The sequence below is a fragment of the Vicugna pacos genome, chromosome X (assembly GCF_048564905.1).
Source record: "Vicugna pacos chromosome X, VicPac4, whole genome shotgun sequence".
In the NCBI taxonomy this organism is placed as follows: Eukaryota; Metazoa; Chordata; class Mammalia; order Artiodactyla; family Camelidae; genus Vicugna; species Vicugna pacos.
In genome coordinates this window covers 77,695,557-77,763,645 of record NC_133023.1, presented here as the reverse complement: position 1 = coordinate 77,763,645, position 68,089 = coordinate 77,695,557, and the positions used below count along the sequence as shown (strand labels likewise).

The 68,089-nt window shown below is 42.5% G+C and overlaps 1 long non-coding RNA gene and 2 pseudogenes across 1 annotated transcript; 1 reads left to right on the top strand and 2 right to left on the bottom strand.

Annotated features, from left to right (window-relative positions):
• Positions 1–14,588: 14,588 nt before the first annotated feature.
• Positions 14,589–34,071, bottom strand: LOC140692040 (nuclear RNA export factor 3-like; annotated as a pseudogene).
• Positions 34,072–41,026: 6,955 nt separating this feature from the next.
• On the top strand, positions 41,027–47,930 carry LOC140692043 (uncharacterized). Its single transcript, XR_012067621.1, has 4 exons — positions 41,027–41,084; positions 41,707–41,870; positions 46,466–46,604; positions 47,720–47,930. It is a non-coding gene; the product is annotated as an uncharacterized lncRNA (long non-coding RNA).
• Positions 45,285–62,043, bottom strand: LOC140692041 (nuclear RNA export factor 3-like; annotated as a pseudogene).
• Between the last annotated feature and the right edge of the window lie 6,046 nt (positions 62,044–68,089).

Below are 68,089 nucleotides of genomic sequence, written 5' to 3'. Positions count from 1 at the left end.
TGATTGCCTAGAGGCAGCCTCAGGTGGCTGGAGTGTGGTACAGGCTGAAGCTGGGAGAGTGAAGATCAGGCTAGGTCTCTCCATAGAGAGCACCACTGTTGGTGCATGTGGGAGGAGAGGTGCAATGCAGTCTGGCCATAGCAGCTGTCTCCACTAGCCCAGAGGGCATTGCTTGGCACTATTGTTGGCACACATTCTCGCTAGAAGAGAGGTGGGATTCAGATGCAGCCATCTTCTTGGCTTGCTCTGGAGGGGCACAATCGCTGGTGCACAGCTCCTGGGCAGAGGTAGGGCTGAAACCTGAATCCATATTGATGGGTTCTGCAGCTTGGCAAGTGGGACTGAGACTTGATCCTAGCCCCAGGCAGAAGTGACAGGTTTGTTCCACTGGTGCCTTTGTGGACCTCTGCATCTGAGACAAATAAGTAGTGTTCTGGCATGTGAAGGGGCAGGTTTAGTGTTAACAGCAAGCCTGCATACTGTACATGGACACAGGGCTGGGAACTTGGCTGACTTTGTGGTGCATGATAAATCCAGGTGTGTGACTGCATCCTCACTGCAACAGGTCCTAGTGTTTGACATCAGCAGATCTGCTCTGATGGCTCTGCAGGCACAGAATCTGGGGGACACCAGAGCAGGTCACCAATATTCTCACAGTTGAGGCATGGATAAGGGCAGCATCAACAAAGTGCACTTTGTAAGCCTGCATAACAAGTGACAAACAACACCACAGAGGGCACTCACTGGTGGATATCTCCTGTGGAGGAACACTCAGTGGCACCTCTTCCAGTGGAAGCACTCCAATCCCACCTACTGCACACTGCAGTTCAGAAATGGGTCTGGAAGCCTCTATTCCAATAACGGGGAAACAGATCCAGAACCTGTCAGGGCTGTGACAACCACAGAGCAAAGAGGAAGCCCTACTCTACAACCAGGGCAAGCTCTGGTCACAACACCAACCACACATCCAATCAAGGGGATAATAGCCAACACACATGGAAGAAAAACGTGCCAACCATCTATACTAAAAACAGCCTTCATGACAAAATTATTAGATGAACACAGACTATGCAGGAAAGCTCCCATTTTAAAATTTTTCTTGAAAAACAGCCCTTCAAGGCCACAGTAGATAACTGTTACTCCTAAATTTATAGAATCAGAGAAATATAAATAAAATGAGGAAGCAGAGGAACCACTCTCAATTAAAAGAACAAGAGAAGTCCCCTGAAAGAATGAACAATAAAATAGACCCTGACAGTCTACTAGATCCTGACTTCAAAAAGGAGGTGATAACAACACTAAAGGAAATAAGAGAGACTATCAATAGAAATGCAGAATACTATAAAAGGAAATAGAAACTATAAAGAGGAGCCAATTAAAATCAGAAGACTCAATGGCTGATATCCAAGTACAGGAAGCATAGAAGATCCCAAACAAGATGAACCCAAATAGATCTATACCAAGACATATTGGCCAAAGTTAAAGATGAAGAAAAGATTCTAAAGGCAGCAAGAGAAAAACAAAGAGTTAGTTACAAGGGAATCTCCATAAGGCTTTCAGCTGATTTCTCTACACAAACACTGCTGGCCAGAGGGGAGTGGCAAGATATATTCAAAGCCCTGAATGAGAGAAATCTGCAACCTAGGATACTCTACCCAGCAAGATTATATTTTAGAATAGAAGGAGAAATAAAGAATCACAGTCAACAAAAGCTAGAAGAATTCAGCAGTACTAAACCTGTTGTAAAAGAAATATTCAAAGGTCTTCTCTAAATAGAAAAGAAGGAGGAATCCATAGAAAATAGAAAACCACAATTGGAACTGTGATAACTATAATGAACAGCAAGAGAATAAACATGAAGATATAAAAGAGGAAATCAGAATCATAAAATGTGGGAGTGGGGAGGAAGAAAATGTAGATTTTTTTTCTTTTTGTTTTTCTTAGGGTGTGTTTGAGTCTATATGACTACCAGTCTAAAGCAAACAGATAGAGTAATGAGTTAACATACTTGAAAAACAAGGTAACCACAAATCAAAAGCATACAATAGAGTCACATACACACAAAAAAAGAAACCAAGCTAATACAAAAAGAAAAAATCAAATCACAAAAAGAAAACTAAAGGAACAAAGAAGAAATACCAAATCAACTGGAAAACAAAGTTTGACATGGCAATAAACACACATCTATCAATAATTACCATAAATGTCAATGGACTAAATGCTCCAATCAAAAGACAGAGTGACAGATTGGGTAATAAAACAAGAGCCTACAATATGCTGCCTATTAGAGACCCACTTTAGGACACACATAGATTGTAAGTAAGAGGATGGAAAAAATATTTCATGCAAATGGAAATGACAAGAAAGCAGGAGTAGCAATATTCATATCAGACAAAATAGACTTTAAAACAAAGGCTATAAAAAATAAAGAAGGACACTACATAATGATCAAAGGAGTAATACAAGAAGACAATATTACACTCATTAGCATATATGCACCCAATATAGGAGCACATAAATATATAAAAAAAATACTAACAGACATAAAGGGAGAAATCGATGGGAACACAATAATAGTAAGAGACTTTAACACCCAACTAACATCACTGGACAGATCTTCCAGACAGAACATCAATAAGGCAACAGAGATACTAAATGATGCAATAGAACAATAGGACTTTGTTGATATTTGTAGGACATTAGATCCCCCAAAACAAAATGTATATTCTTTTCAAATGTGCATGGAACATTCTCTAAGATAGACTTTTGTGTCCAGATTCTCAGACACAAAAGAAGCCTCAACAAATGAAAGAGTATAGAAATTATTTCAAGCATCTTTTCTGACCACAATGGAATGAAACTAGAAAACAACTATATGAAAAATAAAACTCGAGAAAAAAAGTAACTGCTGGAGACTAAACAACATGCTACTAAAAAACCAATGGGTCAATGATGAAGTCAAAGAAGAAATTAAAAAATACCTTAAGACAAACAACAATGAAAACACAACCACACAAAATCTACTGGATGCAGCAAAAGCAGTCTTAAAAGGGAAGTTCACAGCAATACAGGCCTTCCTCAAAAAAACAAGAACAACCTCAAAAAAAAAAAAAAAAACAATCCAGCCTAACACCTAAAAGAATTAGAAAAAGAAGAACAAACAAAACCTAAAGTCTTCAGAAGGAAAGAAATAATAAAGATCAGGGAGGAGATAAATAAAATAGATATTTAAAAAACAGTAGGAAAAAACAATCAAACCAACAGCTGGTTTTTTGAAAGAGTAAACAAAATTGACAAACCTCTGGCCAGGCTCACCAAGAAGAAAAGAGAGAGAACACAAATAAAACAAAATAAGAAAAGAAAAAGGAGAAATTGCAACCAAACACCACAGATATTCAAAAAAACATAAGAGATTACTATGAACAACTATATGCAACACATTGGACAACTTAGAAGAAATAGACAAGTTTCTATAAACATACAGTCCACCAAAACTGAAGCAAGAAGAAATAGATCACTTGAACAGACTGATCACTAGAAGTGAAATAGAATCAGCAATAAAAGACCTCTCTGCAAATGAAAGTCCAGGACCAGATGGCTTCACTGGGGAATTCAATCAAACGCATAAGGAAGAGCTCATACCAATCCTTCTCAAACTCTTCCAAAAGACTGAAGAGGAGGTATTATTCCCAAACTCATTCTATGAAGCCACCATCACCCTGATACCAAAGCCAAAGAGACTACCAAAAAGGAAAATTACAGGCCAATATCATTGATGAACATAGATGCAAAAATCCTCAACTAAATATTAGCAAACAGACTCTAACAACACCTGAAAAAGATTGTACACTATGATCAAGTTGGATCCATCCCAGGGACACAAAGATGGCTCAACATATGCAAATCAATCAATGTGATACACCACATCAATGAAAGAAAGGCCAAACATCATAGGATCATCTCAATAGATGCAGAGAAAGCATTTGACAAAATTCAACACCCATTGATGGTTAAGAACTATTACCAAAGTGAGTATAGAGGGAACATATCTCAACAAAATAAAAGCTATTTATGACAAACCCACAGCCAGCATCATACTCAATGGTGAAAAGTTAAAAGCCTTCCCACTATAATCTGGAACAAGACAAGGGTGCCTACTGTCACCACTTTGATTCAGCATATTATTGGAAGCCTAGCCATCACAATCAGGGAAGTAAAAGAAACAAAAGGGATCCAAATTAGAAGAGAAGAGGTAAAATTGTCACTGTATGCGAATGACATGATACTGTATATAGAAAACCCTAAAAGCTTCACACAAAAAGTACTAGAGCTGATAAAAGAATTTGGCAAGGTAGCAGGATATAAGGTTAACATACAGAAATCAGTTGCATTTCTTTACATTAACAATGAACTATCAGAAGAAGACAGTAAAGAAACAATCCCTTTTAAAATCACATCCAAAAAATTAAATACTTAGGAAAAATCTGACCAAGTAGGTGAAAGATTTATACGTGAAGAACTACAAAACACTGATTAAGGAAATTAAAGATGACTTAAAGAAATGGAAAGATAACCCAGACTCTTGGATTGGAAGAATTAATATTGTTAAAATGGCCATAGTACCCAAAACAATTGAAAGATTTAATGCGATCCCTATCAAACTACCCAGGACATTTTAATAGAACTAGAACAAATACTACTCAGCCATAAAAAAGAAAGAAAGAATGCCACCCGCAGCAACGTGGATGCACCTGGAGATCTTCATTCTAAGTGAAGTAAGCCAGAAAGAGAAAGAAAATTGCCATAAGATCTGTCTTATATGTAGACTCTTTAAAAAAAATGACACAAATGAACTTATTTACAAAGCAGAGAGAGGCTCACAGACATAGAAAACAAATTTATGGTTACTAGGTTACTAAGTGGGGAAAGGGGTAGAGGGATAAATTGGGAGCTCAAGATCTCCAGATACTCACTATTGTATATAAAATAGAGAAACAACAAATTTCTCCTGTATAGCACAGGGAATTCAATATCTTGTAGTAACGTATAATGGAAAATATGAAAACGAATATATGTATGTATATGTATGACTAAAACATTACACTGTAAACCAGAAATTGACACAACATTGTAAATTGACTATATTTCAATAAAAATTTAAAGAAAGACACATGAACCGCCCCCCATTGAAAAAAAAAACGATAACTGTTTTGTTTTCTTATCCTTTCTATGTTCACTGGAGTAGCACTTTTCATTTCCTTCAAGAACTCTTCTTTTAAATTCACAGCTTCAGTAACTGTGTGGTGCAAGAGGCTTAGATTTTGGTCTATCTTGCCTTTTAACGTGCCTTCCTCACTAAATTTAATCATTTCTAGCTTTTGATTTAAAGTGAGAGATGTGCTACTCTTTCTTTCACTTGAACACTTAGCGGCCATTGTATGGTTGTTAATTGGCCTAATTTCAATATTGTTATGTCTCAGGGAATAGAGAAGTCCGAGCAGAGGGAGAGAGATTGGGGAATGGCCTGTCAGTGAAGTAGCATGAACATAGACAATATTTCTGGATTAAGTCCACCATCTTATGTGGGCAAGATTCATGGTGCCCCAAAACAATTACAATAGTAACATAAAAGATTATCTATCACATATCACCATAATAAATAAAATAATAATTAAAAATTTGAAATATTGTGAGAATTGCCAAAATGTGACATAGAGACACAAAGTGAGCAAATGAGGTTGGAAAAATGGTACCAATAGATTTGTTGACACAGGGGATTGCTATAAACATTCAGTTTGTAAAGAACACAATATCTGTGAAGCAAAATAAAGTGAAGCTTCAAGTATGTCCATAATAGGAATTTGCATTCATTTTAAATAATGTGGAAAATAGATTCATGGTTGGAGGGAAAAATGCAAATAACAGGCAAACTACAAAACACTGGCAAACACAGTTAAACTATTTGGGTTACCCTTACTGACATTTGAAAACTATGTGAAAGCTGGTTTCAACTTACAGTGATGATCTGAGACACTCTTTGTTTTTATTTCTATTGTTTTAAGCCATATTACTCAGATACCATTTTTTATCAGAGAAGGAAAACTATATCATTTGTCAATAAAAATAAATTAACAATTTTAAGAATATCATTGACAAAATCTAGGAATAATATGTGTTTCTCAAAAAGGATTTGTTTTCTCTAAATTAAAGAGTTTAATTTTAAAGTATTGCAATTAAAATATGCATTATTAGACGTTTGCCAATGGGTAACACAAGCTATACGAACTGAGGTCAAAATTAAGATGCCATCATTCATACTCATAGATACTTTGAACAAAACCCTTGAATCTCACTAATTTGATGATGCACCAAAACCCAGATTAAGTATTGTCCATTACTTCCTCAAAACAAATACAGTTGGATGCAAAGCAATCTTTGCCCTCCCATCGAGAAAATCCATTTTCAGGAGCTAGGAAAAGAAATGATTTGGCAAAAGGCATGAGTACAGGGTGTTATTTTAAAGTGCAGAGGTGAATAGTCCCAGTGGAAGGGAAATTGACTTTGTACTGGTGAAAGAACAATGTACGCATCATACAGTATATTGAGCTCTTAACTGACTATGAGAAGAAAATGGTTGAAAACATCAAATACAACAATGGTCCCCAGTAGAAATCCCAGGTGTATGTGATAGTGCCCTGTAGGAGTATAAACAGCCACATCTCACTTAGTCTAACTTGATCCTTAGCCTTAACCGGCTGCCACATCTAGGATCTGCCTGTTGCGTCACTTCCTTACATGGAAACAGCCCCTAGCCCTCGATATCATTACAATTGCATAAAGAAGAGTAAAATACCTAAGAACACATTTAACAAAGGAGGTAAAAGTCCTGTACAGTGCAAACAATAAGACACTGATGAAAGAAATGAAGAAGACACAAATAAATGTAAAGATATTCCCTCTTCAAGGACTGGAATAATTAATATTGTTAAAATAACTGTAATACCCAAAGCAATCTACAGATTCAATGCAATCCCTATCAAAATTCCAGTAACATTTTTCATGGAAAATTTGCTCACTAAAACAAATAATTCTAAACTTTGTATGGAACAACAAAAGATTCTGAGTAAGCAAAACAATCTTGAGAAATGGTTTCACGCAGTCCAGGTCCTTGTGGAAGTTGTGGTCACCTCTGTAGATCCCCCTTAATTTACAAAGAGGAGGACATGATCAGAGACTCCCAAAAGAGGAGCTGGGCGGGACAGTGGGCAGGATTCATGGGGCTGGATGGGAGGGAGGGCACGGGGAGTCCATCCTGACTGGAGTGAAAAGTGGGGACTCCCAGGGGAGCATTCAGGGCTCAGAGGTGGGACACTCCAGGGGCATGAGGCCATCCAGGTGTAGGGCTGATTGGGGAAGGAACACACTTGCTTCTGTGGGATGCTGCATAGTATCCCCTGGATACACTGAAATGGCACAAATGATGGGAAGAAGGAAAGTGCCCTGCTCGTCTGTCTCTGGTCCACGGGGGCAGGTTCAGAACCAGGAGCACTGACAGTCGTGAAGCTGAGTTGATGCTCGGTTCCCTCAATCTCCCTCAAGGGGAAGGACTTATGACTAACGGGTCCCCCAAGCCCTCTTTAGTTTCTCTCTGACTCCAGGCCCCAGGGGCTCCCATCAGTCAGTGAGGTTCTCCCTCCCTTCTGGAGTCACATTCTTAACCAGAACACTCTGTCCGCATGTTCACTCTCTCCACGCTCTCATTTGTTTCATCTCGGCATCATCCCAGAGATCACTTAGGTTTTCCCCTCCTGTGTTGTCTCAACTTCTTTCATCAGTTCAGTGAGATGTATCACACCACACTGCTCTGACCAGTTTATCCAAAATTTAACATTCCTCTTCACCACATTTTTCATATTGATTTTGTGCACTTATAATTTCTGCAGGGCTAAAATCTGACACAACCAAAACCTGGTCAAAAAAGACAGTGATTGCAGGGAGTTAGTTCTCCTGTGTCCAGACTAACACCCAAGTCCCTTGATGGCTTTAGGGAATTTGATCTGATTTTGTATTATAAGTGTTGAGCATGTGTACATTTTCCTTTCCTTTCATTATTTTTAGTTGGGTAAGGAAGATACTTGAAAGGATATTTCATTCTCACGTGTTGATTGCTCCTAGAGATTGTCTGAATGATCCTGTGACTAAACTTTTACCCTGAATCCTGATGTTTAAGCATTCTTCCCTCTAGATGCTGTGGGGATGAGTGCTAGGAGATGTCATGCAGATCCTCACCTTTTTCTACCCTGTGAAGTACACTGCTTGGCTAACTGCATGGTTAAATCCATTAATCTGCCTTCATTTCAAGAGACTTTATTTGGAGGGTAGGGAGTAAAGTATGTTGTAAAACTACTTTCAATTCAAGACTTTAGCTAAAATGCTAGGAAGTGGAGACACTTCCTAACTGCTGAATGTAAGATTTGTTTAGACAGATGCCCTTCTCCTAGGCATCTGTAATTTTCCTGCCCAATTAGGATGGTCATATGGTAGATTCATAAATTACTTCCAGAACCACCCTATTACCTAAGTCCCTTGGCTAAGAGATGTTCCCCGTTCTGACCCTGAGCCACTTTCTTATGGAGAGGACTAGGGATACATATTTATTCATTACTGTGGTTTTCATTTCCAAATGCAAGACACTTTCATTGTAGAAAAAAATGAAAAATGCAGTTAGGAAAAAATCACTAAAAATCCATAAAAGCTTATTACTCATGGAAAAGGGTTCTTAACCATTGAGTATATACTTATATTTCAGACGTTTTGCTATATAAATATGACTGTTTATTTTTAAGAGTAATAGTGAGATAATTATCCTACTTACAGTTTTATAAAACTGCTTTTTTTGGACAAATATCATATTATGAAAGTCAATATAGGCCCATGTAGTAATCAAATGGATGTGGAAATGCTTATGGTCAATTTGGGCATTATAATGACAAGAAGGGTAAATATTTATTGCTGACTTCCTCTGTCCCTACAATGTTGTAAGTGCTAAACCTATACTTGCTTATTTAATCCTCACCACATCCAATAAGGAGGAGCTATGGTTGCCTGACTTTAAGCATCAGGGAACTGGGGCACAGTGAGGGCAGGGCAGGCAAGTCACAAGACTAAGAGATGAACAGATTCCAGGCGGCTGCTGAGCCCCATGTCTAACCAGTGTACGCTAGTGTTTCTCATCCGGTAAGACCCTCAACCTTACTGTTCATCAGGGCACAGCAAACAAACCAAACTAAGGTACATTTTTCCCTGAGGCGCTCCATTTTACTAGGAGGAAATTTAAAACATTGATGATAATCATTTTGGTTAGAATTGGAGGGAAATTATCTTGTTAATATTGAGAAGGGGCTTCCTCAACATCTCACCTCTCTTCCTGTCCATTAAAGATATTACCATTCTAAAGGCTTTCCTGGGGGTGCACTAAGAATGCACTTGCTTTCCTGCCATTTTTTAATACTTGCAAGAGTAATTATTTTATGAGTAATTATTTTAAGAGTAATTATTTAAGAGTATTTATTTTATGTAAAAACAGATAATATAATAAAAAGGGGAAAAAACATTACTCCAAAACATACAACCCAAAGACAGCCACTGAAAGTTTTCATCTGCATTTTATTCTTCAAGAATGCAATATATTCTTTATTATGCAGGCATTTATATATTTATGCATTTTTATATTTATGTATTTGTATGCTTATCTACAAAAAATAAGATCTCATTTTAGTTTTTTTTTTAATTTTTGTGTCACTATAGTGGGTTAACTTATGCCCTGAAAAAGACATGTCCAAACCTCAACCCCTGAATCTGTGATGAGACCTTGTTTGGGAATAAGATCTGTGAACATGTAACTAAGGATCTTCATATAAAATCATCCCAGATTTAAGGTGGGCTCTAAATCCAATGACTAATGTCCTCATAAGAGGAAGGAAAGAATGATTTCACACACAAGGAAGAAGGCCATGTGAAGATAGAGGAAGAGACTGGAGTTAAGCTGCCACAAACCAAGGAAAGCCAGGAGCCACCAGACACTAGAAGAGTCAAGAATGGATTCTCCCCTAGAGTTTTTGGAGGAAGCATGATCCTACTCAACACCTTGATTTCGGCCTTCAGATCTCCAGAATTATGAGAGAATACATTTTTTGACATTTAAACCACAGAGTTTGTGGAGATTTGTTATGTGGTCTTTGGTAGCTAATACACTCTTTAACAACATACCCCAAATGTCATTGTGAATAATTGTCACACTATATCTTATATTTTTCATGCCAATAGGGATAGAAATGCCAATAAAGATATATAAAGTGAAATAAATGTAGATAAAATTTCTTCTTACCAAGTGTGTTTTTAAAAATGTATTGTCACTTTCAGTGCTCACAGTGCCACTATGAGGTAGGTACTGTTACTAATTTCCATCTTATAAAACTGAGGAACAGGGAGGATAAGGATTTGGCCCAGGACTGCACATTTAGGGAGCAGGACAGCTTGGATTTGTACCCAATGCCTCATTCTGCAGAGGCTGGAAAAATTCCAAAGATTTGTTGTTAAGTGACAGGAGCGGTCTGTGCAAGCATGCTTATTGCAGGTGGTCACTAAAAGTAATAATATGTTAATACTTGTACAAAACATCTGGACCTCGTGACAGAAAGGTGGCTTGTGACCTTGGTGAGAGTATGTTCATTGAAACCGTGTGCGCAGAATCGACAATGCAGTGAGATAAGGGGTCTGTGGGAAGGAGGAATGCTAACAGGGAATGCAGAAAACTCTTTCTGGAGCCTTTATTCTGAAGGAGAAGAGGGAGAGAGACACACACACACAGAGACACAGAGAGAAGGAGACCTGTGTCTGCAGGGGCATTAGGCGCCCTAAGAGGGATTTTCTTTAAATCCTTAATGCCATGAAGTTTGAACAAGTTTAAAAGTTAATATGAAGGAGCTATCTTATCTCAGATTTAACCCTTGCATTTTCCTATATGTTCATTTTCCTCCCTTTCTTCTTACCTTCTTATTTCACAATAGAGTTAATGAAACACTTTCAATGGACAGTATGGGTTTTAAGCCAAACAAATATATATATATATATATAGTTATTAGTGAATTAAAAGCTGGACAATTAAGTGTCCAAAAATGCTATTAATTCTTGGATTTTTGTCTCTCACAGATGGCTGAAGTCCTGCTGTGACATGGCTGGATGATGCATAATCTGAGGACCCGTGCACTGGTGACTGTGGGTCGGATCCAGAACTTTCCTCTTAATATATTAACATACCAAACAGTCCAGGAGCAGCAGTTAGGCAAACACCACACCTTGCTGCCCTGGTGCCATCTCTCACTGAGCTCACCAGGTGAGGCAAAGACAAACATGTCTTCCCAGCGTGGGGAACTGGATTAGGATCTGCTCAGAGGCACGATGTTGGGCAGCTCTTATGAGCTTCTAATCACCCCAGAAACTAGACATCTTTCTGTTCTTAAGACTTTGAACTCAAGGCATATCAGAGAAGCATTTGATTCCTTCATAAATATCTCTATCTTCTCTTTAGGAAAAACAGTGAGAAATGACTTTCCACAATGCCTGCCTTAGCCCTGAGGCTCAGCCAGCCCCTACTGCTGAGTATTAACTTTTAAAGAGCCCCTAAAGTCCCACCACATGCCTTATACTTTCAGCAGGTGTTCTCATTTTCCCCTCGGGATGGCTGTTTGACGAAAGTGTCTTGAATCCCGTTTCATAAACAAGAAAGCACAGGCTCACAGAACCGACACTACCTCTCCAGATAAGTGGCAGGACCTGAATGAAGTAACATTCCTCGCCCTCCCTAGAGAGCACAGAGCAGCCTCCCTTTTCAAAAATGGGCTCCCAAGGCTTAAGAAATGAGCCTCTTACACTCCCTTGATATTGTGGTCCCATGGGCACTCACTCAAAAGTCCCTCTTGATGATGAGTACATGCATTCTTCTCTTTATAAGCATTCATTATATTCAGTTTTATAGGAGAACAAAGTAGATTTTAAAAATTGAATTGACTCTGTGTGTGTGTGTGTGTCTCTTTCTGTTTCCTATAGCTTGTAAACTCCATGTCACAAGTATACCTATATCTTCAGATAAGACTGGGGCTTTATTCCTATCTCAGATTTAGATGTGCCAGAAAATGGTGGATACAGAGAAATTGCTGCCAGTAAGTGAAAAATTCCGGAAAATTCTGGCTAAAGCCCAGATTCCAAACTTCCTCCTCACTCTGCCAAGCTCCCTGGTTTGAGCCTCAGAGCTGCAATCCTGGCTCTGGCCAGCAGGTGGCTTCCGTCTCCATTTTTCTTTGTCAAAGAAAATGAGTACATTATGCCAAAAATTAGAAAAGTTTTGGAATGTTTTGTTTACTAAGACACTAATTATGTTCGCAAAATGTGAATGTGTTAGTAAATCAGTTCCATCTGCTGAACATCGAGTTCATTGATGTATCTCTTCCCTCATCAGCGTAGGTTGAAGTGTCCACACTGCAGAGGGGTCCTTCTCAGAGAGCAGGATGTTCACCCTCCATCTTCCCACCCCTGTTGAGTCTGTCCAGACCTTCTCCTATCCTCTGTCTGTCATACCCTGTCCATGACACTGGACACAGCTGCCCAGACCCCGCTCTGGCACCTCATTCTCTCTGTCACCTCCCACCAGTCCTGCATAGCCCTTCAACAGCAAACCACCGCCAAGGCGCTGCTGCCACCTGATGTTTCATCGTCATCGCATGCAGGATCAGGAGTATATGTTTTTACAGTCTTCTTTGACACCTAATACGTTTTTCATACAGAATTAGAACCATTCTGTACATAGGTTCACAGGCTGGATTTTGTGAAAAGTGATGGTATTTTTTAGTTCTTAATAACGGCCTTCTTAGAGAAATTTGACGATGGCGGCACGTTGGTGCCACCTCGTGACAGTAGTCTGAACTGCAGCTTGAACATCACAGCCTGAAGGTCGGGAGGGGCTGTGGCTAAAACCCAGAGCTTTCCGGAAGTCTGCGTGGAAAGGGAACACTGCCGGCGTTACAGGGATACTGAGGTATCCAGACAGAAAGTCCAGCCTCTTTCTATGTTGAACAGAAAGCTCTATGTGAGTTCAACAAAAGGACTATTTTTATATTTGTTTCCACAAAAAGATCATTTTTATTTTAAGACCTCTAGATAAATATACACCTTTAAAAGCAAAAATGGATCCGTGTCATTTATGACCACTGCAACCTGCTTTGCCACTTATTGTGACCATATTTCCATGTAAATGCGTTAATATAGCATTTTAAATTGATGATTTCATTTATTTGTTTATATCGACCATCATTGTATCAATGCATCATATGGATGTTCCAGAATTCACTTTTCCAGTGCTAGTGAGGTGAATATAGTTCCTTTACCATGTTTTCCATTACAAATAATAATGTACTTACCATTCTTGTTCACATATATGCAGATTCCTTAGTAGGCATTTTTTTGTAAGTTCCTGAACGTGTTCTTTCAAAACCATGAAAATTATATTTTATATGAACACAACATTGGGGAAACTATTACTATTTTATGTTTCCAACAGTGCTGTATGAAAAATTCTTGTTTCTACACACTTTAGAAATAATGTGAATTGTTGCTAATCTGATAGACAATAAATCCTCTCTCCTCATTGCTTTCATTCTCATTTTTGCTGCCAGGCTAGAATTCCATCCTATGGATATGACAGAATCAATTCTCAAAACCCCCTATTATTTGGAATTCGGCGTTTCTTATATTCCCCATTGTCAATGCTGTGTGGCTGGCATTTATGTACTGAAGGGCACAGTTCAGGATACAGTTCGCATGGCTGTTTGCACTGGTGAGCTGAATGTGTCCTCTTTGAGCCCAGCAAAGTGTCTTGTGGGAGTCCTAGAATTCATAACAGAATCTGGTAGATGTATGAATTATCTATGGTGTGTGTGTGAGTGCTGACAACCACATTTCCTTTGTGTCCTTCAACCCCTTCAAGGTGTTGCTTCTCATTTGTTCTCCCTTCCTAAATCCAGGCCCAGAAATGAAGGTAGTGATTTAGCAGGACGGCAATCCTTATAACCAACTCCTATCACCATCCTTAACTACATCCTGAATGTAGTTTGCTTGTTAACTGTGGTCAATGGAAGACCAGGTCAACATCATATTTTCAACATCTTTCTATGGGTAAAATTTACATTCATACATTTTAAATTCATACATTTTAAGAGTACAGTATGATGATTCTTAGTAAGTGCATGCTACCATCACCATAATTGATTTTTAGACATTTCCATGGTTCCCAAAATTTCCATAATGCTTGAAAGCAGTAAATCCTTGCACCCATGCTTAGCTCCAGGCAAACAATGACTTCCTTTCTGTGTCTATGGATTTGCCTATCTTGAACATTTCCTATAAATTGAATCATATATTTGGTCTTTTATGTTTGACTCTATTCACTTAGTATAATGGTTTCAAAGATCACATATGCTGTACATGTATCAGTGCTTCATTCATTTCATAGCGGAATAATATTTTGTTGTACGGATATGCCAAATTTTATTTATGCATTTATCAATTGATAGACATTTGTCTTGTTTCCACTTTTTGGCTGTTATGAATAATGGTGTTATGAACATTTTGTACAAATTTTTGCGTAGACAAATTTTTTTATTTCTCGAGTATGTAACTAGGACTGGAATCACTGGATCATAAGACACCTCAAGGGGTAAGACAACATTACAACTCCAGGTGATTCAACTCCATACTTGGAAAGACCTTGAGGGAAAAAAAAAGAGAAACAGGTAAGACAGAGTCTAGTGAAGCGACCCTAAAAATTGTTATCCTGCTGTAGACCTATTTGTAAAATCCCTTTCAATGATGCAAAAGTGTAAGATACATTGAGAAATTTTATATTTCATTTGAAAGCCCACTGTCTGTAGCACACACTTCCCCATTATCTGACTTGATTGCCATGGTAAGTATTTTACAGTTCTAGATTTCAGGTAACTGATAGCATCAGTTGGCAAGGTAATCCTTGTCTGGGGACAAGCAAATTAATTTTGTCTTGGGAAGGGAAAACTTTGTCTCCATTTGACCTGCATTTCAACCCTCATGGTGTACAATGTGCCAAAAAGGTAGCTGTTGACTTTGGCAAGCTAAATTTTAGTGGAGGAGTCGGGGGACTTCCTCATTAGAGAAGGGATGAAGACTGAGTTGGAGGGAAGGTCAGGGGATGTGAATTGAGTTCCAAGAATTCATTGCAAGTATTTGGTTGTAAAGCGCAAGAAAAAATATATATATACATATATAAAGAGGACAGTAACAAGAGATGTGGACCGAAGTCCATGGCATTAAATGATATTCTAAAATCATCAATTATAAGAGACTTGAGCAGGTTGAAATCTTAATGGGAAGGAGCCATCGCTTCTTAGATTTAACATCTGAACTTACCACACGAGCCTTCCCATACTTTTCTTCCTTGTTTCCATTCTGGAGAAGCCTGAAACTTACCAAAGGGATAGTGTAGACTTTCTTCTTAATGCCTGTTAGATGTATGAATATATGACTGGATGGATACAAGATGTGTCACACATGAGCTGGGAATTTGAGGATTTTTATCTCCAAGTGTAGAGCTCCTCATGCAGATGACTGAAACTCATGGTGTTGAGTGGGTGAGAGGATGCAGCTTCTCAGAACTCTGCAGCTGATGGCTGCAAGATGGGAGCTCCCAACATCAGTGGTTAGAAGTGGATTTAGGCAGACCAACACACCTTACATCCTGGAGGGATCCACCCCTGATCTGAGCAGGTGAGTTCACAGACAGGCTTGTCTTCCATCTCACGGTCTGCTTGGAAGTGTGTGGTCCAGCTCTTGTGCCATTTGGAAAGACTCAAGAACGAGCAGATCCTACTCCTCACCATATGTATCAGAGAGATACTGGTAATCCTTCAGGTATATACAATGTCATTAGGAGCCCCCCAAGTCCACACACACACACACACACACACACACATATACACACACAAAACACCTGGAGACCACATGTAGGTAGCAGCCCTTGGAGAACGTGCCGGCTCATGTGGTCATCACACACTGTTAGGATGCAAATGTCACTAGACCTTTTTGCATTAATAACTAATGACAATGATTAGCAGGACATTTTTGCATACTAAGAATATTTTAAAATAACCTTATTATCCAACTAAGTATGATAACAATAAAATAATTTCTAATTTCATGTTTTTCAAGCGTAACAATAAAACTATTGAGAATTCCCAGTGTGCGTGTGCATATGGGGAATCCTACAAAGCCTGATTTTGCTGGAGAGGATTTCCATTAGTAGAACATTTTTACAGGTTGATTTATCAGTATGCATCAAAGAATCCAGGCGCCTTTGATCTCCATGCATTTGGAGACTGCTCCTTCAATTTGTCATCAACAGCATAACACCTGTCCCTCTATTAGACAGAGCATATTCCTTATGTTGTCTGGGAATTGACTTTCAAAAACAAATGACCTAAACATGTTCTCTCCCTCTCTTTTTTTTTAACAGAATAGGAAATTGACGACGATGTTCACTGACTTGCAGAAATACAGGCAGGACTAACAGCTTGGTATCAGAAGCGAAGATACAGATTTCAGTAGTGACACCGTAGGTCAGCGGAAAAGCAAGACTTACTTGATTACAGTGTGATGTGCAGCTGAGCATCATGCAGTTTGCACTTGGACATATAGGGTGTCAGTCTCTGCTTTTCCACTTAAGAGGAGGATGAACCCCAGCCAGGTGACTTAACCTCTGTACCTTATTGTTTCTCTAGCTACAAAATGATGTGGAGATGTATCCTCTACCCCCCAAGAAATGTTGTGGAAAATACATGAGATAGAAAAATGCATTCATTCACAAAAGGTTAAGTCCCCGTGGTTTTCTGGGTCAGAGGCCCTGTCCTAATATATCATGTTTAAGTTCCAACCACCTTAAGACCATCCACAAATGGCTGTTCAAGTGCAAAGTAATGCAAGGACTTATGCCTACTGAATTCATTCAACACAGAGTATGAAAATATCTGTAGTGCAGATTGGAAAGTAATTACTTAGAAATAATTTGTCCCTCCATCCCACCTAAGGTCTCAAAAGTGCTTTCCCGGATGGGATCTCATTAGCTTGTACATCTGAGAGGTTTTATCCAAAAACTGTCCAGCACAGGGGAAATGACTCTCCTAAGTACCTGTGATGTGCCTGGCCACCAGAGATTTATTGCAGTGGTCTTTTGCAAAGCCTATTCTTGCTGGGTTACATTACACACACGTTAGTCTTAAGAAATTAACACAGAAGATAAAAAGTGGGATAGGAAAGTATATGAAATAATGGGAAACAGACTAATAGTTTTCTTTTGCATACCCAATGGAAGTGGTCCAGTCATTGTTTTCCTTTTTCCATAAATTATCTGAGAAATGACTCCAGCACAAAGAAATGACACTGAAGTGAATATATAATGAAAACTTATACACTTCCCTTCCATTTAATATTTCCACATTATTGTCTTATAACCATGCTATTTGAGAATCTCTTTTAAAGAAAGGTCAGGTATAGAATAAGAAGATGACTCATATCTATTGAGTACTACATGTATCATATGCTGGATTGACTTGAAATACTTTGTTCCTGCCAGTAATTGTCTAATATGGATAAAACTGGCCCCATTTTATAACTGAAGAAAGGCAAACTCAGAAATATTATAACGCAGCCATCATAAAATTTCCCATCTACTTCTCCCATCATGTTTTGCAGCCTCTATTGATCACTGCCTAGAGCGACATTTCATTGAAGATTGCAAAAGTATGATATACTAATTCTTCAATTTCTTCTGCATGTATTAGCTGAAATTATTTTATAAAAGAATCTTCACCTCATCAACTCTTAGGTTATGCATAGGTATAACATGCACAGGAAAGGTAGGGTGAATATACAATTTTTTTGCAATATTTCCACTTTCTAAAATGAATTGTTCCCTAGGATTCTCAAAGGTGGACAATGAGTTGATTTTGTTGGCTTTTTTTGTGTCATCATCAGCTCACAGATGTTTCTATTGTTGACATGTTTTAGTGCACTGTAGTCACTAAAGTTTTTGTTGTTCAAATTGTTCTATCTTTGGCCACTGGGAGCCCCTCAGGTTATGAGTCTTTTTAACATACTTTCTGGTATGAAAGTTCAGTCCAGACTCAACTGGTACAATCCTTAACAAGACCAGAAATCAGGCATTTCTCCAAGGAAGCCTGGTTACTCTTAGTGGGAAATGTGTTTAGAGAATTCAATCTAGGGACTGTAGTTGCCAGTTACTATTGGGTTGCTCATTGTTTCTTGACCTTCTCAGTGCATGGAGCCAATAAATCTATATTTTTAAGAGAATGTACATCATTGGCTTGCATCCTGGGCTTCTCCTCTATTCCTTTATAGGTAAGCATTTTTATCATCTTGTTTTAACCACTTTTTAAAAATATAACATGTATTTTAGTTTGCTCTCCTTTTCATAGGTAAAAGTTGTCATATTCTACACCAATGCTTTCCAACAGAAATTTCTGTGGAGATGGAAATGTTCTGTATCTGTACTGTCCATCACAGGAGTCATTAGCTGCCTGAATGCTTTTTCAGGAACTGAACATCTAGCACCTAAAATGCGGCAACTGTGACTGAGTAACTGATTTTTAAATTTCATGTCATTTAATATAGATACTTGAGGCCAGTGGCTACCATATCGGACAGCAGTAGCGCTACACACTTTTCTGCACCTGCCTTTTTTCACTGAACAATATACCCTGGAGATGACACCATAGCAGTACAGAGAGGGAGTCTTCATTGCTTTTCATAGCTACATTTTCCTCTCAGATGCAGATGGACCATAGCTTATTCAACAAGCCCCCTATTGGTGGATGTGTCTTTGTCTCTTGTCTTCTGCTATATGAATTGTTCTGGCAGGAATGGCTTTCTGTTTATGACTTTTTGTCTCCACATTGTCTCTTTGGGATAGATTCTTGGAAGAGATATTGTTGGTTCCAACAGTAAGTATCCCGGTTATTTTATAAAACAATATCAAATCCCCTGGCTAGGAGTTGTACCATGTTACATTACCACCAGCAAGGTGACTGTCTGTTTCCTCACAGATTATGTAAATGGTAAGAGGCATCTCAGGTTTTTTTTCTTTGCATCTCTTATCAAATGTTAGGTTTAGCAGGGTTTTTTATATGTTTAAGGAACATTTTTCAGTAAAATGTATCTTTGTATCTAGTGTCCTTTCTCCTTCAGAATGTTCTAATTTGTTTTTCCTTTTTCATAACCTTTCTACTACAAGGTATATAACCTTTGTCTGTGACATAAGTTGTATGCTTCCCAATTTGTAATTTTTAATTTTACCTTGCTTATGGGTTTTTTTTGCCATGCAGTTTTTAATGAAATCAGATTGTTTCTGGATTTGAAGTCATATTTAGAAAAATTTCTCTACTACTAATTAATAGAGGAATTTACCGTGGGTGCACATTTGTGGACAGGAGAGAAAGGAATTATATTAGAGTGTCAGGTGTAAAAGGAAACCAGAGAAGAGGTGAGTAGCATGTAAGAAATCTGAAAACCATTTCACTAAGTGAAGAGAATCAGATGTTTGGACCAGAGTCTTGGTCTTGTGTTTGTCTTGATAGCTCAATACCTCTTTTCTGCCTCCTCTGGTTATTGACCCAGGCTCCCCTAACAAGTAGAGAAGTTCTTACAGGAAGCAAAAACCCCATGTCACCTCAAATGGACCTGTCAGGTGACTGAATGGATAGAACCACCCTCTTAGAGATAAAACAGATACAGAACCAAATCCGAAATGCACCACTCCGATAGAGCAAAGGACCAAAGAGAAAGCAAAACCTCTAGCTCAAGCCCATGAGAAGAAGCAAGACTGAAACCAACACTGTTTGCCTGGTCCTTTGCTCTCTGTGAGTGAGGTCTGTCAGGAGAAGGTAATAGGCTGTTAGTCCTGTGTAAGAGGGTGGGGGTGTGAGTTAAAGGTGCCACAGTTTCCCAAGCTACAACCTCTCCCACTCAGCTGCATCATCTCCTGTTTTGATGCTGGATGCCATGATCCAGCGTCAGGCTTGGACTGACCTTGCTTGGAATAGAGTCTGAGTTCATACCCCATGGAGTGGGCACTAACATCCATCTTGCTTCCTGTGGGCACTTCCAGTTATGCAGGTCTGGAGGTGAAGAGAGGGGAGGTTGGGATGCAGATAAGGAATTGGACTGACAGTGCCTGGCACACAGTACATACACAAGACACATGAATAAGTTAAGGAGAAGCTGGATGGAAACCACACAGATGTCCTTTTAGTCTTTTTATACACATCTGAATTTTTCAAGGAAAGTTAAGACCTTTGAGGAAACTTTTTGCTTCTGTTCATAAAAATGATGTCTTTTTGGGGCGGGGGGGGTGGGTAGCGGTGCGGGCAGAAAGAAAAATCTGTAGAAAATGGAGAGCGTTGCCACCTGGTGACCATTGTCAGAACTGCAGGTGTGAAAGTGAACTGGGGCCTTGGCAAAGCGTGGAGGATAGAAAGGGCTGTGGTGTTGGTGGGGAGCAAGGTAGCTGAATGGATTCCAGCTATGGGCCAAGATGTCTAGACTTCACACACTGGCAGTAATCCTTCTGAATTCGTGCAGAATCTTCAAGTCCTGGGACTGGAAATCCAGCCCCTAAGTGAACTCAGTAGAAAGCTGCATGAGTTCGTTTAGGAATGACTGGTGTGAGTTAGCTTATGAATAACTGATGTGAAAAAGTTTGAGACAAAGAAACATACACAAACACACACACACAGAAAACTGTCAAATAAATTGTCTTGATCTGTTTCACATAAAATAGATAAACAACAAGGATTTACTATATAGCACAGGGAATTATATTCAATATCTTGTAATAACCTATAGCGGAAAATAATACAAATGTGTATATATATATATATATATATATATATGTATATATGTATATGTATATATGTATGTGTATATATATATATATATATATATATATATATATATATATACACATTCTGACCCAAAAGGCCCTCTCCCTAACCTCTGCTTCTATATGACTGTACTTCTGTGTTAGGACAGAGGCCAGCACAGGGGAAGGGACTCAGTTATATATATATATATATATATCTGAATCACTTTTCTGTACACCTGAAATTAACACAGTATTGTAAATCAACTATACTTCAATTTAAAAAATGCAAAAAAATCTGTTTCTGGTCATTGATAAATACATACTGGTCTTGAATAAAGTTTAGGATTAAAGGAGATAAAACGTAAAAGCCTTTTCATATAGTAGTTGTGTACATGTCAATATCCCACCATTCAGGTTCTCTTTCCAAAGGGCAACAGCTTGAGCTGCTTCCTGGTTCTAGTTCAGCATCTCAGGAGTCAGTCCATCTGTGTGGCCCCCACACCCAGGCCTCTTGGCCCATGGGGCAGGGTTTCATCCCCAACATCATCTTCATGCCCAGTGGGGAGCATGACACAGCCCACATTCCACATCAGGCAAGTTTTCCACTATCAGTCTTTAAACCCTAGAAGTGTGTCATCCAAATGGGAGCTGCTGATTGGCCTGTGTAGAGGGCAAAGGGTAGACATTTGACCCTGGAAAATTTACTTACTCTGTGAGCCTGAGATTGGCCTCTGTAAATGAGACTAAGGGTACCTACTTCTAGATTTGTTGTAAGAAGAAAAGGAAAAAACCTCAAAGAATATCTGGCATGCGGAATATCTAGGACTTTGGGATATATTACTCCCAGCCCACCTTGCCTCTTTTGGTCTATAAAATAGAAAATTTGAAACGGCATCTGGAAATGCAGCAGCAGGAAGTGAACTTTGATTCCATCTCGTCATTTCTTTTTACCACATGCTTTCCTGTCTCCTTTTTTTCATTCTAGTTTGACCAGAAGTAATTTTTTATTGAGACCCAGGGAGAAGAATTAGTACAGAAGAGCAAAGAATAGGAACAGGTCAGCTAGACAGAACATGGGAGTCATCAAACCTGTATCCAGTTCCAGACCCATCAACTGAGCAAAGGACCTGGGCTGAGTCCCTTCCCTTGTGCTGGCCTCTGTCTGTCTTAACACAGAAGTACAGTCAATATAGAAGCAGAGGTTAGGAGCAGGGCCTTTTGGGTCAGAAGACCAGGATTTGATGCTAGAACTATTACTTGCTGGTTGACCGATCTTGAGCAAGTAACTTATCCATGTGTGTGCTATAATTGTTGGTATCTTTTATTACTGTTATTGTGGGGGTTTTGGCTTTATTAGTATTATTATTATTAATCCTACCACTCAGTCAAAATGTGAATGGTAGGAGTGGTGATTAGCACAAAGTTAGGGATGAACCCACCTGAGGGTGAAGAAATACAGGAAGAGAATAGAGGTGAAGTAAGCAGACAAGCACTGGGCTCTCTCTGGGTGCCAGGCCCTGTGCTGATCCTGTCATGATCCAGGGAAGGTTCTTACCAAGAGCACTCGGCTGCAGACAGCAAGGACCTGGGACGGCTCAGGAAGTCCAGGGCTGAACGACTGTGCCCTTATCAGCTTCCTTTTCGCTGAAGGCAGCCAGAGTTGCCCCTTCATTTAGGCTCACCTCCCTGATCTTTGCTCTGGGTATCGGAAAAGGTCCCTCTGTGGAACCTTCCAGACATGACCCTGAAGGGCTTTCCTCCTACAATGACACTGTATCTTCCCCAATCCCCAAAAGTTCTCCTGCACACAGGAGAAGGGGGACTCTGAGGTAAAGGAAAAAATGCCTGCCTCTCCGAGGTATGTCATCTCCACATTTTTACCTGACATATTGTACTTCTATAAGTAATGACTTTATAAATTTCCTATACAAAGTCTGTCTCACACACACACACACACACGTTGTCAGCTCCGTTGTGATTCTATTTCATCTCCCCATGAAACTGAACACAGTGAATGCTTTTCCAAGGGAATGAATGGACGTGCCCATGTACGTGCACTATGATCTTAATCATCAAGAGGGGCTTTCTGAGTGCGTACCTGAGAGGCCTCGATATCAGAGGAGAGCAAATGACCACTTTTCCAGCCCTGGAAGCCCATCTTCTAAAAGGAAGGCTGCTCTGTGTCCTCCAGAGAGGGCGAGGGATAGAACCTCATCCCATCCTGCCACTCATCCAGAGAGGTGACTGAGGCTCTGTCAGATTGACTTGGGCATCTGTGACATGGGACTCACAAAACCTTCATCACAGAGAGTCCTGAGGGGTGACTGAGAAAGCCTGGCCAAAGTATATGGCATGTGGTGGGATTTCATTGCCTTCTAAATGTTGGGACACAGAAATAGAAGCTGCCTGAGCCTCAGGACTAAGACAGGCAATGTGAAAAGTCACTCCTCACTGTTTCTCCTAATGAGAGGACAGATATCTTTATGAAGGAAACAAATATCTCTCTGATATGCCTTGAGTTCAAAGTTTTGGAGTCAGAAGGATCTCTAGGTTCTTGGGAGGCTCAGAAGCTCATAAGAGCTGCCCAACAATGTGCCTCTGAGCAGATCCTAATCCAGTTCCCCATGCTGGGAAGACAGGCTTGCCTTTGACTCACCTGGTGAGCTCAGTGAGAGATGGCACCAGGGCAGCAAAGCGTGGTGTTTGCCTAACTGCTGCTCCTGGACTGTTTGGTATGTTAATATATTTATAGGGAAATTCTGGATCCGACCCACAGTCACCAGTGCACGGGTCCTCAGATCATGCATCATCCAGCCATGTCACAGCAGGACTTCAGCCATCTGCTGCCTCCGTGAGAGGCAAAAATCCAAGAATTACTAGCATTTTTGGACACTTAATTGTCCATTTTCTTAATCACTAATAACCAAATATATATTTGATTTTAAATGTATATAATTCCATTAGAGGTGTCTCATTAACTCTCTAGTAGAAATAAGAAGGTAAAAAGAGAAAGGAATGTATAGGCAAATTCAGGGAGTTAAAAATGAGATGAGATGGCCCCTTCACATTAGCTTGTACACTTGCTCAACTTTAAAGGCACTGAAGAGTTAAAAGTCCCTAATTGGACCCCTCTTCCCCATTCAGCCACAAGCCTCTTTCTCTTTGCCTCTGTCTGTTTCCTTCTCTCTCTCTTTCTTTCTCTCTCTCCCTCTCTCTCTCTCTCTGTCTCTCACTGTCTCTCTCTCATTATGAGAGCTAGTTTTCTGTAGATAAATATACAAATATAAATACATGCATAAATATGTAAACACCTGCATAAGCAAAGTTCCAGAATATAATAAAGATGAAAACATTCAAGGGTTATCTTTGGGTGATTGATGATGATTCCCCCCTCCACGTTTACTGTGATATATAGAGTGGAATGAACCTCATACACAGTGTATCAGGAACACCCAGCTGTCTGTTAATAAAGGGTCAGGGTCCATGAAATTCATAAAAGTAACACCTGCCAGCTCAAAACAACTAGGTGGCTTAATATGTACAGAGATCGAAATGATCAGAGTAAAATGACTGAAATAAACGAGGAAAATGAATTGTATTCAACTTCCCATTAATCATTCCTTTGCTCTTCCCAGCTCCCTCCTATCCCCATGCAAACCCAGCACTCACTTCTGAGACCACTGGAGGTTCATCCCACAGTAGGTGGAGAACGTGCACACCATTTCCCGCTGCTCTGGGGAGAAGATGAGTGTGAAGCTGGCAGAGGTAGCAGGAATTGGGATAGAGAATGAAGATTCTGAGGCTCACTGGGGGAGGCATCCCTCACAAACAGCTCGTCGTTCACGATGCACAGACTGGAGGAAAAATGGGCCCTCAACAGCTGGACAGATGGACCACCCCACACCCCCAACAACAATCCTGCTCCCACTGCCACTCAGCAACCAGATTCCTTCCACCCTCCTCCTGTGTGTGTCCCCCAGGTTCCTTGGCTGGTACCTATGCCCCTCCCACAAGCCCACCTTTGGGGAGATTATCCACCGTCTTCATGACATTAGGACGTTTACCTGCAACTCAGGGACAGTTTCACGTTTACCCTTTACAACAGCCCAAGGAGTGGACAATCTGAAATCTACTGTCATAGGAAGACACCGAGTCGCACAGAGGCCACGTGACTTGACCAAGGCCACACAGCCAATGAGTGTTGGGACCAGGGAGAGAAGCCACATTCCAGTTCCAGAGCCCATGCCCTTCTTAACCACTAGGCTAGACTGCTCCTTGGATCTACCTGCTGGCTTTCCACAGTATTGAGAAAACCTAAGGTGGGCACCATCACATTCCCACACCCCTGAGCCCAGGCTGGGACGGGGGTTCCCACCCACCACACAGCACTCACCTGGAATGGCTGGCAGGGATAGCGATGAAGGTCTGGGTGAAGGCACGAACAAAACCCTGAGACCTTCCTTCCACTTCAACGACAAAAAGCAAACATCAGTACCCCCGAGAGCCCCACCTGCTTTACACGCTCACACAGGGGTCTGCAGACAGAGTCTGACTGGAAACTCATGCTGAGGGGACAGGTGCTCACTGGGCGCCAGGGTGTCGGGAATGTGGAGGGCAGCTATAGGAGCAACCTGCTGCTGGTGGCAGGACCTCTACTGTGCGCGGGCCCGTGACAACCACTTCACCAGTTCATTGATGCATTTGTCACTGCTGCCCAAGACATGGATGCTAATACCTCATTCTGCAAATGAGGAAACTGAGAGGTTAAGTAATGGTCCCCGGATCTCATAGGAAGGCTCTGGGATGAGAGCCATCAAACTCCACAGCCTGTGTCCCTAACGCCCAGGGTGTGCGGGGCAGACAGGCATGAACGCAGGTCAGACCTGGGTCCTTTGTGGGAAGAGCGAGGGCTGGAGAACACAGAGGGGCCGGGAAGAGAAGGGGAGGGATCGGGGTGGCTGGGAGGGTGCTGAGAGGGAGCCCGGCCAGGGGGACGGAGCAGTGGGGCATCTGGGGACGGGGGGTCTACACACACTCACCTTCCTTGAACACCCCGTGGACAGAGAAGCAGAGCATCGTGTTCTGAAACGGAAGAGCCCAGGCGCTCAGTCACCACCTAAACCTCCTACCCACCTGCGGCCCAAGATGGAAGTAGGCGCTCACCGTGTGGAGCCACATGTCCACCACGAAGGAGCTGAGGTCATGCTGAGTTTTGGGCAACAGGCAGAGGGAGCGCACAATGTCATATTTTGTGTGTTTCAGCAGCTGGACCCGCAGGTCTGTGGGGGGAGGAGAAGCGAGGGAAGGTCAGGGGCTGCCACGCCCTGGGCCCTAGGACTGACCCCTTCCCGCCCCCTTTCCCGCTCCGCCTCCTCATCACACACTCACAGGGGTCCTTGAGCTTCTTCATATTCCTACTGTCCTTGACGTACTCCCACAAGCTGCTCCTGGGAGAAAAAGAGAAGCAGGGGGAGATGGGCGGCCCCAGTGTGGGGGTTTGCAGGAGCTGCCCTGCGTCTGCTGGGGAGCCACACGGCCCAGGAGCAGAGTGTGAGCTGTGATACTCACGGGGCTGGGTCCTCGGGGTTGAAGGGAATGGTCAGGGAGAAGCAGGCCTCGTCGTGATAAGCACCCAGGAGATCCTGTCGGTCTCCAGAGTCGTGGATCAAGTAATACCTGTCGGGGAGCCATGAGCACAGTCTGTCTCTGTGGTCCAGACCTCAAATGAGACTTGGAAACTCCCGTGAGCAGAGCTGAGCTTGGGTGGCCTCAGCTGTCCCAGCCCTCCCCTTCCTCAGGTTGCCAGCAGTACTCACTGCTGCAGGAATTGCAAGATAAGACTCTTCAGCTGATCAGATCCAAAGAAGCTTCCCTGGAATCAAAACAGTCCTCAGCACCAGGGCTGATACCCTCTCCTCACGCACCACCCAAAGCCCTGCTTGATTCTCCGTGCTCACCTCGCAGGCTGGTAAGCTCTTACGGGTGTCCACACCTAACTTAGCTGGTGGGGGTGTCTCCTGGCCATCCTGTGAGAGGGAAGAGGAAGTCAGTGGTGCAGACCAAGAGGCACTTCTGGATGGTCAAGGAAAAGGACGGGCCCAGGAGGGTGAGGGTCAGAGGTCAACTGTGGAAGGGCCCTGGAAAATCTGAGGGCAGGACTACACTTCGGGTCATCACCACGAGGTCCCTGAAGGCTGTGGCAGACGTGGTCGAAGAAGACCCAGAGCTGTTGTGAGCTTCCCACAGAGGCTGTACCCTCCCTCTGCCCCCAGAACGTTTAAGGGCCACATTCAAAAATCGAACTCAGGCAAGACCTAAAGGGTTCAGAGTAGTTTGTGGGCGGTGTCAGTGTCAGTTAGAGGAGTCAGTGATTGAGGAATACACTTACCAAGCGTAATAACTTGGGGAACAATTCCAGGATGGAGCTGCCAAGATGAAAAGTCAGTGAAACTACAAAGCGGTCTCTTCTCGTGGGAGCAAGTACACTTACACCAGACACAGTCCAGTGTGTCCACCTACACTCCCCGGCCCTGGGCACCTTCCACATGGACTGATACACCAGAAGAGTGTTCCCTACCTGCCTGCCTCCCTCCATCCCTCTCCTTCCACTCCTTCCCTCCTGGGTACCTCCCACCTAGACTGCCCTGACTCCCTTCTCCAGGTGCCACAAGAAGCAACAAGGAAGCAGGCTTCCTTCCCTTCCCTCCCTTCCTGCAGGTCCCCACTGTAGGCTTTGGAGGGAAGAGGGAATGAGGTTGGAGCTAGGGGCTCTTCATCCTTCCTGGGGGTCCTGCATCCTGCCAACACAAGGACACCCACCAGGGATGGCCCAGGATGCTGGGCCAAGGAGGTTAGTGAGGCAGGGAGGGAAATGGAGGGGGATTAAGACAAAAAAGAAGTGAAGGATGAAGAAGAGAAGACAGAGACATAGGGGCACAGAGACAAGGGAGAGAAAGCAAAGTGAAGGGAAGGGAAAGAACCTCTCCCATGGTTTGGGGTGGGGGATCAGGGAAGAAGAGAGAAGAAAGGGGAACCGGCTCCCCTGCTGCAGCCCTTTCCTTCACCTGCCCCCGAATGTCCCAGGGACCCGAGGTAAGGATGGTAACCATGCACACGTTGGGCCTGGGGCCTGCTGGATGCTGGTTGAGTCTCTGTCACCTGTGTGAGCTCAGTCTGAGCTGGGCGTTGGAAACAGCAGCCACAGGGGCAGACCTTCCCCAGAAGAGTAAAGGGTCAGCTCCCAGCTCAGTATGGGGCTGAGTGAGGGTCTATGCCCCCCTCTCACGAGCACCGTCTTCTCTCATGGCGGTCCCTGCACCTATCTTATTAGTTCTTTATCTGAGGATTCATATCCATGTCAGGCTACTCAGGGCTCCTCTGAAGGACCATGCAGGATGATGTGACGTGTGTTGGGATGGAAGGGCAAGTGTCCCTGAGAGGCCTGTCCTTCTGTCTCCTCCACCACCTCTGCCCTCTGCCTTTCACTTCCCCTCGGGAAGCCCTCTGCTCACTGTCTGCGGCCAACTTCTGGCCCCTTAACTCAGGAATCCTGCCTTTTCCCCCAAAAAGGGCCCAGCTCCTGGCATTAGTCCAAAGTAATGGATGTCATGACAGGAGCCACCATGTCCTTACACTCAATATGGGGCAGGAAAACGATCAAGTCAGCCTTGGACAAGTAGGGAGACCCATTTGGTTCAAGGGAAGAAGAGCCTCTCTCAGAACAGGGGAGGAAAGCCCTCTCTAAGCATGAAAGAGGAAGGCCTGTCTCAGCATGTGGATCTAGGCTGGAGAACTCTTCTCAGTCCAGGGCACCAGCATCTGGCTCAAGGCTGCTGACTCATGGTCCTGGTGAGGAGAGGGGGTCCTGCTTCCCCTACGACATTCTTGGGTGGCATATTAGAGAACGCTGGGTACAGAGAAGTGGGAAACATACCTCAGATCAGAACAAGTGAGCAGATCAGAAGAAGGGAAAGAGATCTCTAAGCACAGATGAAGGACACAGAGAGGAGAGCATAGAACCTGTGGCCCTCCCACAGGATCAGGACTGCTGCCTCTTGCAAACAGGCACTGTCAGGGATAGCTCAGGCTCCCAAGAAATGACAGACGGTACAACTGACCTTATGTTGGTTGACTTATCAGGAAAGGTGGTGCACAGGGTGTTTCTGTCTGTGCAAATAAGTTCTGGTTCCAATCTCTGGCCCTTGTCCAACTCCCCTGAAGACTTTACCTATTATTATGTGGAGGAACCACATGAACCAGAGAAAGAGAGCCAGGATGGTACTGCACCCCCAGTCGTCCCTTCCTTTTCCAACAAATTCACTTCGCTTCCTCTGTCACCTTCCCATGAGCCCTCCCATCTCCTCTTCAAAGAGGGATCTGGGTACCACACCTCACCTCACTACTGGAGACGTTCAAATTCTTGATGTCAGAAGCATTCTGTGTAGCATCAGACAGGCCACCCAGCTGGCAGAGTCTCTTGTTGCTCAAATCCAAGGACAAAATCTATGATGGAGAAAGAGAGTGAGGACCCCAACAGGGGATGTTTGAGGCCAATCTGCCTCTTCTGCCTAATCTGTCCCACCCTCACCATCAGTCCCAACATTGGGCCTAAGTCCTCACCTTGGGCATGTTCTCTCCACGGATCTGCAGAGGGGCAGGCATGCGATATCTCGGATTCCGTGGCATTTCAACATTACAGGTCATCAAGCCTCCAGGAAGCCAACAGGAGGGAAACAGAAAGCTGAGAGGGTCCTGCCTGCACCAACCCCTCCCAGAGTTACGATCCCGAAGGTCTTTCTCAGGCAGACCCCTCTGCCCTCACCTGCCCTGGGATTACTGCTATAGCCATACCAGATCCAAAGCAGAGTCTCTGGCTGTTAAGAAATGCCTGGGAGGCATCAAACAGTTTGTTCATGGTCAGCTGCAGAGTTAAAGACGGGGTTCAGTGGCTCTGAGTCTGAGGTGTTGATCGGGGAGCAATAGGTGGATCTGGCTGTGGGGCAGAACTTGTGTTGAGTCTGCATTACCTTTATCTGCTCCACCTTTTCTGACTGCAGCTCCTTCTGCATAGAATACGGTGCATCACAGGGGTCAACAAAGACAGATATCTGCAGGGAGCATAAGAGGGGCTGGGTAAGCACCAGAAATCTGAGCCTTGGGATCAAGCAAGACCATGCCCCTGCCCTGCCCTCTTGCTCCCAGGTGCCCTTGACACATACCCTTTCATTGTTCTCAGTGCAAATCTTGCCACTGACATTCTTCAGAGCAAAGGCAACGTTGGCATTCTCAACAAAGAACTGGGCCTGCATTTGCTTATAATGAAACTACGGGGAGTGACAAGAGAAAGACAATATGAGACCAGAGTCATTTCTCATCTGGACCATCCATCTACCCCGTTTCCTCTCATTGGCCTCGACGTCCTCTCTTACTTCAACTGGAGTGAAGGGGACACTGCAGTACTTCTGAATCAAATTCAGCAGCCACTTCTCCTCATATTTTATGCCAAATGGAATCTGGGGGGCAAAGAGAAAAATGGGAGAGGAAATTGATACAATAGAATATAAGTTTAAGATAAGACCCAACCAGGTCTTCCTTTCAGACTTTTTTTTTTCAAGCTTTAAATAATTTTTTACGCTAGGTCGATATTTGTTATTGTACCACATGTGGATTTTCTAAATATCGTTTCTTCCCCTCAAACACTTTTCTTGAAATAATCAACTTAATATGCTTAACACGTACTTCTTTTTGTAAAGTTCCAAGAGACCCTACCTAAGGCAGACCTGGCCTGCCCCTCTGACAAGGACCCCAGAGACGCAGCCTCCTCCCACACTCAGCCTGAGCCAAACTGAGCTTTGTGGTATGAAGTTGCTCCATCTTGACAGTAGTTTCCTCCTTTGCTTTTAGACAACCTCTCCCATGCTCCCTGCAGTCAGTCTGTTCCCTTCATATTGCTTCTCTGAATCTTCTCTTAGATGGTCTAGGATGTTAACTTCTAATAATAACAAGACACATAACCAACTCCTCTGCCCCAGAAAAGTTCATACCATCTCTACCCGATTCCAACACAACTCCCTCTGTTCACCTTCTTCTACGTATTAGGTCCATTTAGTCAGGACACTCACTGTGATCTTGAACCAGCTTCCCATGGTCTCAGCCCGCCTGCTTCTCTCCATTCTTCTCTCTGGAGGCTTCTGCTCTGTCTCCATGTTAACATGAGCTTGGTCTCCTTCCTGAAAATTGCCTCTCTGATGAGAGGGTGGAATGGCATAGGGAGCACTGTGGGGAAGTGGAGACAAGAAAGGGGTCCATATATGCTCAGAAAGTCTTGTAAACATTTTCCCCAATGATACCAGAGCTACAATAAAGTTTACTTGATCATGAACCTGATCCTGTCATTCCTCACTCTTCCAGGTTGGAGAGAAGAATGACATATTTAACTACAGGGTTTTATTTTTCCTTGGTTGGTCCACATCAGCCATTCTGACTGGTCACTTACTATCTTCCTTGAGTGCTCATGTGAGCATCACTTGTTACTGAATCTTTATCCTGCCGCTGCTGGGAAGTGACTGGTTCAAGCCACTCGTTGCATCTCCTTCGGTGTGTATCCCAGCATCTTACTCTTCTTTGTAAAGGGTTCCCTTGGTCAGTGGGCTCTGAAATTGAGAACAACATATCGATGGTCCCAATATAAGAGTCCTTCGGGAATATCATGCTTAATGAAGAAATATCACTGATTTTTATAATTAAATAGAAGTTCCACTTCTCGGGAGATGAGAGGTGGGGAGCATTCATGGTCAAGAAGAGAACAAGCACAGAAGAAAGGGTTTGGATCTAGAGTTTAATCTGTGATGTTAGTCCCTGCTCTGCCCTGTTCAGACCTGGGTGACCTGGGACAAGTGGTTGTTCATTTTTAACTCTCAAATCTCTCCTCTGCTTGGAGGGGGCAGTAGAATCTACTCTGAAGTCTGTGCTGTGACGGCTCAAGGGTCAGAGGTGATTCACCTGCCTAACGGAAGAATTAGAGAAATGAAAGGTAAGTCTGACAAAAAGATCCAGAATGAAGCCTGAAGAGACATAACTGGAGAATACCAAAGGTGAGGGAAAGAGAATCAAAGGAGATGTAGTGAACATACTTAACACGTGGTTAATGTGAGTCCCAGAAAGGACAGGGAACAGTAGAGAAGAAGTATTAGAAGAGACCTTTTGAGAAATTTCTGAAAGTAACAAGATAGCAAGTCAGCATAACGATATCAGTAGGAGAAGAAATATGCTTCAAGGAAAAACATTCCTAAAGAGAAGACATTCATTTCATCATCATGTAACAAACACTAGGAATATTTGTGACCAGAGGACTCAAACTGAAAAATTATTACAGGTTCTTCTTTGAGCAGAAGAAACAGGATCCCAGGTGTAGGCACACAGATACAGGAAAGAAAGACTAATGATATTTATGAATACATAGGCAAATTTAAATGTGTATTGACTATATAACACAGTGAAAGCAATTTCTTCTGGGAGTTTAAATATATATGTATAGAATTAAAATGCATGACAATAAATTTGGAGAGAGTATATGGAATCAAAGTGTTTCAAGGTCCCTTAAAAGTTTGAGTAGTTTTAAATAACTAATTTACAGTAGATGGAGAAAAAACAAAGGTACATTGAAATCTGAAGGGTAAACACTACCAGAATTGCAAAGAATGTTTAAATATCTATCCACATGAAGTAAGAATTTAATAGTTACAAAATACTAATCATTTCAAAAGAAAGGAAAGGAAAAGGAATTAGGAGAGGTAAAAATTAACATACAGTAATATAGTATATGTAAATCAAATTACACCTATTTTTACTTTGAAAGTTTCAGACTAAGTATTCCAAATAGAAAGATATTATCAGATGGACAAGAAACCTTCCATCAAATGCTGCTTAAAATAAGAGACACATGCAAAATTAAATCATCTAGAAAATTTGAAAATTAAAAAAATCACAAAATGTCTATCTTTTCCACACTAACCTACAGAAAGCTGCTATAACCATATTAGTGAAAGAAAAGGTACACTTAAAAGAAAAAAAATTATGAGAAAGAGAGGTTTCCTTATGATAAAAGATCAATGCAATAGGAAGATATTAATACAAAATTGTAAATTTTTATGCATATCTTAAAACAGAGCCAAAATAGGCAAAGCAAAAACTGACAGAAATAAATCGAGAATGGACAAATCCACAGTCACAGTGGGAAATTTTAAGACAGCTCACTGAGTGACACATAAAATGGCAGACAGAAACTCAGAGGGACATTTTTAAATGTGACTTAAATAAATTAACAAGTGTATTTGACATAGAACAATGCACAATAACAACTATTCATCAAACATTCGAGAATAGATTGTATGCCGGGCAATAAACCAAGCCTTAGGAAGCCTCTGTGGACTAATACAATTTATCCTGACTAGTTACTGTAAGAGTCAATGTAACGGTGGGTTTCCTGCCCCTCCCCCACCTCTAGTACAAATCCCAAAACTGTTAGTTTACACCAACTCCACCCCTCACCTAGGTGACCCTCCCCACTCTCCACACACTAGGCCAGAGAAGATCACATAACTCAGGCCTGTTCTTAACCAGGGACAAAAATTCACCTCACCCGTGACCACTTCCATGGCGCGGGTGGCTGGGTGGGCGGGCGGGGAGGGGAGGGTCGGGCGGGGGGGGGGGGTGTCCAGAACCAGCGTGGGTGTGCCAGAGCCCTCTTGGCCCATTTCCTCAGGGGAGTGAAAAGTAGTCAGTCTGGGCCCTCTCCACCCCTTCTCTAAAGGGAGGTGGGTAGGTGGGTGTCTTGCGGGTTTGGGTCGGGGAGGGAACCCAGAACCCCTCGTGCCCTGTGGGGATCAGGACAAGACATCATGCTGACCAACTCACCCATGGCGTGGCCTGAAGGCAGTGACCTGTCACCACTGTCCTCACAGGTTGCTTGTGAAGAGAATCCTTGGGGTCTGGAGCTAAAGGTTTCGAGAATATTAAAGACGACTTCAGAGGAAGTTGCGAGCCGGCCCCTAACCACCTTGTCAGAACCAGACAAACAAGATGGAGTCCAAACAGGAAGTTTCTTCCCCAAGGGGCATAGAGAGGAGATCCCTGGGGGCCAGAGAAGAGCTAACTTCCGGTAATTACTGCCCCCTGAATTTGCTACCAGGCAACACCCAGAAAAGTGTTTCCATCTGAAATAACCTTGCAGATGAGGCCAACTAGAGTCAAGAGGCTTAGGCAATCCAGGTGCTTGTGGCTACAAACACAGGGAACACTGCCAGACTATATCAACTGCATTACATTGTGTTCCTTCATTCTGCAAATCCAGAGAACTCTGAGTACCAGAGGTAGGCCAGGCTCTATACTTGCTACATTGCATCTGTTCTTTCATGTACTCCTCACAAGGAGACCCTGATAGTCGAAACACTAGCTTTCTAATGTTGCTGAGACTTAATGAAGTGCCAGAACTTGTCTAGAGTCATTGAGATGCTACCTGAAGGAACAGAGACTGGAATTGAGCTTCATGGAGTGGGGTCGACTTCTCCATGCACAGCTTTACTAAATTCTTGCTGTAATATGAGGGAGTTTCTTAAGTTAGCACATAGTAACAGAATTTTCTGAAAAGAGTTAATGGCTGGAATTAACTCTAGCCCATCTCAGACAGATAATACCAAAACAAAAACAAAAAACAAAAAAACAGTCCTGGAGAATGTAAAGGAAATAACAGAGTTTTGTGGCTCACTCTAATGACAGTGAAAGAAAACAAATCATGTATTTTCCTTAATTAAAAAAATGGTGCTCTACACTGGAATTTGACACAACATTGCAAAACGACTAGAACTCAATAAAAAAAAATGCTTTAAAAAAATGTGTTTATGTAGTTAGATGCCCCTAGTGGTCAGAGCCAGAATTGTAGCCCCGAAAGTTCAGGACCAGAGAGGTTTCAAGGCAGAGGGAAGGAAGGAGGAGCTTGGGCTCCAGCGCATCAGCCAGAACATTGTGGAATTTCTCACTACTTCCTGGAATCTTCCACCCCTTGTCCACAATCCCTTCCTGGATCTCTATGCCCCGAGAGAAGAAGTCCAGTCACTGAGAAAGGTGAAGAAAAATCTGCATATGAGATTGTGAACATTTTGGGTAAAAGAAATGTAAGACAGAAATGCACACACCACACAGATAAACTGTGAAGTCAAAAGTTGAATTTTTTAAATTTTTATAAAAGAATATCATGTGAACATTTTGATAACATGGCAAATATACGTGAAATTTTTTGTCAGTGGGGTATTAGGTATTTTCAAGTATACCTCTCAACAAATTAGCCTAATCACAAAATATTAAATATTGAAATGTACACTTACAAAGTGAAATTATTCTGCACCTTGCAGTTATATGATCACCTCACCATGACTGACAGATACCCAAGAAATCCAATGTAAAAGGACAGGTGCACATTTTCCAGATGTGTTTCTCTTTAGGTAATGTGTATAATACCTTAAAGAATTTTTGTAGGTATGCAGTTCTAGATATATCCTTTTTAAAACTTGTAGTTACATAAGTAATTTTCTGCAAATGGATTTTTTTTACTTATTATGACATCTTCAGATTTTAGTTTCTTCAGGTTTGTGGTTTGGCATCTTTCCAGATCTTTATTGAAGAAGCATTTTGCTTTTTAGGTGAACTATTTGTGGTTATCTTTTGCCCCTTTACCCCTACTGATTAACAAAAATATATCTTGTTCTTGCACATGAGCACAAAATCTGCAACATTGTTTGAAATATTGTCCCCCAGATTTTCAATCTTTTCATTTTTTTCTTTTCACAGTACAAAAATTCCTTTAGTTTTCATGAATTTTTTAAAATTTAAAAGTAGCACAGTTATGATGAAAAGTGAATAATACTTAGATTGCATCGAATACTAGTCCACCTGGAATTCAAGATTCAAAGCCTTGATGACTTCAGGGCACAATGGAAAAGAGCTTTGGGCCAAATTCTACGTTTGTGAGTAAAGGAGAAAATACTTGAATATGTGTTTGCTTATAAGAGATACCATGTAAAGTGCCTCTGGCCTAAATTAATTCTGTAAGTGATCATTTCCATCCATCCATGGAGGTTAATTTCCTCTGCTTCACCTGAGCCCCACACAAACCCCCCAGAACAGTTCAGCCCCTGTGGCCCTATATCCAGGCCTCCAGTCTTAAGGCAGTGAATTTCTTCTCCATCATCTTCAAGACCAAGACATGGAGGAGAGGGTTGTTTGACTAGTACCCTACCAGCATGACATTGACACCAGGGGAATTTAAAAACAGGTATGTGACCTTCAAAAGCCTTTTAACTCTGTTACAAATTTATAGAAATTGAAGGGAAGTTAGGAAAAACCCTTGCCTATCCCAAAGAAAAACGTCACATATAAAGGAATGCAAATTATAGGAAAAATATTTTATAGGCAAATCTCTAATATACTAGTATGTAAATTAATCTGATTAGTAAAAGTGTCATTCAAAGTCTACTGAGATAACTTAAATAAGAATTATGCATTGCAAACATATAAAGATTAAACAAATAGAAAAACAATTACAAATGTATGTAAACATGTACATATATTTACATAGGCATATAAACACGTATATAACATGAAGAGCAGTGTATACATATTGTGAGCAAAATTTAGAAGACTATATATGTTCATGTAAACTTGTTTATATAGTACTGTACACAGATAAATATATCTGGGGAATATAAACTAAAGTACCAAGGATGTATATCTTGCTATCTAACAAGATGAAAAATATGTTCTCTAATAAATACTCATTCTTACACTTCACTAGTTTTTGACATAAAGATAGTCATTTGAAATCAGAAAAATCATTGATATAATTTTGTTTACCATTAGTAGTATATACCTAGTTGGGAGTTTCATTACAAAAATAATATGCATGTATGTGAATTAAGTGTATATATCAAATCTATATATTTTTTCACAGTACTTTGTCTCTCAATCACACACACATATAGCTTTCCTGTCACAGTTGGGAGGTGGAGCCTGAAGAAACGTTCTTCTCACTAGTCTTAATGTACATGGGCTCTGACTCACCCTTAATGCTTCATTTGCCACAAAATCTTCCAGAAATTTCACTGATTTAAACTTTGTTCTCTCCATCCTCCCAAGGCTTCCTGCTGAGTGATGTCCAAGCTGCCCTTCTATACTTGTGGACCATGAACAACAAAATGGCATCACTTGTGTCAAAGGGATCTAAAATGGAGCTAGGAGGACAATGAGGAAGTAGAACTTACACATTTCGACCACGGAAGGCAACATAAACTTCTCACCCAGCCAACCTGAGACCAACTGGAACTTGTTTTCTTTATTCCCTGGGGATTGGATACAAACAATCTGGTGCCTCAATTGACAATGCTTGTCGACACTAATCATAGTTCTGTAAAGATAACCAATATAACTTCTCTGATGTCTTTATCTGTTGCCTTTATAAACTCCTGCCATTTTCTATTTCCCTCGAGCACATTTGAGTTGCTACTCGAATCACTGCCTCCCAAATTGCAATTTGTAAGATCCTAAGTAAAAACTCCTTTTCTTACTTGCAGCCTTCTGCATTTCTTGCTTGACAGTGTGTTCACTAGATGTCCTGGACCTCCAATTTCTGAATTTCCTCCTATGAGAAATGTTAGTTGGGAAAAGGAAAGAAAAATCTATTAAAAGTTTCTTTGCACTATGAGCGATGAAAGAACATGTAAAATAAAATCAAGCCCAAATTGCTTTAGCTAGGGATTTTCTTCTTGTCTATGGTTTCACAGACAGAAATCATAGTAATAATATTAGACTCCTTTTAGAGGGCTGGAGGATATTATAGGCCTGAGGTGAGAGTAACAAGGGCAGAAGGGGTTCAGGTCCATTCTACAATTGTCCCAATAACTTTCACAAAGCTTTTCCCAGCAGGACAAACTGCTGGGTAAGGGATTTCCACTCTGGATTCTCTAAAAGGATGACCCAGGTACAGGGTATTTCCTTCCTGTTACATCTGGCTAGTGTCCACCCTCTCCTCTTCTGCTGACTTAGCCTCAGATCTCAGCTGAAACTTCACTTCATGTGAGAAATCTCAGGCATACGCTACTGGTTTGACTACCACTGGGCATCTAGTGACTCCACCACCTTTACCATCTCCAGATACACTTTTCATGGGAAAGGGGGCCAAAGACTGTGAGCTCAAAATTTTTCATAGGCTGTAGCATCGCACAATGGACTGAAGACACTGAAGTTTTCAAATATCTTATCTGAATATTCATCTAAAATTCTCTCTTCCACCTTTGAGCAGGGCACTGGGGACACGAGTCAGTTCAGCAATGAAACTGCAGAGTTTTTCCACAGACAGCTCATTAACCCCCTGATAAGATGTCATCATTTTTATATTCTTACTAATTGTGTGCTTAATATGACACTGGGTTTCCTTTTAATCATATAACATTTAATCCTTTCGACATAACTCCAAGCTCCACATTGTGATTCATTCTTTACAGATGAGGAAACTGAGCCTCAGATTTCAGGCCTGGTTGAGGCCAAAGCACTTGTGTGACTTTCATTACCTTGTGATTTCAATAATTCCTGACAAGGACCCTATGAAGGAAAGAATCCTCACTTCCTGAATGGCAAACTTGAGGCTTGGGACCTTAAGGTCACACGCTGCCCCATGTCATGCTCCTACTCCTTGGCTAATTCCAGGCTGGAACCCATGTCTTCTGAAACTGAAACCTTTGCTCTTCCTACCAATTCACCAGGCCTTGTCATATTCATTGGATATAAGTTTATGGGCTTTGTTCATAACCATAACAGGAATTCACACTCACTATAGACAACGTGGAAAACACAGTCAAGTATGGAGGGAAATTGCAAATGACAGCAACACACAGATTGTTCTGTCATCCCCCAGCAGTGTAAGGAGTTCTTGTAGCTCCACATTTTCCACTTAAAGAGGATGCAGCATAAACACAGAGTCACTGATCAGGTTTTATTTTCAAACTCTGGAATTTTTCCAGGGCATTTTCTGGGGTACAAGTGTGAAATATGCCATTTATAGGGAAAAATAAGAAAGAATTAAAATGATCTAACATTCTAATACCACAATATCAGACTAGCAAATAAGAAAAATGTAAAACCCGTCGTGTACTCAGATCTGCAAAACTGGGTACTCTTGTCTCATGGTTTTTTGTGCTAAATACTAATAAAAAGATTGTAAAGGTCAACTAAATGGTAAATACTAAAACTATTCAATGTTCATACTCTTTGACACTGCAGTTTCACATATGGGACTTTGTCTTCCTGAGGCAGTGGAGGGGAGACCCCTGCCATCATGACATATCTGTCCACTCTGCTCAGGGTTGAATCATCAACACAGCCAACTCAGTGTCTTCAGGCCCCCTGACTCCCTGATCCAAAGGAGGAAATCTCTCACTGTTGGTCACCCAGCCTTGATGGACCACCCAGAAGCATTGATACGGACAAAGCAGTGGTAGGTCCCTACTTTTGGAGGGACATGTAAATCTCTGCCTCATCCCTGGGTGGGAGAAATCTCCCTTCCTCTCCCTCTCCAGGCTCTCAGAAGGTAAAAGAAGCCCAATCCTTACTGTGAATTTAAGATTTTACAAAAGATGGAAGAAACATGGGCATCAGACAGCTTTTGCTCTCAGCCCTGTCACAAAATTCCCTGCAGGCAAGGGGAAAATGCAGCAAGCCTGGCTCCCTGTTGCAGGGAAAGTAAACACAGGGAGAACAGAGATGACCACCTCAGCAGTATGTGTCCTGACACATTTTGTACAGATCTGTCACCAACAACCAAAGATGCCCAGGCTGCCAGGTTGTATCCCAAAGCTATGGCAGTGAGCTTGGGGAAAAGCCTCTTTAGTATCTGTTTCCGGTGTGGAGCCCATGCTTTTTTGTCTTAGATGTCATAAATACAAGATAGCCATACCTCACTACTAGGGTTTTCCTGAATATTAAATCCAGCCACTAACTTGAAGAATGTAATGCTCAGCTAAGTGATGCATTTTGCTCCACAAATATTAGCTGAATATCTTATCTGGAACAAGAAACTCATATTTCCCGACCTGCCCTCTCAGGCAGGCTCCCTTAACCAGATGGCAAATCAGAACCACCTTGGCATAATTTTCTAAACCTTCATCAGAAATTTTCTTGTTGGTGGGAATAAGATGTCTGTATCAAAGGCCATTCGAGTTATTAAGACATAATAATATGTGCCTGACAAAATGAATACACCCATTTGGTACCAGTGTGTATGCCAGGGTCTTTTTCCCCTTTACTCCGCCAACATGAGGTATTACCAGCTTTGTATTGTCAAGCTGATCATCTCATTTTCCCAACATGCCCCACTTGGGGTGTCCCTCCTCATGGGAGGACATATCAGGAAGGGAGAATAAGAATTTCTCCAACAGAAATCAATTGTATGGGCAGTTGACTAGATTTCTTTCTGCCTATTAAATGATTATACTATTCTAGGCCTGCCTCCCTGGCACCTCTAAATGTTTCTTTAAATGACATTTTTTCCGAGTTCCTAGATCATTCAATCACATGATTATAGACATTTTCTTAATGTTCTACCACAGATGGCTAACTGCTATTAGCCCTCTGAGGGCTAGCTCATCTCCAAGAACCCTAGCATATCTTTCTGTGTCTCTGTATACTGATCATACTTCCCTCCTGTCTCTTCAAAGTAAACATATTCCTGACGACAGGGACATTTTTTTCCCCATCAACCTGGGCAGAATCCGCCAATTTCCGGGGTCCCAGGCTAATACCTCTAATTCGTTTGCTTTCTCTGGTGGCAGTCTGAAGAGCAAAGGTCCTCTGTTTTCAGCGAAATCCAGGGGGTGGAGGAGCTTGAGGAGGCATTTCCGGCGTGGGCAGACCTGCCTGCGCGTCGCGGTTGCCATAGAAACCTGACGTCAATATGGCGACCGTGACGACTTTTCTACACAGACTGAGATGGTCTGACGAGAAGAGCGGGCCCCGCCTCCTGGTATTTGGGATTCAGCTGAGGGTGTAGGTCCCCGCAGTGGGGGATGAGCCGCCCTGGGGTGTGGGGAGGCAAAGGGACCCACATCCAAGTCTCCCTTTCCTGCTTTGAGACTCGGTGCCCGGCTGTCTTGTACGTAAAGACATTGGGGTGCTCACCCCCCAACTCCGGGCACCAGTGAGTGTGGTGTCCTGCCTCAGGGTTGTCCTGGGGTCACTTTCCTTCTAAAGGCAGGGGCGCGGGAAATGAGACAGGTAATGACTCTCTTTGAGCCTCAGCTTCCCCTTCTGTAAAATGGGGCTAAGAATGCTTTACCCACAGGATCGGTGTGAACGTTCAGTGATAACAGAGGAGTAAGTCTATGGCCCTGTGGTTACTGCAGGATCATGAACGTCGTATGAATTCAGGCCATTGCTTATTCCTTTTCAACTTTGTTGTGAAGGGATAGATGAGGAAAAGAGAAGAAAAAGGCCCTGATGAGAAGCCCATTGTAACATCTGGTTGTTAGGATCACTAACTAATCGTATGAGTGTCATTGTCACTAACCCAGTGCCTAGCATGGTGCCAGGCACACAGTTACAGCAGTAAAGCATAGTGATTGCTGAATTTGTCTCTTCCTGTGAAGCTCCTCATGCCGGTGGCCCAGCTCATATCAAGTGTCTGAAGGAGGCAGGTTCTGAGGATCTGTGTCCTGATGGCTCCTGAGGCTCCTACTACAGGTTCAAGGGCAGCGGCTTCCAGGAGACCCCAACACTTCACATCTTTAGTGGCATATGACTTCTGACTGAAGTGAGTTCATAGATCTGAACAAAACATGTTGTGGGATAGCTCCGGTGAGGCTCACAAACTAGCCTAGAAGTAGAGAAACTGCTTTGATCTCATCATGGGAGAAGAGGTTTAGCAGGTAGAATGTCATTCCATCAGCAGCTACTTGTTAGTAGTCCTGAGGCCCATCTTAGAAATGCTTTATTTGTGCAAAAGCGATGACTTCTATAGCTTGAGAGAGGAACTTGATGTTTAATATGCATTTGCAGTAAATTTACGTACATATTTTCTGACTGTCTAAATATTAGTGATTCCCATGTATCTCTCAGATGGGTATTGAAATATGCAATTAGATAGATTGTTTTCTTAGCAATTTGTGATTGTAACATGGTTTCTTCCCTGCTCACCATATTTTTATCCATTGTATAATGAAATGTTTAAGTGCCAGAAAGTTTCTAAGTGTTAGTTTAAAATTTCAGTTATAAGAATTCAGTGTTTTCAAAAATCATAATTACTCTGGAGCTTCCCTATTATAATAATACTCAGCCATGTTCCCTAAAATTACCAGATATTCTAAAATATTATGATTATTTTGCAAGAAATAACATTTTTAGTTCTGTACTTCAGAAGGACATGTGCACCAGCTTTCACTAAATATTTTTATATACTTCATCGCAAATGATGATTTCTATTGTGGTCATATGTGGTGTGGACCAATTTGGGAAGACATGGTGTGCACCTATTAATAAGGGAAGAGCATATTGATGGGATCTTTCTCCCAGTTATTTTAATTGCATTAAAGACTTAGAAAAATTCAAGTATATTTTAAATGCTCTATTGACCTATGAGTGGCATACAATACATTACATACATTTGAAGTATATGTCTTAATAAGACTTGGTATAATACAAACTACTGTATATAAAATAGATAAATAACAAGGTCCTAATAAATAGCACAAGGAATTACATTCAATATCTTGTAATAACCTATAATGAAAAAGAACACATATGTATGTAACTGAATCACTATGCTGTGCACCAGAAACTAACACAACATTGTGAATCAACTAAACTTCAATAAAAATTTTTAAATAAAGTTTGGTATATGTGTACATCATGAAACCAACACTACAGTCAAGATAATGAACATATTCATCACCCGAAAAAGCTTCCTCATACCTCTTTGTAATCTCCCCATCCACATGTCTCTGGTCTCCAACCTCCCCCACCTCGTACCTTCTGTGTTCCCAGGAAACCACTGAACTTCTGTCACTATTACTTAATTTCATTGTTTATGATTCTGTGTAAATGGAATTGTACAGAATGTACTCCTTTTTTCTAGCTTCTTTCATTTAGCCTACTTATTTCTAGATTTATCCACCTGTTGCCTGTATAAGTAGTTTCCTGTTATGTAGATATATGACAATTGGTTTTATTCACCTGGTGATGGACATGTGAATTGTTTCCAACATGAAGCTCTTTTAAATAAAACTGATATGAACATTTGTGTTTAAGACTTTACATGGACACATGCTTTCTTTCTGTAGGGGTAATACTTAGGGGTTCAATGGTTGGGTCATATGGTAGATGTAAGATTAACATTGTAAGAAATTGCCAAACTTATTCTGAAGTGGTTGTACCATTTTTCATTCCCACAAGCAGTGTATCCTCCACAATATTGTCCATCCTCCACAATATTGTCAGTGTTTGATATGATCGGTATTTTTAATTTTGGCCATTCTCACAGGGGTGTAGTAATATCTCATTATAATTTTGACTTACATTTCCATGTTGACTAATGATGTTGATCATCTTTTCTTGTACCTATTTGCCATTTATATAATTTCTTAGGTGAAGTGTTGGTTCAAATCTTTTGCCCATTCATTTATTGGAGTGTCTGTTATTGACTTTTGAGAGATTTTCTATATTTTGGATACAGATCCTTTATCAGATACATGATTTGCAATTTTTTCTCTTTCAGTGGCTTATCTTTTCATTCTCTCAACAGTGTGGTTTGTAGAGAAGTTTTTAATTTTGATGCAGTCTAATTTATCAATGTGTTCACTTATGGACTGTGGTTTTGGTGTGACATCTAATAAATCTTCACTGAAGCCAAGATCAGGAAGATTTCCTCCTATGTTTCTCCTGTGTTTTCATAGCTTTAGATTTTATATTTAGGCCCATGATTCATCCTGAGTAGACTTTTGCATATGGTACAATTATATGGATCATAGTTTCTACTTGTGCGTATGAATATCCACTTGTCCCAGCACTGTCCTTTCTCCACTGCATTGCTTTTGAATCTTTTATAAAAATTAGTTGTCCATATATGTGTGGATCTATTTCTAGACTCTTTATTCTGTTCCTTTGATCTATTTGCCTACCTTGATGCTAATACCAGACTGTCTTGATTATTGAAGGTTTATACTGAGTTTTGAAATCAGGAAGTGTTCATCCTCCAACTTTATTCTTTTTAGTTGTTTTTCATAATCTAGGTCTTTTTGCATCTGCACATAAGTTTTATATTCAGCCATCAATTTCAAAATACATACATACATACATATGTACATACATACCACCAGGATTTTAGTTGGTATTGTATTGCATCTACAGGTAAGTGTAGGGAATTTCCATCTTAACAATTTTTATCTTAACAATACTGAGTCTTCCAATCCAGGGATTTTGGAAAATGTCCCAGAGACAATTCTACTGGTCATCTACAGAAAAATCAATCACTAAAAGAAAATAGTTATGGTCCTTTCAACTTAATAGATGTGATTAGAATTGAATCTGTTGAATTGTGGATTTTTCCTTCATTACCCCTCTGCAAATCCACTTCAGTGAATTCCTGAGAATCTGAGTGGTAGCAGAGAGCATGGGACAGAGCAGACATGTAGGAGGGATGTATGTATATTTGCATGTATATATGTGTGTATGTGTATATCAGTAAAGCTGCTAAGAGTATTTATTTTGAGAAATACTGGAGGTTAATTACTGCACATCATGTCTGTCCCATACAGATCCTAATGCATATTAGAAGCCAAAACAAGGTGGTGATTGTTTGTTCACAAACTTCCTTGGCAAGCGTGGTTGCCATAGTGACTCAGTGACTGCTCTTTGATTTGATGCTGACTGAGCATCTCTCCAGTATTCTTCCTGAATTAGTTGTTACTCTGATAGTGGTCAAGTGTAGCTTTTCTAATTCTGTCATTCCTTCTAGATTTATTAGTTGGCATTTGATTATGCAGTAGACCTTTCCCTTCCCCTCTAAGATTTATGTAGTTATGTATTTATTCAAGTATCTATTTATGTTAACATGACTTGTAGATTCCTATTTGTCCCAGAGCATTACTATTGTTGCTGGTAGATGCAACCAGTATTCCAGGTTCTTGTCCCGTCCCAGAAAGAATTCAGAGACAAGACATAGTGAGTAAAAAAAAGTAAAGTGAGGATTTATTAAAGGATGGATAGTACACTCTGAAGGGGAGAGTGGGCAGGCTCAGGTGGGCGGCTGCCCTGTGTTTCTTTGGCAAGTTAGTTACATAGGGTGTAAAAATGAATGGGTGGAATATTCACTGAGGAGGGAAAGCTCTGGGTTTGTATTCCCTGATTATCATCCCAACTCCACCTTCCCAAAGGGAGGAGGGATTTTTGGCCTTATTTAGTCTGGATAGGAAGTGTCATGGCGGTCGTGTATGATGGGTACTTCTAATCTGCAAGGCAAATTTTATTGAAATGAGGGCATAATGAGCAAAAGGTTACATTTGGACACTGGAAATTCCTGCCGCTTCTCACCTTTCTTTGTTAGTCTCCAGGCCACTCATCACCCCAAAAGGTATGACCCCTTATCAGCCCAAAGGTTCCTGCTTTTCTTTCTCTGCCCAGGGCCCCCTGGTGCTTACATGATGTGTGGTTTCCTGCATTTGGCTTGTGCCCCTCCTTTCTGCCCAATTCCTGCCATTTGGTCTGTGTCCCCCTTTCTCTGCTCATATCTAGCTATCTGCCTTCTCTAACACTATCTGTTACTATACTTATTTATTTTGATGTTCAAGTTGCCCCAGAATTGGCTAGCATTAGCCCTTTCAAGTTAGCTTTTGTGTCCATTTGATACCTCTCTAGACTTCTTTGAGCATGTACTTTGCTGTCTGAGCTGACTAGTTCTCCGTGTGTAGAAAGGAAGTGATGATGCCCACCTCAGAGCATTACTTTGAGGATTTAAATAAAGTCTAAAAATAACAACCTACAGTGTGTGGAATCTAGTAGGCCCTCTGCAATGTTAGTTTTCCAATGCAGCATTGCCTCCTTTATTCTGTCAATGTGATGCTTCTGACATTACCATAACAGCATGACCTCCAGGGAGAACACTTGGACATGTGACACAAGCAGGGATAAGCCCACATGTCCATGATGTGACAGCTTCAGTGTCACTGCTGTGTGTGGAGGGGGTGGTGTGGTGGAGCTTGGGGAGGGGCAGAGCATCACTGCACAGCTTCGAGTGAACTGAGTGGGGACGAGCAGAACATCCTCACCCCTTCCCCTCTGTCTCATGTGCTTTCCCATCCTCTCACTTTTCTCTTTATCCCACGTGCTGTCTGATCACCTGTCTCTCCCTTTTAGTGGAACATCTGAGAAGGGTGTAGACTCTGAGCCCCAGAAACAGGAGCTGATAGGGAAGAACCAAGTGTGATTTGAGTCTGCTAGACAGGTTCCTGGAGCAGGAGTGAAGAGCTCGGGCCCCATCATTGAGACACTTCAGGTAAGTCACTACCCTTTCCTCACCACCCAGGAGTATTGTGGAGTTTAAGTGCAGTGTCATATAGGAAAGCAATCTGTGCTCATAGGTTGGGAGGGAAGGACCAGTGCACTTTCAAGCAATTACATTAACAAACACATCCCAGATATCATAGAAGTCTGCATGGCAAGCATGAAACTAATGCTAAGCAAATGTCAGCTGTTTAGATCAATATTTCTCCAACTGTGGCCCTCAGATGACCTCATTAAGATCTGCAGGGGGTACTTGTTAAAATTCCAGATTCCCAGGCCCACCCTAGGTCTGCTGATTCAAAAACAGGGATGTGGAATGGGAGGTATCTACATTTTGAGTAATATCTCCACTTGTTTCTGGTACTCCACAAAGTATAAAAAGCTCTTCTGTGAATTTTCAACAACTGCTTCTTAAAATTTTGAGTCCTTTGATGTCTGATTTCCTTATCAGCTTCTCTTGCCACTCAGCTGTAAATATCTGTGTCTTCTTGGTTGTGCCAAATAGGGCTGGTCTGATCCCCTTTGGCAGGTGAGGTCAGATGGAGTGTGGTGACTTACCCAAAGTCACCTAGAGTTAGTGGGTTAGGTCTGCCACTGGGGCCAGGCACATGTCCTGTCTTGCACCCAGTTGCCTGTCTGCCTAACAAAGCACTAGCCTTTTCTTAAATGAATGAAGTCACTTTATGTATATATAAAGACTGATTTGAAGGAATTGACTCACACAGTTTTGGAGGCTGGAAAGTTCAAAATCTGCAGGCTGGCCCAGCAGGCCGGAGACCCAGAGAAGAGCCAATGTAGCAGTTCAGGTCTGAAAACCATCTGCTGCCGAGTTCAGCCTTGCTCAGGGTGAATCTTTTGTTCTATTCAATCCTTCAACTGACTGGATGAGGCCCACTCACATTATGGAGGGCAATCTGATTTACTCAGAGTCACCAATTTAAATGTTATTTTCATGCAAAAACACTCTGACAGAAACATCCACAATAATGTTTGAGCAAATATCTGGGTACTGTGGCCCAGCCAAGTCGACAGATAAAATTAACCATCACAGATGCTAAGTACCTTAAAATGAAATGGGGTGTTGATTTTCTTCTTCTTCCCCAACAGTTATTGGGAGATTAGAAGAAAAATTTCGGGAATCATACTCCATGTCACCTCAAATGGACCTGTCAGGTGACTGAATGGATAGAACCACCCTCTTAGAGATAAAACAGATACAGAACCAAATCCGAAATGCACCACTCCGATAGAGCAAAGGACCAAAGAGAAAGCAAAACCTCTAGCTCAAGCCCATGAGAAGAAGCAAGACTGAAACCAACACTGTTTGCCTGGTCCTTTGCTCTCTGTGAGTGAGGTCTGTCAGGAGAAGGTAATAGGCTGTTAGTCCTGTGTAAGAGGGTGGGGGTGTGAGTTAAAGGTGCCACAGTTTCCCAAGCTACAACCTCTCCCACTCAGCTGCATCATCTCCTGTTTTGATGCTGGATGCCATGATCCAGCGTCAGGCTTGGACTGACCTTGCTTGGAATAGAGTCTGAGTTCATACCCCATGGAGTGGGCACTAACATCCATCTTGCTTCCTGTGGGCACTTCCAGTTATGCAGGTCTGGAGGTGAAGAGAGGGGAGGTTGGGATGCAGATAAGGAATTGGACTGACAGTGCCTGGCACACAGTACATACACAAGACACATGAATAAGTTAAGGAGAAGCTGGATGGAAACCACACAGATGTCCTTTTAGTCTTTTTATACACATCTGAATTTTTCAAGGAAAGTTAAGACCTTTGAGGAAACTTTTTGCTTCTGTTCATAAAAATGATGTCTTTTTGGGGCGGGGGGGTGGGTAGCGGTGCGGGCAGAAAGAAAAATCTGTAGAAAATGGAGAGCGTTGCCACCTGGTGACCATTGTCAGAACTGCAGGTGTGAAAGTGAACTGGGGCCTTGGCAAAGCGTGGAGGATAGAAAGGGCTGTGGTGTTGGTGGGGAGCAAGGTAGCTGAATGGATTCCAGCTATGGGCCAAGATGTCTAGACTTCACACACTGGCAGTAATCCTTCTGAATTCGTGCAGAATCTTCAAGTCCTGGGACTGGAAATCCAGCCCCTAAGTGAACTCAGTAGAAAGCTGCATGAGTTCGTTTAGGAATGACTGGTGTGAGTTAGCTTATGAATAACTGATGTGAAAAAGTTTGAGACAAAGAAACATACACAAACACACACACACAGAAAACTGTCAAATAAATTGTCTTGATCTGTTTCACATAAAATAGATAAACAACAAGGATTTACTATATAGCACAGGGAATTATATTCAATATCTTGTAATAACCTATAACGGAAAATAATACAAATGTGTATATATATATATATATATATATGTATATATGTATATGTATATATGTATGTGTATATATATATATATATATATATATATATATATATATATATACACATTCTGACCCAAAAGGCCCTCTCCCTAACCTCTGCTTCTATATGACTGTACTTCTGTGTTAGGACAGAGGCCAGCACAGGGGAAGGGACTCAGTTATATATATATATATATATATATATATATATATATATATATATATATATATCTGAATCACTTTTCTGTACACCTGAAATTAACACAGTATTGTAAATCAACTATACTTCAATTTAAAAAATGCAAAAAAATCTGTTTCTGGTCATTGATAAATACATACTGGTCTTGAATAAAGTTTAGGATTAAAGGAGATAAAACGTAAAAGCCTTTTCATATAGTAGTTGTGTACATGTCAATATCCCACCATTCAGGTTCTCTTTCCAAAGGGCAACAGCTTGAGCTGCTTCCTGGTTCTAGTTCAGCATCTCAGGAGTCAGTCCATCTGTGTGGCCCCCACACCCAGGCCTCTTGGCCCATGGGGCAGGGTTTCATCCCCAACATCATCTTCATGCCCAGTGGGGAGCATGACACAGCCCACATTCCACATCAGGCAAGTTTTCCACTATCAGTCTTTAAACCCTAGAAGTGTGTCATCCAAATGGGAGCTGCTGATTGGCCTGTGTAGAGGGCAAAGGGTAGACATTTGACCCTGGAAAATTTACTTACTCTGTGAGTCTGAGATTGGCCTCTGTAAATGAGACTAAGGGTACCTACTTCTAGATTTGTTGTAAGAAGAAAAGGAAAAATCCTCAAAGAATATCTGGCATGCGGAATATCTAGGACTTTGGGATATATTACTCCCAGCCCACCTTGCCTCTTTTGGTCTATAAAATAGAAAATTTGAAACGGCATCTGGAAATGCAGCAGCAGGAAGTGAACTTTGATTCCATCTCGTCATTTCTTTTTACCACATGCTTTCCTGTCTCCTTTTTTTCATTCTAGTTTGACCAGAAGTAATTTTTTATTGAGACCCAGGGAGAAGAATTAGTACAGAAGAGCAAAGAATAGGAACAGGTCAGCTAGACAGAACATGGGAGTCATCAAACCTGTATCCAGTTCCAGACCCATCAACTGAGCAAAGGACCTGGGCTGAGTCCCTTCCCTTGTGCTGGCCTCTGTCTGTCTTAACACAGAAGTACAGTCAATATAGAAGCAGAGGTTAGGAGCAGGGCCTTTTGGGTCAGAAGACCAGGATTTGATGCTAGAACTATTACTTGCTGGTTGACCGATCTTGAGCAAGTAACTTATCCATGTGTGTGCTATAATTGTTGGTATCTTTTATTACTGTTATTGTGGGGGTTTTGGCTTTATTAGTATTATTATTATTAATCCTACCACTCAGTCAAAATGTGAATGGTAGGAGTGGTGATTAGCACAAAGTTAGGGATGAACCCACCTGAGGGTGAAGAAATACAGGAAGAGAATAGAGGTGAAGTAAGCAGACAAGCACTGGGCTCTCTCTGGGTGCCAGGCCCTGTGCTGATCCTGTCATGATCCAGGGAAGGTTCTTACCAAGAGCACTCGGCTGCAGACAGCAAGGACCTGGGACGGCTCAGGAAGTCCAGGGCTGAACGACTATGCCCTTATCAGCTTCCTTTTCGCTGAAGGCAGCCAGAGTTGCCCCTTCATTTAGGCTCACCTCCCTGATCTTTGCTCTGGGTATCGGAAAAGGTCCCTCTGTGGAACCTTCCAGACATGACCCTGAAGGGCTTTCCTCCTACAATGACACTGTATCTTCCCCAATCCCCAAAAGTTCTCCTGCACACAGGAGAAGGGGGACTCTGAGGTAAAGGAAAAAATGCCTGCCTCTCCGAGGTATGTCATCTCCACATTTTTACCTGACATATTGTACTTCTATAAGTAATGACTTTATAAATTTCCTATACAAAGTCTGTCTCACACACACACACACACACACGTTGTCAGCTCCGTTGTGATTCTATTTCATCTCCCCATGAAACTGAACACAGTGAATGCTTTTCCAAGGGAATGAATGGACGTGCCCATGTACGTGCACTATGATCTTAATCATCAAGAGGGGCTTTCTGAGTGCGTACCTGAGAGGCCTCGATATCAGAGGAGAGCAAATGACCACTTTTCCAGCCCTGGAAGCCCATCTTCTAAAAGGAAGGCTGCTCTGTGTCCTCCAGAGAGGGCGAGGGATAGAACCTCATCCCATCCTGCCACTCATCCAGAGAGGTGACTGAGGCTCTGTCAGATTGACTTGGGCATCTGTGACATGGGACTCACAAAACCTTCATCACAGAGAGTCCTGAGGGGTGACTGAGAAAGCCTGGCCAAAGTATATGGCATGTGGTGGGATTTCATTGCCTTCTAAATGTTGGGACACAGAAATAGAAGCTGCCTGAGCCTCAGGACTAAGACAGGCAATGTGAAAAGTCACTCCTCACTGTTTCTCCTAATGAGAGGACAGATATCTTTATGAAGGAAACAAATATCTCTCTGATATGCCTTGAGTTCAAAGTTTTGGAGTCAGAAGGATCTCTAGGTTCTTGGGAGGCTCAGAAGCTCATAAGAGCTGCCCAACAATGTGCCTCTGAGCAGATCCTAATCCAGTTCCCCATGCTGGGAAGACAGGCTTGCCTTTGACTCACCTGGTGAGCTCAGTGAGAGATGGCACCAGGGCAGCAAAGCGTGGTGTTTGCCTAACTGCTGCTCCTGGACTGTTTGGTATGTTAATATATTTATAGGGAAATTCTGGATCCGACCCACAGTCACCAGTGCACGGGTCCTCAGATCATGCATCATCCAGCCATGTCACAGCAGGACTTCAGCCATCTGCTGCCTCCGTGAGAGGCAAAAATCCAAGAATTACTAGCATTTTTGGACACTTAATTGTCCATTTTCTTAATCACTAATAACCAAATATATATTTGATTTTAAATGTATATAATTCCATTAGAGGTGTCTCATTAACTCTCTAGTAGAAATAAGAAGGTAAAAAGAGAAAGGAATGTATAGGCAAATTCAGGGAGTTAAAAATGAGATGAGATGGCCCCTTCACATTAGCTTGTACACTTGCTCAACTTTAAAGGCACTGAAGAGTTAAAAGTCCCTAATTGGACCCCTCTTCCCCATTCAGCCACAAGCCTCTTTCTCTTTGCCTCTGTCTGTTTCCTTCTCTCTCTCTTTCTTTCTCTCTCTCCCTCTCTCTCTCTCTCTGTCTCTCACTGTCTCTCTCTCATTATGAGAGCTAGTTTTCTGTAGATAAATATACAAATATAAATACATGCATAAATATGTAAACACCTGCATAAGCAAAGTTCCAGAATATAATAAAGATGAAAACATTCAAGGGTTATCTTTGGGTGATTGATGATGATTCCCCCCTCCACGTTTACTGTGATATATAGAGTGGAATGAACCTCATACACAGTGTATCAGGAACACCCAGCTGTCTGTTAATAAAGGGTCAGGGTCCATGAAATTCATAAAAGTAACACCTGCCAGCTCAAAACAACTAGGTGGCTTAATATGTACAGAGATCGAAATGATCAGAGTAAAATGACTGAAATAAACGAGGAAAATGAATTGTATTCAACTTCCCATTAATCATTCCTTTGCTCTTCCCAGCTCCCTCCTATCCCCATGCAAACCCAGCACTCACTTCTGAGACCACTGGAGGTTCATCCCACAGTAGGTGGAGAACGTGCACACTATTTCCCGCTGCTCTGGGGAGAAGATGAGTGTGAAGCTGGCAGAGGTAGCAGGAATTGGGATAGAGAATGAAGATTCTGAGGCTCACTGGGGGAGGCATCCCTCACAAACAGCTCGTCGTTCACGATGCACAGACTGGAGGAAAAATGGGCCCTCAACAGCTGGACAGATGGACCACCCCACACCCCCAACAACCATCCTGCTCCCACTGCCACTCAGCAACCAGATTCCTTCCACCCTCCTCCTGTGTGTGTCCCCCAGGTTCCTTGGCTGGTACCTATGCCCCTCCCACAAGCCCACCTTTGGGGAGATTATCCACCGTCTTCATGACATTAGGACGTTTACCTGCAACTCAGGGACAGTTTCACGTTTACCCTTTACAACAGCCCAAGGAGTGGACAATCTGAAATCTACTGTCATAGGAAGACACCGAGTCGCACAGAGGCCACGTGACTTGACCAAGGCCACACAGCCAATGAGTGTTGGGACCAGGGAGAGAAGCCACATTCCAGTTCCAGAGCCCATGCCCTTCTTAACCACTAGGCTAGACTGCTCCTTGGATCTACCTGCTGGCTTTCCACAGTATTGAGAAAACCTAAGGTGGGCACCATCACATTCCCACACCCCTGAGCCCAGGCTGGGACGGGGGTTCCCACCCACCACACAGCACTCACCTGGAATGGCTGGCAGGGATAGCGATGAAGGTCTGGGTGAAGGCACGAACAAAACCCTGAGACCTTCCTTCCACTTCAACGACAAAAAGCAAACATCAGTACCCCCGAGAGCCCCACCTGCTTTACACGCTCACACAGGGGTCTGCAGACAGAGTCTGACTGGAAACTCATGCTGAGGGGACAGGTGCTCACTGGGCGCCAGGGTGTCGGGAATGTGGAGGGCAGCTATAGGAGCAACCTGCTGCTGGTGGCAGGACCTCTACTGTGCGCGGGCCCGTGACAACCACTTCACCAGTTCATTGATGCATTTGTCACTGCTGCCCAAGACATGGATGCTAATACCTCATTCTGCAAATGAGGAAACTGAGAGGTTAAGTAATGGTCCCCGGATCTCATAGGAAGGCTCTGGGATGAGAGCCATCAAACTCCACAGCCTGTGTCCCTAACGCCCAGGGTGTGCGGGGCAGACAGGCATGAACGCAGGTCAGACCTGGGTCCTTTGTGGGAAGAGCGAGGGCTGGAGAACACAGAGGGGCCGGGAAGAGAAGGGGAGGGATCGGGGTGGCTGGGAGGGTGCTGAGAGGGAGCCCGGCCAGGGGGACGGAGCAGTGGGGCATCTGGGGACGGGGGGTCTACACACACTCACCTTCCTTGAACACCCCGTGGACAGAGAAGCAGAGCATCGTGTTCTGAAACGGAAGAGCCCAGGCGCTCAGTCACCACCTAAACCTCCTACCCACCTGCGGCCCAAGATGGAAGTAGGCGCTCACCGTGTGGAGCCACATGTCCACCACGAAGGAGCTGAGGTCATGCTGAGTTTTGGGCAACAGGCAGAGGGAGCGCACAATGTCATATTTTGTGTGTTTCAGCAGCTGGACCCGCAGGTCTGTGGGGGGAGGAGAAGCGAGGGAAGGTCAGGGGCTGCCACGCCCTGGGCCCTAGGACTGACCCCTTCCCGCCCCCTTTCCCGCTCCGCCTCCTCATCACACACTCACAGGGGTCCTTGAGCTTCTTCATATTCCTACTGTCCTTGACGTACTCCCACAAGCTGCTCCTGGGAGAAAAAGAGAAGCAGGGGGAGATGGGCGGCCCCAGTGTGGGGGTTTGCAGGAGCTGCCCTGCGTCTGCTGGGGAGCCACACGGCCCAGGAGCAGAGTGTGAGCTGTGATACTCACGGGGCTGGGTCCTCGGGGTTGAAGGGAATGGTCAGGGAGAAGCAGGCCTCGTCGTGATAAGCACCCAGGAGATCCTGTCGGTCTCCAGAGTCGTGGATCAAGTAATACCTGTCGGGGAGCCATGAGCACAGTCTGTCTCTGTGGTCCAGACCTCAAATGAGACTTGGAAACTCCCGTGAGCAGAGCTGAGCTTGGGTGGCCTCAGCTGTCCCAGCCCTCCCCTTCCTCAGGTTGCCAGCAGTACTCACTGCTGCAGGAATTGCAAGATAAGACTCTTCAGCTGATCAGATCCAAAGAAGCTTCCCTGGAATCAAAACAGTCCTCAGCACCAGGGCTGATACCCTCTCCTCACGCACCACCCAAAGCCCTGCTTGATTCTCCGTGCTCACCTCGCAGGCTGGTAAGCTCTTACGGGTGTCCACACCTAACTTAGCTGGTGGGGGTGTCTCCTGGCCATCCTGTGAGAGGGAAGAGGAAGTCAGTGGTGCAGACCAAGAGGCACTTCTGGATGGTCAAGGAAAAGGACGGGCCCAGGAGGGTGAGGGTCAGAGGTCAACTGTGGAAGGGCCCTGGAAAATCTGAGGGCAGGACTACACTTCGGGTCATCACCACGAGGTCCCTGAAGGCTGTGGCAGACGTGGTCGAAGAAGACCCAGAGCTGTTGTGAGCTTCCCACAGAGGCTGTACCCTCCCTCTGCCCCCAGAACGTTTAAGGGCCACATTCAAAAATCGAACTCAGGCAAGACCTAAAGGGTTCAGAGTAGTTTGTGGGCGGTGTCAGTGTCAGTTAGAGGAGTCAGTGATTGAGGAATACACTTACCAAGCGTAATAACTTGGGGAACAATTCCAGGATGGAGCTGCCAAGATGAAAAGTCAGTGAAACTACAAAGCGGTCTCTTCTCGTGGGAGCAAGTACACTTACACCAGACACAGTCCAGTGTGTCCACCTACACTCCCCGGCCCTGGGCACCTTCCACATGGACTGATACACCAGAAGAGTGTTCCTTACCTGCCTGCCTCCCTCCATCCCTCTCCTTCCACTCCTTCCCTCCTGGGTACCTCCCACCTAGACTGCCCTGACTCCCTTCTCCAGGTGCCACAAGAAGCAACAAGGAAGCAGACTTCCTTCCCTTCCCTCCCTTCCTGCAGGTCCCCACTGTAGGCTTTGGAGGGAAGAGGGAATGAGGTTGGAGCTAGGGGCTCTTCATCCTTCCTGGGGGTCCTGCATCCTGCCAACACAAGGACACCCACCAGGGATGGCCCAGGATGCTGGGCCAAGGAGGTTAGTGAGGCAGGGAGGGAAATGGAGGGGGATTAAGACAAAAAAGAAGTGAAGGATGAAGAAGAGAAGACAGAGACATAGGGGCACAGAGACAAGGGAGAGAAAGCAAAGTGAAGGGAAGGGAAAGAACCTCTCCCATGGTTTGGGGTGGGGGATCAGGGAAGAAGAGAGAAGAAAGGGGAACCGGCTCCCCTGCTGCAGCCCTTTCCTTCACCTGCCCCCGAATGTCCCAGGGACCCGAGGTAAGGATGGTAACCATGCACACGTTGGGCCTGGGGCCTGCTGGATGCTGGTTGAGTCTCTGTCACCTGTGTGAGCTCAGTCTGAGCTGGGCGTTGGAAACAGCAGCCACAGGGGCAGACCTTCCCCAGAAGAGTAAAGGGTCAGCTCCCAGCTCAGTATGGGGCTGAGTGAGGGTCTATGCCCCCCTCTCACGAGCACCGTCTTCTCTCATGGCGGTCCCTGCACCTATCTTATTAGTTCTTTATCTGAGGATTCATATCCATGTCAGGCTACTCAGGGCTCCCCTGAAGGACCATGCAGGATGATGTGACGTGTGTTGGGATGGAAGGGCAAGTGTCCCTGAGAGGCCTGTCCTTCTGTCTCCTCCACCACCTCTGCCCTCTGCCTTTCACTTCCCCTCGGGAAGCCCTCTGCTCACTGTCTGCGGCCAACTTCTGGCCCCTTAACTCAGGAATCCTGCCTTTTCCCCCAAGAAGGGCCCAGCTCCTGGCATTAGTCCAAAGTAATGGATGTCATGACAGGAGCCACCATGTCCTTACACTCAATATGGGGCAGGAAAACGATCAAGTCAGCCTTGGACAAGTAGGGAGACCCATTTGGTTCAAGGGAAGAAGAGCCTCTCTCAGAACAGGGGAGGAAAGCCCTCTCTAAGCATGAAAGAGGAAGGCCTGTCTCAGCATGTGGATCTAGGCTGGAGAACTCTTCTCAGTCCAGGGCACCAGCATCTGGCTCAAGGCTGCTGACTCATGGTCCTGGTGAGGAGAGGGGGTCCTGCTTCCCCTACGACATTCTTGGGTGGCATATTAGAGAACGCTGGGTACAGAGAAGTGGGAAACATACCTCAGATCAGAACAAGTGAGCAGATCAGAAGAAGGGAAAGAGATCTCTAAGCACAGATGAAGGACACAGAGAGGAGAGCATAGAACCTGTGGCCCTCCCACAGGATCAGGACTGCTGCCTCTTGCAAACAGGCACTGTCAGGGATAGCTCAGGCTCCCAAGAAATGACAGACGGTACAACTGACCTTATGTTGGTTGACTTATCAGGAAAGGTGGTGCACAGGGTGTTTCTGTCTGTGCAAATAAGTTCTGGTTCCAATCTCTGGCCCTTGTCCAACTCCCCTGAAGACTTTACCTATTATTATGTGGAGGAACCACATGAACCAGAGAAAGAGAGCCAGGATGGTACTGCACCCCCAGTCGTCCCTTCCTTTTCCAACAAATTCACTTCCCTTCCTCTGTCACCTTCCCATGAGCCCTCCCATCTCCTCTTCAAAGAGGGATCTGGGTACCACACCTCACCTCACTACTGGAGACGTTCAAATTCTTGATGTCAGAAGCATTCTGTGTAGCATCAGACAGGCCACCCAGCTGGCAGAGTCTCTTGTTGCTCAAATCCAAGGACAAAATCTATGATGGAGAAAGAGAGTGAGGACCCCAACAGGGGATGTTTGAGGCCAATCTGCCTCTTCTGCCTAATCTGTCCCACCCTCACCATCAGTCCCAACATTGGGCCTAAGTCCTCACCTTGGGCATGTTCTCTCCACGGATCTGCAGAGGGGCAGGCATGCGATATCTCGGATTCCGTGGCATTTCAACATTACAGGTCATCAAGCCTCCAGGAAGCCAACAGGAGGGAAACAGAAAGCTGAGAGGGTCCTGCCTGCACCAACCCCTCCCAGAGTTACGATCCCGAAGGTCTTTCTCAGGCAGACCCCTCTGCCCTCACCTGCCCTGGGATTACTGCTATAGCCATACCAGATCCAAAGCAGAGTCTCTGGCTGTTAAGAAATGCCTGGGAGGCATCAAACAGTTTGTTCATGGTCAGCTGCAGAGTTAAAGACGGGGTTCAGTGGCTCTGAGTCTGAGGTGTTGATCGGGGAGCAATAGGTGGATCTGGCTGTGGGGCAGAACTTGTGTTGAGTCTGCATTACCTTTATCTGCTCCACCTTTTCTGACTGCAGCTCCTTCTGCATAGAATACGGTGCATCACAGGGGTCAACAAAGACAGATATCTGCAGGGAGCATAAGAGGGGCTGGGTAAGCACCAGAAATCTGAGCCTTGGGATCAAGCAAGACCATGCCCCTGCCCTGCCCTCTTGCTCCCAGGTGCCCTTGACACATACCCTTTCATTGTTCTCAGTGCAAATCTTGCCACTGACATTCTTCAGAGCAAAGGCAACGTTGGCATTCTCAACAAAGAACTGGGCCTGCATTTGCTTATAATGAAACTACGGGGAGTGACAAGAGAAAGACAATATGAGACCAGAGTCATTTCTCATCTGGACCATCCATCTACCCCGTTTCCTCTCATTGGCCTCGACGTCCTCTCTTACTTCAACTGGAGTGAAGGGGACACTGCAGTACTTCTGAATCAAATTCAGCAGCCACTTCTCCTCATATTTTATGCCAAATGGAATCTGGGGGGCAAAGAGAAAAATGGGAGAGGAAATTGATACAATAGAATATAAGTTTAAGATAAGACCCAACCAGGTCTTCCTTTCAGACTTTTTTTTTTCAAGCTTTAAATAATTTTTTACGCTAGGTCGATATTTGTTATTGTACCACATGTGGATTTTCTAAATATCGTTTCTTCCCCTCAAACACTTTTCTTGAAATAATCAACTTAATATGCTTAACACGTACTTCTTTTTGTAAAGTTCCAAGAGACCCTACCTAAGGCAGACCTGGCCTGCCCCTCTGACAAGGACCCCAGAGACGCAGCCTCCTCCCACACTCAGCCTGAGCCAAACTGAGCTTTGTGGTATGAAGTTGCTCCATCTTGACAGTAGTTTCCTCCTTTGCTTTTAGACAACCTCTCCCATGCTCCCTGCAGTCAGTCTGTTCCCTTCATATTGCTTCTCTGAATCTTCTCTTAGATGGTCTAGGATGTTAACTTCTAATAATAACAAGACACATAACCAACTCCTCTGCCCCAGAAAAGTTCATACCATCTCTACCCGATTCCAACACAACTCCCTCTGTTCACCTTCTTCTACGTATTAGGTCCATTTAGTCAGGACACTCACTGTGATCTTGAACCAGCTTCCCATGGTCTCAGCCCGCCTGCTTCTCTCCATTCTTCTCTCTGGAGGCTTCTGCTCTGTCTCCATGTTAACATGAGCTTGGTCTCCTTCCTGAAAATTGCCTCTCTGATGAGAGGGTGGAATGGCATAGGGAGCACTGTGGGGAAGTGGAGACAAGAAAGGGGTCCATATATGCTCAGAAAGTCTTGTAAACATTTTCCCCAATGATACCAGAGCTACAATAAAGTTTACTTGATCATGAACCTGATCCTGTCATTCCTCACTCTTCCAGGTTGGAGAGAAGAATGACATATTTAACTACAGGGTTTTATTTTTCCTTGGTTGGTCCACATCAGCCATTCTGACTGGTCACTTACTATCTTCCTTGAGTGCTCATGTGAGCATCACTTGTTACTGAATCTTTATCCTGCCGCTGCTGGGAAGTGACTGGTTCAAGCCACTCGTTGCATCTCCTTCGGTGTGTATCCCAGCATCTTACTCTTCTTTGTAAAGGGTTCCCTTGGTCAGTGGGCTCTGAAATTGAGAACAACATATCGATGGTCCCAATATAAGAGTCCTTCGGGAATATCATGCTTAATGAAGAAATATCACTGATTTTTATAATTAAATAGAAGTTCCACTTCTCGGGAGATGAGAGGTGGGGAGCATTCATGGTCAAGAAGAGAACAAGCACAGAAGAAAGGGTTTGGATCTAGAGTTTAATCTGTGATGTTAGTCCCTGCTCTGCCCTGTTCAGACCTGGGTGACCTGGGACAAGTGGTTGTTCATTTTTAACTCTCAAATCTCTCCTCTGCTTGGAGGGGGCAGTAGAATCTACTCTGAAGTCTGTGCTGTGACGGCTCAAGGGTCAGAGGTGATTCACCTGCCTAACGGAAGAATTAGAGAAATGAAAGGTAAGTCTGACAAAAAGATCCAGAATGAAGCCTGAAGAGACATAACTGGAGAATACCAAAGGTGAGGGAAAGAGAATCAAAGGAGATGTAGTGAACATACTTAACACGTGGTTAATGTGAGTCCCAGAAAGGACAGGGAACAGTAGAGAAGAAGTATTAGAAGAGACCTTTTGAGAAATTTCTGAAAGTAACAAGATAGCAAGTCAGCATAACGATATCAGTAGGAGAAGAAATATGCTTCAAGGAAAAACATTCCTAAAGAGAAGACATTCATTTCATCATCATGTAACAAACACTAGGAATATTTGTGACCAGAGGACTCAAACTGAAAAATTATTACAGGTTCTTCTTTGAGCAGAAGAAACAGGATCCCAGGTGTAGGCACACAGATACAGGAAAGAAAGACTAATGATATTTATGAATACATAGGCAAATTTAAATGTGTATTGACTATATAACACAGTGAAAGCAATTTCTTCTGGGAGTTTAAATATATATGTATAGAATTAAAATGCATGACAATAAATTTGGAGAGAGTATATGGAATCAAAGTGTTTCAAGGTCCCTTAAAAGTTTGAGTAGTTTTAAATAACTAATTTACAGTAGATGGAGAAAAAACAAAGGTACATTGAAATCTGAAGGGTAAACACTACCAGAATTGCAAAGAATGTTTAAATATCTATCCACATGAAGTAAGAATTTAATAGTTACAAAATACTAATCATTTCAAAAGAAAGGAAAGGAAAAGGAATTAGGAGAGGTAAAAATTAACATACAGTAATATAGTATATGTAAATCAAATTACACCTATTTTTACTTTGAAAGTTTCAGACTAAGTATTCCAAATAGAAAGATATTATCAGATGGACAAGAAACCTTCCATCAAATGCTGCTTAAAATAAGAGACACATGCAAAATTAAATCATCTAGAAAATTTGAAAATTAAAAAAATCACAAAATGTCTATCTTTTCCACACTAACCTACAGAAAGCTGCTATAACCATATTAGTGAAAGAAAAGGTACACTTAAAAGAAAAAAAAATTATGAGAAAGAGAGGTTTCCTTATGATAAAAGATCAATGCAATAGGAAGATATTAATACAAAATTGTAAATTTTTATGCATATCTTAAAACAGAGCCAAAATAGGCAAAGCAAAAACTGACAGAAATAAATCGAGAATGGACAAATCCACAGTCACAGTGGGAAATTTTAAGACAGCTCACTGAGTGACACATAAAATGGCAGACAGAAACTCAGAGGGACATTTTTAAATGTGACTTAAATAAATTAACAAGTGTATTTGACATAGAACAATGCACAATAACAACTATTCATCAAACATTCGAGAATAGATTGTATGCCGGGCAATAAACCAAGCCTTAGGAAGCCTCTGTGGACTAATACAATTTATCCTGACTAGTTACTGTAAGAGTCAATGTAACGGTGGGTTTCCTGCCCCTCCCCCACCTCTAGTACAAATCCCAAAACTGTTAGTTTACACCAACTCCACCCCTCACCTAGGTGACCCTCCCCACTCTCCACACACTAGGCCAGAGAAGATCACATAACTCAGGCCTGTTCTTAACCAGGGACAAAAATTCACCTCACCCGTGACCACTTCCATGGCGCGGGTGGCTGGGTGGGCGGGCGGGGAGGGGAGGGTCGGGCGGGGGGGGGGGGTGTCCAGAACCAGCGTGGGTGTGCCAGAGCCCTCTTGGCCCATTTCCTCAGGGGAGTGAAAAGTAGTCAGTCTGGGCCCTCTCCACCCCTTCTCTAAAGGGAGGTGGGTAGGTGGGTGTCTTGCGGGTTTGGGTCGGGGAGGGAACCCAGAACCCCTCGTGCCCTGTGGGGATCAGGACAAGACATCATGCTGACCAACTCACCCATGGCGTGGCCTGAAGGCAGTGACCTGTCACCACTGTCCTCACAGGTTGCTTGTGAAGAGAATCCTTGGGGTCTGGAGCTAAAGGTTTCGAGAATATTAAAGACGACTTCAGAGGAAGTTGCGAGCCGGCCCCTAACCACCTTGTCAGAACCAGACAAACAAGATGGAGTCCAAACAGGAAGTTTCTTCCCCAAGGGGCATAGAGAGGAGATCCCTGGGGGCCAGAGAAGAGCTAACTTCCGGTAATTACTGCCCCCTGAATTTGCTACCAGGCAACACCCAGAAAAGTGTTTCCATCTGAAATAACCTTGCAGATGAGGCCAACTAGAGTCAAGAGGCTTAGGCAATCCAGGTGCTTGTGGCTACAAACACAGGGAACACTGCCAGACTATATCAACTGCATTACATTGTGTTCCTTCATTCTGCAAATCCAGAGAACTCTGAGTACCAGAGGTAGGCCAGGCTCTATACTTGCTACATTGCATCTGTTCTTTCATGTACTCCTCACAAGGAGACCCTGATAGTCGAAACACTAGCTTTCTAATGTTGCTGAGACTTAATGAAGTGCCAGAACTTGTCTAGAGTCATTGAGATGCTACCTGAAGGAACAGAGACTGGAATTGAGCTTCATGGAGTGGGGTCGACTTCTCCATGCACAGCTTTACTAAATTCTTGCTGTAATATGAGGGAGTTTCTTAAGTTAGCACATAGTAACAGAATTTTCTGAAAAGAGTTAATGGCTGGAATTAACTCTAGCCCATCTCAGACAGATAATACCAAAACAAAAACAAAAAACAAAAAAACAGTCCTGGAGAATGTAAAGGAAATAACAGAGTTTTGTGGCTCACTCTAATGACAGTGAAAGAAAACAAATCATGTATTTTCCTTAATTAAAAAAATGGTGCTCTACACTGGAATTTGACACAACATTGCAAAACGACTAGAACTCAATAAAAAAAAATGCTTTAAAAAAATGTGTTTATGTAGTTAGATGCCCCTAGTGGTCAGAGCCAGAATTGTAGCCCCGAAAGTTCAGGACCAGAGAGGTTTCAAGGCAGAGGGAAGGAAGGAGGAGCTTGGGCTCCAGCGCATCAGCCAGAACATTGTGGAATTTCTCACTACTTCCTGGAATCTTCCACCCCTTGTCCACAATCCCTTCCTGGATCTCTATGCCCCGAGAGAAGAAGTCCAGTCACTGAGAAAGGTGAAGAAAAATCTGCATATGAGATTGTGAACATTTTGGGTAAAAGAAATGTAAGACAGAAATGCACACACCACACAGATAAACTGTGAAGTCAAAAGTTGAATTTTTTAAATTTTTATAAAAGAATATCATGTGAACATTTTGATAACATGGCAAATATACGTGAAATTTTTTGTCAGTGGGGTATTAGGTATTTTCAAGTATACCTCTCAACAAATTAGCCTAATCACAAAATATTAAATATTGAAATGTACACTTACAAAGTGAAATTATTCTGCACCTTGCAGTTATATGATCACCTCACCATGACTGACAGATACCCAAGAAATCCAATGTAAAAGGACAGGTGCACATTTTCCAGATGTGTTTCTCTTTAGGTAATGTGTATAATACCTTAAAGAATTTTTGTAGGTATGCAGTTCTAGATATATCCTTTTTAAAACTTGTAGTTACATAAGTAATTTTCTGCAAATGGATTTTTTTTACTTATTATGACATCTTCAGATTTTAGTTTCTTCAGGTTTGTGGTTTGGCATCTTTCCAGATCTTTATTGAAGAAGCATTTTGCTTTTTAGGTGAACTATTTGTGGTTATCTTTTGCCCCTTTACCCCTACTGATTAACAAAAATATATCTTGTTCTTGCACATGAGCACAAAATCTGCAACATTGTTTGAAATATTGTCCCCCAGATTTTCAATCTTTTCATTTTTTTCTTTTCACAGTACAAAAATTCCTTTAGTTTTCATGAATTTTTTAAAATTTAAAAGTAGCACAGTTATGATGAAAAGTGAATAATACTTAGATTGCATCGAATACTAGTCCACCTGGAATTCAAGATTCAAAGCCTTGATGACTTCAGGGCACAATGGAAAAGAGCTTTGGGCCAAATTCTACGTTTGTGAGTAAAGGAGAAAATACTTGAATATGTGTTTGCTTATAAGAGATACCATGTAAAGTGCCTCTGGCCTAAATTAATTCTGTAAGTGATCATTTCCATCCATCCATGGAGGTTAATTTCCTCTGCTTCACCTGAGCCCCACACAAACCCCCCAGAACAGTTCAGCCCCTGTGGCCCTATATCCAGGCCTCCAGTCTTAAGGCAGTGAATTTCTTCTCCATCATCTTCAAGACCAAGACATGGAGGAGAGGGTTGTTTGACTAGTACCCTACCAGCATGACATTGACACCAGGGGAATTTAAAAACAGGTATGTGACCTTCAAAAGCCTTTTAACTCTGTTACAAATTTATAGAAATTGAAGGGAAGTTAGGAAAAACCCTTGCCTATCCCAAAGAAAAACGTCACATATAAAGGAATGCAAATTATAGGAAAAATATTTTATAGGCAAATCTCTAATATACTAGTATGTAAATTAATCTGATTAGTAAAAGTGTCATTCAAAGTCTACTGAGATAACTTAAATAAGAATTATGCATTGCAAACATATAAAGATTAAACAAATAGAAAAACAATTACAAATGTATGTAAACATGTACATATATTTACATAGGCATATAAACACGTATATAACATGAAGAGCAGTGTATACATATTGTGAGCAAAATTTAGAAGACTATATATGTTCATGTAAACTTGTTTATATAGTACTGTACACAGATAAATATATCTGGGGAATATAAACTAAAGTACCAAGGATGTATATCTTGCTATCTAACAAGATGAAAAATATGTTCTCTAATAAATACTCATTCTTACACTTCACTAGTTTTTGACATAAAGATGGTCATTTGAAATCAGAAAAATCATTGATATAATTTTGTTTACCATTAGTAGTATATACCTAGTTGGGAGTTTCATTACAAAAATAATATGCATGTATGTGAATTAAGTGTATATATCAAATCTATATATTTTTTCACAGTACTTTGTCTCTCAATCACACACACATATAGCTTTCCTGTCACAGTTGGGAGGTGGAGCCTGAAGAAACGTTCTTCTCACTAGTCTTAATGTACATGGGCTCTGACTCACCCTTAATGCTTCATTTGCCACAAAATCTTCCAGAAATTTCACTGATTTAAACTTTGTTCTCTCCATCCTCCCAAGGCTTCCTGCTGAGTGATGTCCAAGCTGCCCTTCTATACTTGTGGACCATGAACAACAAAATGGCATCACTTGTGTCAAAGGGATCTAAAATGGAGCTAGGAGGACAATGAGGAAGTAGAACTTACACATTTCGACCACGGAAGGCAACATAAACTTCTCACCCAGCCAACCTGAGACCAACTGGAACTTGTTTTCTTTATTCCCTGGGGATTGGATACAAACAATCTGGTGCCTCAATTGACAATGCTTGTCGACACTAATCATAGTTCTGTAAAGATAACCAATATAACTTCTCTGATGTCTTTATCTGTTGCCTTTATAAACTCCTGCCATTTTCTATTTCCCTCGAGCACATTTGAGTTGCTACTCGAATCACTGCCTCCCAAATTGCAATTTGTAAGATCCTAAGTAAAAACTCCTTTTCTTACTTGCAGCCTTCTGCATTTCTTGCTTGACAGTGTGTTCACTAGATGTCCTGGACCTCCAATTTCTGAATTTCCTCCTATGAGAAATGTTAGTTGGGAAAAGGAAAGAAAAATCTATTAAAAGTTTCTTTGCACTATGAGCGATGAAAGAACATGTAAAATAAAATCAAGCCCAAATTGCTTTAGCTAGGGATTTTCTTCTTGTCTATGGTTTCACAGACAGAAATCATAGTAATAATATTAGACTCCTTTTAGAGGGCTGGAGGATATTATAGGCCTGAGGTGAGAGTAACAAGGGCAGAAGGGGTTCAGGTCCATTCTACAATTGTCCCAATAACTTTCACAAAGCTTTTCCCAGCAGGACAAACTGCTGGGTAAGGGATTTCCACTCTGGATTCTCTAAAAGGATGACCCAGGTACAGGGTATTTCCTTCCTGTTACATCTGGCTAGTGTCCACCCTCTCCTCTTCTGCTGACTTAGCCTCAGATCTCAGCTGAAACTTCACTTCATGTGAGAAATCTCAGGCATACGCTACTGGTTTGACTACCACTGGGCATCTAGTGACTCCACCACCTTTACCATCTCCAGATACACTTTTCATGGGAAAGGGGGCCAAAGACTGTGAGCTCAAAATTTTTCATAGGCTGTAGCATCGCACAATGGACTGAAGACACTGAAGTTTTCAAATATCTTATCTGAATATTCATCTAAAATTCTCTCTTCCACCTTTGAGCAGGGCACTGGGGACACGAGTCAGTTCAGCAATGAAACTGCAGAGTTTTTCCACAGACAGCTCATTAACCCCCTGATAAGATGTCATCATTTTTATATTCTTACTAATTGTGTGCTTAATATGACACTGGGTTTCCTTTTAATCATATAACATTTAATCCTTTCGACATAACTCCAAGCTCCACATTGTGATTCATTCTTTACAGATGAGGAAACTGAGCCTCAGATTTCAGGCCTGGTTGAGGCCAAAGCACTTGTGTGACTTTCATTACCTTGTGATTTCAATAATTCCTGACAAGGACCCTATGAAGGAAAGAATCCTCACTTCCTGAATGGCAAACTTGAGGCTTGGGACCTTAAGGTCACACGCTGCCCCATGTCATGCTCCTACTCCTTGGCTAATTCCAGGCTGGAACCCATGTCTTCTGAAACTGAAACCTTTGCTCTTCCTACCAATTCACCAGGCCTTGTCATATTCATTGGATATAAGTTTATGGGCTTTGTTCATAACCATAACAGGAATTCACACTCACTATAGACAACGTGGAAAACACAGTCAAGTATGGAGGGAAATTGCAAATGACAGCAACACACAGATTGTTCTGTCATCCCCCAGCAGTGTAAGGAGTTCTTGTAGCTCCACATTTTCCACTTAAAGAGGATGCAGCATAAACACAGAGTCACTGATCAGGTTTTATTTTCAAACTCTGGAATTTTTCCAGGGCATTTTCTGGGGTACAAGTGTGAAATATGCCATTTATAGGGAAAAATAAGAAAGAATTAAAATGATCTAACATTCTAATACCACAATATCAGACTAGCAAATAAGAAAAATGTAAAACCCGTCGTGTACTCAGATCTGCAAAACTGGGTACTCTTGTCTCATGGTTTTTTGTGCTAAATACTAATAAAAAGATTGTAAAGGTCAACTAAATGGTAAATACTAAAACTATTCAATGTTCATACTCTTTGACACTGCAGTTTCACATATGGGACTTTGTCTTCCTGAGGCAGTGGAGGGGAGACCCCTGCCATCATGACATATCTGTCCACTCTGCTCAGGGTTGAATCATCAACACAGCCAACTCAGTGTCTTCAGGCCCCCTGACTCCCTGATCCAAAGGAGGAAATCTCTCACTGTTGGTCACCCAGCCTTGATGGACCACCCAGAAGCATTGATACGGACAAAGCAGTGGTAGGTCCCTACTTTTGGAGGGACATGTAAATCTCTGCCTCATCCCTGGGTGGGAGAAATCTCCCTTCCTCTCCCTCTCCAGGCTCTCAGAAGGTAAAAGAAGCCCAATCCTTACTGTGAATTTAAGATTTTACAAAAGATGGAAGAAACATGGGCATCAGACAGCTTTTGCTCTCAGCCCTGTCACAAAATTCCCTGCAGGCAAGGGGAAAATGCAGCAAGCCTGGCTCCCTGTTGCAGGGAAAGTAAACACAGGGAGAACAGAGATGACCACCTCAGCAGTATGTGTCCTGACACATTTTGTACAGATCTGTCACCAACAACCAAAGATGCCCAGGCTGCCAGGTTGTATCCCAAAGCTATGGCAGTGAGCTTGGGGAAAAGCCTCTTTAGTATCTGTTTCCGGTGTGGAGCCCATGCTTTTTTGTCTTAGATGTCATAAATACAAGATAGCCATACCTCACTACTAGGGTTTTCCTGAATATTAAATCCAGCCACTAACTTGAAGAATGTAATGCTCAGCTAAGTGATGCATTTTGCTCCACAAATATTAGCTG